General features: G+C 39.9%; 2 protein-coding genes and 1 pseudogene across 2 annotated transcripts; 1 reads left to right on the plus strand and 2 right to left on the minus strand.

Annotated features, from left to right (window-relative positions):
- Nucleotides 1-20572: 20572 nt before the first annotated feature.
- LOC121599707 (glutamate receptor ionotropic, kainate 2-like) lies at nucleotides 20573-25727 on the plus strand. The gene is made up of 7 exons (XM_041927733.1): nucleotides 20573-21115; nucleotides 21279-22264; nucleotides 22337-22581; nucleotides 22664-22853; nucleotides 22926-23010; nucleotides 23080-23787; nucleotides 23877-25727. The coding sequence occupies exons 1-7, from the start codon at nucleotides 21010-21012 to the stop codon at nucleotides 24374-24376; spliced, it is 2820 nt and encodes a 939-aa protein (XP_041783667.1). The 5' UTR covers nucleotides 20573-21009; the 3' UTR covers nucleotides 24377-25727.
- Nucleotides 25728-40046: 14319 nt separating this feature from the next.
- Nucleotides 40047-42552, minus strand: LOC121600365. The gene is made up of 2 exons (XM_041928881.1): nucleotides 42471-42552; nucleotides 40047-42397 (listed from the first exon to the last, which is right to left on the minus strand). Exon 2 carries the CDS (start codon nucleotides 42389-42391, stop codon nucleotides 41126-41128), a length of 1266 nt encoding a protein of 421 aa, XP_041784815.1. The 5' UTR covers nucleotides 42392-42397; nucleotides 42471-42552; the 3' UTR covers nucleotides 40047-41125.
- Nucleotides 42553-45631: 3079 nt separating this feature from the next.
- Nucleotides 45632-45687, minus strand: LOC121600701 (annotated as a pseudogene).
- Nucleotides 45688-72089: the final 26402 nt, after the last annotated feature.

Raw genomic sequence — 72089 nt, forward strand, 5'->3', positions numbered from 1 at the left:
CCCTTGTCAGTATCATCAGTCAAAAAACTAGATTTCCGCCCATCCGAAATCGGCGAGGTGGGCGGATTAAGAATTAGTCGCCGTCTGCAAATCTTCGACAAATCTTCTAGTATTCGGTTCTTAATCGACACGGGATCGGATGTATCGATAATACCTGCATCCAAGATAGAGAAGACTCGAGAACCATCGCCGTTTTTACTCCATGCAGCAAACGGAACGAAAATACGAACGTATGGGAGCAAGTTTGTTTCAGTGGATCTCGGACTACGCCGAAAGTTTTCGTGGAATTTTTTGCAAGCCGACGTTACTTCTGCAATTATTGGTGCCGATTTCCTCGCGCATTTTGGTCTTCTTGTAGATCTTGGAAACAGAAGACTTATTGATGGTGGTACGAAATTACACACTGTTTGTGGATTATCGAAATCTTCGGTTTACGGTGTAACAACTATAGCAAAAGATCATCCTTTTCGAGACTTGCTGGTTGAATTTCGAGAAATCACCGCCCCGCCGACAATGCGCACTGAGGTAAGACATAATGTAACCCATCATATTCAAACCACTGGACCTCCAGTTGCTTCCAAACCTCGTAGAATGCCGCCAGACAAACTCCAAGCCGCTAAAAAAGAATTTGAGACCATGATGGAGCTCGGGATTTGTCGCCCTTCCAAAAGCAGTTGGGCAAGTCCACTTCATTGCGTACCGAAAAAGAATGGTCAATGGCGCTTTGTCGGAGATTACAGGAGTTTAAACCGGATGACTGTGCCAGATCGTTATCCTGTGCCACATATTCACGATTTGCTAAACAATTTCTTAGGTAAGAATTGTTTTACCACTCTAGATTTGGTACGAGCATATCATTTTGTTCCGGTCGAGGAAAGCGACGTTCCAAAGACTGCTGTAATCACTCCGTTCGGGCTCTTTGAATTTACCAAGATGCAATTTGGATTATGCAACGCGAGCCAGACATTTCAGCGCTTTATGCATCATATCTTCGGTGATTTGGATTTTGTGGTGGTGTTTGTCGATGATATATGCATTGCATCGTCTAATGAGGAGGAACACCTATCGCACGTGCGAACTGTCTTTGAGCGTCTCAAATCAAACGGCTTGGTACTGAACTTGGACAAATGCAAGTTTGTCCAAACAGAAGTTAACTTTTTGGGGTATCACATCAATGCATCTGGTATCAAACCTCAAGCTAATCGCGTTCAAGCCGTTGTTGATTACAGTCGTCCGATTACGGTGAAGGATCTTCGACGATTTTTGGCATTGCTGAATGATTACAAACGCTTCATCCGGAATGTTGTCTCATTGCAACAACCATTGCAAGCACTCATTATTGGGAATCGAAAAAACGATACAAGAAAACTTCAGTGGACGATCGAAGCAGACGAAGCTTTCGTGAAATGCAAGGAAAGTTTAGCAAACGCAGCTTTATTGTCCTATCCTGACTCGTCAAAACGAATGGGACTGATGATTGATGCTTCGGATACAGCGGCAGGAGCTACTCTACAACAAAATGTCGCTGGCGCATGGCAACCGCTGGGGTTCTTCTCGCAGAAATTTTCCCCTTCACAGAAAAAGTATTCTGTCTTCGGTCGCGAGTTAACAGCCATGAAATTAGCGGTGCAGTATTTTCGACATCTAGTGGAAGGGAGAGAATTCACTAATTATACTGATCATCGTCCGCTCACGTATGCTCTGAATTCTAATTCAAATCATCTTCCTCATGAAGAACGATATTTGCAGTACATTTCGAGTTTCACAAAAGATATTCGGCACATTAGTGGCAAAGACAATTCTGCTGCAGACGCATTATCCAGAGTCAACACCATCTCAGCTCCTTCAACAGTGGATTTTGAATTATTATCGAAAGCGCAGCATGACGATCCAGAACTACAGAAGCTACTTGCTGATCGAACTACATCAATGAACTTGCAGTTAAGATCATCTGTTTCAACTAATCAATTGCTGTATTGTGATGTGTCGGATAATGTACATGTCAGACCGTATGTACCAGAGAAGTTACGGTTAGAAGTTCTTCGCAACATCCATTGCCTTTCTCATCCCGGTGTTCGAGCAACGAGAAAAATGGTTGCGCGAAGGTTTGTTTGGCCCTCAATGAATCGAGACGTCGCCCGCTTCGTCAGATCTTGTATTGATTGTCAACGATCGAAAATCCATCGGCATACATCTGCGGCGCTCAACGAATTCGAGCTTCCAAAAAGTCGTTTCCGCCATGTTCATATCGATTTGGTTGGACCACTTCCGACGTCGAACGGAAAGCGGTATTTATTAACGATGATCGACCGGTTTAGTCGTTGGCCGGAAGCAGTTCCTTTGCCAGATATACTAGCAGAAACAGTCGCTAAAGCATTTTGCGAATGTTGGATTTCTCGGTTTGGTGTTCCAGAAACAATCACGACCGATCAAGGACGACAATTTGAATCCGAATTGTTCACGGAATTGACGCGGCTTCTTGGGGCTCTCCGTATTCGTAATACAGCGTATCATCCCGAAGCTAACGGTCTTATCGAGCGTTTTCATCGAACGTTAAAAACTTCGCTCACTTGTGTCGATTCGAAACGTTGGTGCGATAAACTGCCGTTGGTCCTGCTCGGTTTGCGAACTGTTATCAGGGAAGATATCGATTGTTCTGTTGCCGAGATGACATACGGACAGCCACTACGAATTCCTGGCGATTTTTTGGAACCCTCGAAGACGGAAATATGTCGCTCAGAGTTTGCCAAACTGCTTTGCCGGACCATGCAACAAATTGGGCCAATCAGAAACTCGCATCATGACAAACGATCGGTATTTGTTCCGAAGGATTTGCAAAGTTGCAAAAGCGTTTTTGTTCGAATCGATTCAGTCAAGCGGCCTCTTACACACCCATACGAGGGACCTTTTCAAATAATCGAAAGGCATGAAAAGTATATGGACTTAAATATGAACGGTGAGAAACGAAGGATTTCGATTGATCGTATTAAACCAGCATATATTTGCGAAAAGGATTCGAATGAAGATAACGAAAGAACAAAAGTTACGCCATCCGGTCACCGTGTTCGGTTCTTGGCGTAACTGAGGGGGACTCTGTGGTGGATTGCTTATAGCAATGTCTTAGTTGTAATCAAGTAGCCATTGGTTACAGCGACCGTGGTTACACTGAATATCGAATAAATGTAGTTAGTCTAAGTTCACTCTTAGAACGGTTTACATCGTCTTCAATCGCTCCTACAAGGGTGTATCGTTCCGCTCACGCTATAAAGCGCATCGCTAGGATAAGGTAAAGGCGTAAGCGATCGCGCGGAGGACAACGCTAGGATCGACGAAAGCTTGTCAAAATAGAACAATTGGGAAGGAGAGCAAAGCAGAAGGAGGGGGGGGGGGTCGTCCGGTCATTCCTCCTCGGGAGAGAGGTCAAGTGGTGGAAATTTTGGAAAACTGAAGGAGATTAACTCTTTAGAAGGTGTTAGAAAACGAAGCGGAAAATAATTTAGTACCGAACACGTTAAAGGTTTTTTGTGATATTTTAGCTGTTGCCAAAAAATTAATCTCTTTATTCCACCGGAATATTTTTGATTGACTTGTATCTCCAACATTTTTGGGTTTATTTTGAATGAATTAATCGGCAATGAATTTACAGGGTTTCCCACGCCAGCTCAACATCGTAACACTATTTTTCGAGCACGTTAAACGATCGTCAACATCGTACATACAATTTGAATCCGTAAACTCTTTTCGATTTGGTAACACTAGGTTTTGAATGCGTAAAATCCCAACTCGAATCTGGAAAATGTATAATAGGTGACAAGACAACTAACATGCAATTTATACCAATATGCAATCATAAAGCTTACAAGTTTAATCGGCTTCTTAAATTTCGTTTGGATTAAACTACACTGATTCAGTTAATATTTCTTAATAGAAGCAGATAGCATCAAATAACATTCTTCTTCTTCTTCTTAGGCACAACAACTGCTGTCGGCCAAGGCCTGCCTGTACCCACTAGCGAAGTGAGCTTGGCTTTCAGTGACTTATTGTTACCATAGCAGGATAGTCAGTCCTACGTATGGCGGCGCGGTCTATTTGGGGATTGAACCCATGACGGGCATGTTGTTAAGTTGTACGAGTTGACGACTGTACTACGAGACCGGCTCCAACATTGGTTTATTTAAAATACATAGACTGTTAAGTTGTTTCTGTTTCTGTTTCACGGGGCGATAAACGGCGTTAAATAAATTATTGCGGAAGGATAAACATGTCATGCACCCTCAATATTTAGTTGCACAAAGAAAATCTCAGGTAAAAATTCAAACGAGTTCATTGGAGATGCATGCGCAACGAAGCAGCTTAGCACCCAACACATAGCAATTCATTGACTACCACAATCCAGTCAAAATAACGCACCTATACTGATAACATCCATATGGCAGAAGAGAAACATTTAATTCATTGCGCTTACCGCAAGTGCAGGATTGTCTCTTTAAATTTTGGCGATTAGCTTCCCACCAATCACAAATCTCTATCCTGGCTTCACGGCTCAGGTGTTGTACCGTTATCTCTTTGACTGAGAGAGTATGGCTTGCGCTGTTATCACTCACATAGACAGAATGTGTGTGTGTGTGTGTGTCCATACTAGAAAGAAGCAAAAGAGAAGGCCGTTCTTTACCGGAACGAAAAGAACGCTGAGAGAAACAGGTTCAGATTTTACCTGCTTCCTTTGTACGTACCACATCGGCCCATCGTACGAAAGAGAGCAGATGATCGTGCGTTCCAGACTGGATCGAAAAGAACGCTGAGAGAAACAGGTTTAAATTGAACCGGCAAACCGGCTCATCAATACAAAGAGAGTAGAATGTCGTGCGTTCTAGGCCGGATCGCAATAAGCACTGAGAGCAACCGGCCCAGCACAGATCGCCGAGAACGCTGAGAGCAGCCGGTTCAGATCGGATCGATAAGATCGTTGATAACAGTCGGTTCAGGTCGGATCGCAAAGAACGGTAGGAGCAACAGGTTCAGTTTGAACCTGCTTGGGTAAAAAATAAGGATCGCGGTCCGGATGCTCGCATGCTGGAACGGATCGCACCTGGCAGGTTCGGAACGCAACGCGCATCACTAATAGCCAGCCCACCGGAGCCTGGCGAGCTTGATACACTGTACGACAGTGAGGTCGCCGTACATCTCGCATAGCTCGTCATTATAGCGGCTCCTCCATTGTCCTTCCACACATACGGGGCCAAGTATCCTTCTGAGCATCTGAGTATCCCTTGGTAGGCTTCTGCTACATAGGAGAGCCGCAGACCAATGATGTCTATATCATTAGCGTATGTCAGGATCTGGGTTGACTTATAGAAGATGGTTCCCGTAGTCTCCACCCTCGAGTCGCAGATGGCTTGCTCTAGCGCCAGGTTGAAAAGGAGACAGGCAAGCCCGTCCCCCTGGCGCAGACCTTTGGTGGTAGCAACAGGTCCTGAGAGTTTTCCATCCACCCTCACCTGGCATGTGACGTTGGTCATAGTCATTCTAACTAGCCTTATCAGTTTGGCCGGGATTCCAAATGAGCTCATGGAGTCGTACAGTTTTACCCTGGCTATGCTATCGTATGCGGCTTTGGAGTCTATGAAGAGATGGTATGTGTCGTTTCTGTATTCAGCCATCTTCTCCAAGATCTGTCGCATGGTGAAGATCTGATCAGTGGTTGATTTTCCGTTTCGGAATCCTCTTTGATAGTTTCCGACTATCTCTTCGACGTGCGGGACAAGGCGATCTTGAAGGATAAGAGAGAATATTTTATAGGCGGTATTCAATCCCGTAATACCCCTGTAGTTGTTGCAGTCCAACCTGTCTCCCGTCTTGTATATGGGGTTGTTGACGCTTCGCTTGGATGTCAAATGATAACTTGACGAAAATAATTTCCGTCAAGTGATAATGAGCACGGTAGGAAATGATGAGTAGCGGGTGAGTTGCCACTCGCGTGAGTGGCAATCATAGAAAAAATATAAAAAGGGCAACATAATGAATACACTTTCTCTTGCACTTTGGAAATTCAAACTCATCGGTAAATATTCAGCCCACGCAAAAATATATCCAAAACGTTCGCGATTGTTCAGGGGTAGATGATGCCGAGGATCCAATCACAAGGCATCGATTCGCTAACCCACACCTCCGTAACAATTTGATGAATCTCGTTTTCGAATCGTGCACCTCCATTCTTGACCAGTTCAGCTGCAATTCCGTCGGTTCCAGCTGTCTTGTTATTTTTCAGCCGACGGATAGCCTTTTGTGTTTCCTCTATGCTAGGTGGCAGTAGTATGACACTATCTGCTAGTGGCGCTCCAAGCTGTTCATTAACCTGGTCGTCGAGTAATTCATCAAAGTACTGAGTCCACCGCGAGAGGATCGCCGGCTGTTTATTGACCAGATCTCCATCCTTGTTGCGACAGCAGGTTACTTTAGGTGTAACATTGTTTCGGTGACCTGCTATCGCTTGGTAAAATTTTCGCGTGTCGGAGTGGATAATATATTCCTAAAAGGTGATGATTGCCGAAGCAAATGAAACGTGGAAAAAGGGCAGAATAAAAAAAAACAATACAAAAAAAGTGATTGCTATACTCAAACCAGGAAAAGACACCAAAGATCCAAAAAACTACACACCCACATCACTTCTACCAACTAGAACAAAAATGATTAATATGCTGAAAAAACTATTGCATGAATGTGCTATAAACAATGTTTCTGGATTTCAGCAGATAAACAGCAGGGTTCCTATGTAACCGCACAATTCAAATATCCTCAGATATAAAACAATAACAAAATCTGACGTCAGATGGCCTTCCATATGAGGATGTCCTATCAACGATTTTATTTAATGTTATTACAAAAAAGATACATAAACAGACCGGGTAATTTGCCAATTGTTGCACACTTAAGGCAAGAGTCAACGTATTTCGCATACATCATTATTGTTTCGAAACATACTATTTTCTTACAGTATTTTATACAGTAAATGTACCAATAGTATTGCAATTTGTAGAGATACAAATGTGTTTTAATGGATTTAAAGTGTCAGGAAGGTAAATTCATGAATATTTAACACATAAAAATTGGAATATGTTTTCCCTGCCCGCAAATTTCCGTAAAATGCCTTCCAATCGTTTTGTAATCGCCGGTGGATTAAAGGCGATCAGCAGTGCATTTAGCAGTAATAAAATGCTTTTGAAATATGTCAATGAAAATTTTCGCTTTGAATTTGAAATTGCAACTGTCAAAAGAAAACCTTACAAGCGTCTTCAGCACTGCACTGTTGTAGTGTTCCCAGATATGAGCGTGAGATTCGATAGCACCATTTACGTATGTGACGAAAGAGTCCATAAGGACCAAAATCACTATACAGGCGTCCCCCGAGTTACAACCCCTTCGAGTTACGACGATTCGCAGATACGACGATTTTGATTTTGACAGTTAAAAGTTGTCATTGACAAGAAATTGATGTATTTTTTTGAATATCTGGGCTGATAACCGTTGTACACACATTTCCAAAGATTTCACAACTACCCTATCTTGAATATCTATATTGTGTACGGTTTTTAACATATAATTATTACATTATCGAACATTATTTTAAATAAAATACACGATATCACAATTTCAAACTCTTCAACTTCGGTTATAAACTTTATATTCATAGATATTCGACATACGACTTTTTCGACTTACGCCTTACTTTGGGACATTTTTTCGGTCCCAAATACAGTCGTATCTCGGGGGACACCTGTAATTTCTTTGACAGACAGACCATTTACGTATCATGTTCTCTTGCGTTAAGCTCTGAGCTATTTCATTTTATTAAAGATGGTCTGCATTATTCGGTTCTTAAAGAAAACTTCGGTTCTCATTTTGAAAACTCTATAAAAGGAGAAATTAGGAGCATATTTCTCCCATCCTGATAATGAAGGGTGAACATAGTTTAATTATTAGGTTTTTTTAAAGATATTATTTTAATTTTGCTTCACATCAACTTTGTTTATATTAATTATAGCAAGAAAATATTTATTTAAAAAGAAATAAACACAGAAAAAAGATCATAAAAATCAGGATACAGGGTTTTTCAAGCCAGCTCAACATCGTGACACTATTTTTCAAACACGTAAAACGATTGTCAACATCGTACATACAATTCGAATCTGTAAACTCTTTTCGATTTGGTAACACTAGATTTTGAACGCGTAAAATCCCATCTCGAATCTGGAAAATGTATGTTGGCTGTCTTGTCACCCATTATACATTTTCCAGATTCGAGTTGGGACTTTACGCATTCAAAACCTAGTGTTACCAAATCGAAAAGAGTTTACGGATTCGAATTGTATGTACGATGTTGACAATCGTTTAACGTGTTCGAAAAATAGTGTTACGATGTTGAGTTGGCTTGAGAAACCCTGTAAGAACACACGCTTTCTCGGTTCAAAACCTAAATTGTTGTCACTGCTCTGCTTGACAGTTACATTAGTAAGGATGCAAAACCAGTAAATAAACTAGCTAAGATGGCGGCAAGCTATTTGTTCGCGTTGAATAAAAAAGTTGAAAAATGTCGAAGAGAACCCGTTACAGCGGTGAAAGTTTCGATTGAAATCTTTATTCGCCTTCTAAGGCGACTAAGGCCTTAAATGCCTTCTGAATGCCTTCAAAGCCGTTTAAAATCCCAACTCGAATCTGGAAAATGTATAATGGGTATTAAGACAGCCAACATAAATTTTCCAGATTAGAGTTAGGATTTTACGCGTTCAAAACCTAGTGTTACCAAATCGAAAAGAGTTTACGGATTCGAATTGTATGTACGATGTTGACAATCGTTTAACGTGTTCGAAAAATAATGTTACGATGTTGAGCTAGCTTGAGAAACCCTGTGTGATGTAAATTAGAAGACGTGAGTTTTAAATTTGACATTGTTTCTAGAAAATGGCTTTACCAAACCGAAAGCGTAAAATTGCCGGTGAAGGTCGTAAATTCCGTAAAGATAGGGAGATAAAATACTTCTGCAGTGAGTTGAATGGCAAAATAACTTGTCTAATTTGCAAAACGATGATTAGTGCTGCAAAAGAACATAATGTCAAACGACACTTTACTTCGAATTATGGGAAACAATATGATTCTCATACAGACAAAATTAGAGAGGAAAAGCTCAACTTATTGAATGCAACGTCATATAGCCGACAAGAAAATATAAGAAAGTTTGTTGAAAGCAATCAGTCACTGACCAAAGCAAGCTACGAAGTTTGTTATTTATTGGCAAAACATTCCAAACCATTCAGTGATGGATCCATCATTAAAGAGTATATAAGAGTATGTCTGATACCAGAGAAAACTCAAGTATTTCGCGAAATTTCGCTGTCTAGGAACACTGTGGTAGACAGAGTCAGTGAAATTGCAGATAACATAAACCACCAGCAGAGATCAATTGTCCAAAGATACTGTTCAAGTAGCAGTATTTTTTAGAGCCTGCAGCAAGAACATAGAGATAACCGAAGAGCTTCTGGAACTTATACCTCTTCATGATACTACAGTAGGTGACGTTATTTATCGTTCTGTTTAGGATAAATTGATTAAATATGATCTTCCCTTCGAAAAACTTGCGTCGATTACTACGGATGGAGCAAAAGCAATGACAGGAAATACATAAGGATTTGTGGCTCGAATTTCACAAAAACTCCAAGAACTTCATCCAAATCAGATTATTAAACTTTTCATTTCCTGATACACCAAAAAGTATTGTGTGTAAAATTTTCAAAATTAAAACCAGTTTTGAAAACGTTGTGAATTTTATACGATCACGCGCTTTGAATTATCGACCATTTGAGACATTTTTAAATGAATCTGATGCTGAATTCCAAACCATTTCGTACTGCACGGAGGGTCGATGGTTGTCGTGTCATAAGGTTCATAATATGTTTTGTTCAATTTTACCAGATATAATCTCGTTTTTGAAACTTAAGAATGAAAACAATAAGCACATCACGGCACTTATAGATATAACATGACATTTAAACGATCTAAATTTGAAAATGCAAGGCAAAAAGCAAATGATGACCAATATGTACGACCCACTAAAAGCATTTGTAGTGAAGCTCAAATTATTTGAGTCTCACATCCTGAAAGACGAACTGTTGCAGTTTCCAACCTGCGCTGAAATTAAGAACAAAGCAATATTTTGAAAAGTATGCATCAAAAATAGTTTAACTCAGAAAAGCATTCGAAAGCAGATTTGTTGGTATAAAAGATTTGGAACATATATTTTCTTTTATTCTTGGGCCATTCTCGGTAAAGGTCGAGAAGCTTCCACATGATATGCAATTAGAAGTAATTGACTTTCAGAATGATTCTGAATTAAAAGAGAAACATAGAGAGGTCGGAAGCCCAGCAATATACCGTCATCTAAATGAAAAATTCTCTATTATAAAAAAGAGGACAGCAGAAAGTTTGAGCTACTTTGGAAGCACATACCTTTGTGAAACATATGAAAGCAAACAAAACAGCTCACAGAACTAGATTGACCGATCAAAACTTGAGCAATGTTTTGAAAATTGTTTGTTCACAAACAATACAACCAAATATCGAATAAATCGCAAAAAAAACAACAAATGGTGCTAAGTTTCAAGTTAAAAAAAATACAAAAACTAAAGACTCTTTTTGAATTTTGTTTTTTAATAAATGAGCTCAATGAATTATATAAATTAATCGAACAAAATTATTGCCTTTTTTATGGATCATAATTTCAATTTTCAACTTAGCAGCCCGCAGTTCATTGAAAATTTTGTAATTGCGGCCCTCTATCAGAATGAGTTTGACACAGCTGATATAAATAAACCCCAACAGCAGATGAGATTAAGACTGAAAAACTGAAAAAATCCTAGCAGGACACGACACTTCCAAAAACTGGCTGTCGGTAATGAAAATCGAAGAAGATGACAATGGCCAGACGTGCCAAACCCCTGAGACCGACCGCAAAAAATATTAGACTACCGCAAATACAACAATGACAGAACAGCAAATCCCTACGTATCATGGGACAAATTAAAAACAAACTAGAAAGACAAAAATGGGAAAACGCTAAATAAATAATACAATTCATGAAAATACAAAACTAACCATTTGAAACAACCAACGACAGAACTGCTAAAATATAGAATCCAACACTACACCATGAACTGAAACATATAGAGGAGAATAAGAGTATCGTCAAAAACGAAAAAAAACTCAACTAAAATGAAACAAAATAAGAAACCAAAAGCAAATGACTCCGATTAGTCAAAGCTAAAATATAGAGAAAGTAAGCCTCTGAATGTGCGTAATCGGACGCATGTTTGAGATAATGCATAGCAGATGATTTATTAATATATGGAACCGGAGAAACATTAGAGGAAGCTCTTGCCAACCATAATTCATGTCTCAAAATGCTATTCCACCGTTTAGAGCAGCGCAACGTAAAACTATATACACCGATCATCATCCAAGCCGCCGGAGACTGAACGAGCTTGTGACGACATCGGGTATTCGCTTCGAGACAGCTAATTGAGGAACTAGATCGTTTATTGAGCTAAATAAATAAAAGGAATTATTTGTGAACAAGAAATAAAACATGGTATAATAATAATAAACTTGATTCTCTAACTGCTTTCACTCCTGTTGAGATTTGTGAACTCTTCTCTGCTCAGTTTTCCCAAATGTTTGAGGCACCGGTTAGTGACCCTAACCTTATCGAGGGTGGGCTACTCTACACGCCAGAGAACTTAATTAACCTCTCTGATAGTTCGGTTAGTTCTGAAACAGTTGTACAGGTATTATTTGGGTTGAAACGTTCTTTTACTCCTGGTCCAGATGGCATTCCTGCTTCAGTTTTAATAAACTGCAAGGACGTGCTTGCTCCACACCTTGCTAAAATTTTCAACCTTTCACATTCTCTCGGGGTCTTTCCTGCTCTTTGGAAATCCTGTTGCCTTTATTCGGCACACAAAAAGGGATGCCGTAGCATTGTCTCTAATTATCGTGGAATAACCCAAACATGTGCCACAGCCAAAACTTTTGAGCTATGTATCTTTCCAACCATATTTCATAGTTTTAGTTCAGCTATTAGCCCTAAACAGCATGGGTAGCCTGGTAGGTTTACCTCAACTAATCTCATGTCTTTTGTGTCCAATATTTTTAGATCTTTTGAGGTCGGTACCCAACTTGATGCAATATACACTGACTTTCATGCTGCATTTGATAGCTTACCTCACTCTTTATTATTAGCTAAATTATCTAAACTTGGTTTTGGTGATGGCATTATTAGCTGGCTGTCCTCATACTTAAGTAATCGATCTTGCAGGGTTAAAACCGGGTCGTACTTATCTGAGGAGTTTTTTTGTACGTCAGGTGTCCCTCAGGGTTGTGTGCTAAGTCCACTTCTGTTTTCTTTGTTCATCAATGATGTTTGTAATGTTTTACCTCCTGATGGTCATCTCCTTTATGCGGATGATATCAAAATCTTTTAACCTGTGTCTTCTTCTTCTGATTGTCTGAGACTTCAGCATTACCTCAATGCATTTGTTCATTGGTGTTCATCCAATTTACTTCGCCTGTGTCCCGAAAAATGTTCTGTTATTTCTTTCTCTCACTCTCTTTCTCCTATTTTATTTAACTATACTCTCTCTAGCGCTTCCCTCTCTCGTGTTATGTCCATCCGTGACCTTGGTATTATACTTGACTGTCGTCTTAACTTTAAACTGCAGCTTGATGAGGTGCTACTAAAAGCAAATCGAACCCTTGGGTTTATTTTACGTTTTACCTCTATTTTTAGAGATCAAAGCTTCCTAAGAAACCTTTATTGTGCTCTGGTAAGGCCTCTTCTTGAATATGCTAGTATCATCAGGAATCCTCCTACTATTGATGGCTGTTCGAGAATTGAAAGCATTCAGCGCCTCTTTACCAGGATTGCTTTTCGTCGTTTGTTCGGTGCTGCCTCACTTCCTTCCTATGAAACGAGATTGCAGTTATTCAATCTGCACTCTTCAAGCTTCCGCCGCGAAGTGTCTCAGGCATGTTTTATTTGTGGCTTATTACTTTCTGCTACTGATGCTCCTGATTTACTCTCGTCCATCTCGCTGTATGTTCCCTCTCGTTCTCTTCGTCCTCATGATCCTCTGTCAATTGAAACACGTCATACTCTTTATACTTTCGATGATCCTATTCTATCCTGTTTCAGGTTGTTTAACCACTTTTACCATCTCTTTGATTTCGACTCCTCTCTCAACTCTTTCGGTAACCGTATTTTCTTCTAATTCTCTTCAATTATTCTTCTAAGTTTTCATTAAGTTTATGATAGTCTCTACGCTCTACCTATGTTTTTTTCTTCTTTAATTGTTTTTGCTAGGTCAAGACTAGTTTAGGTAGGCTTAGTTTTTCATGAATTATGTTGTTTATTTGTTAGGGTTTATTTAGTTTTAAGTCTGCTTTATTTAGCCTTGATGGCGGATATTGAATTAATAAATGAAATGAAATAAAATGAAATAAACATAGGAGGATAAAATAAATTTTGTTTAGTTAAAATTTTTATTTAGTTAAGTTCATTTAGGTATGCAGCATGCACATGCTATACTCAGTTCACATAATTCTCATTACACTCAAATAACAGAAATTGTAGCAGATAGTGTGTTCCTTCAATAATAACCTTCAGTCACAAAATGTAATTAAGCAGAAAATCTCTTATATCAAAACACTTAAGAAACATGCAAGCCACACATTAACTTTCATATGCGTGAAAAATATTATTAAGCACAAAATCCGTTAGAACGCAGTTGAAGCGTAAAACCAGAACATTGCATAATAGCGACCATCAGGGCCAACGAAATAGGAGACACCTTCGTGTGTACAAATAGAACCGTTACCCGCAAGCATAGAAACAAAACACCCCATAAGCACAAAAACCCAGAACTGACCTTACGGAATAATTGCAACCATATGTAAACCCAAAAACTGATCTTCAGCATAATTGACAGAAAACAGAAAGTGAAAGTAAAACCCAAAATCTAACTGAAGAGAAATGCACCGTTTAAATAAATAAGCAAGATAAGACCAAGATGCCCAGTTAAGACACAGTTACGCACAGTACGCACAGTGACACCGTTCAGTGGAGCCGTTTCGGTCTAATCTTAATTCGCACAAACAAAACAAATATGTTAAGTTAATTCATTGTGTCCACTCTTTACCTGGAGCCCCGATGGCTCCCAGTGATCATCCAAAACTCTGCTTTGTTCTGACAAATTGACCCGCGAGTGATGTTTAATCCTCCTACACCGCTGCTCCATCACAACCCGATCCGAACTTTACAGGTAATTTTTTACTTATTAAATGCAATTCGCGAAGAAGATCGAAGAAGATCGGTTATTTGTGTCTTTTAAGTAATTTCAAACTTTTGGAAAAACTGCATTTTATTTTGAATTTGGCAATTGTTGGAAGAAACTGTACTAATATGACGTATGAAGTGTCAAAACTAAAAATTCGTTTAACTTGAATGCCACTCCAAGTCAAACCGTCAAGCAGCGCATAAGACTTAAAGCTTATACACATTTCTAAACCGTTTTTTTTTTCAATCGAAGCAATAAAATAAAAATTACTAAAAATAATACAAAGTGTTAACTTTTTTTGCTTAGTACGAGAAAAAAAAGAATAAGTGGTTAAGTGCAAAGAAGAAGATGGGGGTCGTGGACCCGGGAGGAAGCAGGACTTTCGGGTCCTACTTCAGTATATTGGGAGAACCGCCAGGAACTCGAGGAAAAAAAGGAAAATAAGAGGGGAGCGAATCAACCTCAACTTGGACGAATCGTCCAGGAATGTGAAGAGGTATTTATGGTGATTGAAAGTGATACTAAGGGTAAAAGCCTGGCAAAATACAATCCTTTTCTGATTGCGCAAGCAACCGAGATGGTGTTGGGAGGGAATCCATTGCAAACAACAATGCTACGGGATGGTAAAATCCTTATGCGCCTAAAAAACCAAACCGAAGCAAATAAATTTAAAAAGATCACTCTTAACCACGGTACTGATAATATCAAAGTGAACATATATGAACATAAAACTCTAAACAGCACTAAAGGCATCATCAGATGTGACGCCAGCAAGTTTTTATCGGAAGAAGAACTTTTAGAAGGTCTTCGACCCCAAAAAGTCACCGATGTTTACATCATGAAGCGAAATGGACAAAATGGGGAAACATTTAACACACGTACCGGCATCATCACTTTCAAAACTATAGTGCTGCCCATAAATATAGAGATAAGATATTTCACGGAATGGGTAGAACTTTTTATACCCAATCCGATGAGATGCATGACATGTATGTGTTTTGGCCACACAAAAAATAATTGCTCTAGGGAGAAAATATGCGCAAAATGTGGAGAAAATTATCACGCAATTTGCAATAACCCACTTAAATGTAATGAATGCGGAGAAAACCATTCGGCCTTAGACAAAGAATGTCCTATATGGAAGGATGAAGTGGAAATTAAAAAAATACAGACAGAGAAACGTATCATCATATAGCGAAACAGTCTCATTAGTACCACGCAAATACACAAACGAAAAATATTCAACAATAGTAACAGGAAACACAAACGTAACACAAAAATATATTTAGAAATGACAAGCGACGTAGATGAAAATAATAAAAACTCCAACTGAGATACTCAGGAAACAAATATTAATAACGAAATTGAACAAAAAGAAACAGAACAACTACAAACAATCGAAAATCAGAACAACAATAAAAACTTAAGTGAAACTGAAATTTATTTCAGTGACACAGAAGTACAAAATCTATAAATTAGTGAGCATGATATATCCCCACAAAAACAATACACTGAACACATATAATTACTCATATGGATAATTTAAAAATAATCCAAACTAACATACAAAGCCTGAGAAGAAACAGAGAAGAACTAAATCATATACTACATGAGGAAAAGTTTCACGTAGCATGTCTACAAGAAACTTGGCTTAAAAAAGATAAAAAAAACTACCATAACAGGATACAATATAATAAGATCAGACAGGGATGACGGATATGGTGGGAGTTGCATCCTGGTCAAAAAAACAAATTAAATTCAGACAAATAAGCCTAACAGACGAAACAGACGGAATTCAAACAACAGCCATACTACTACATGAAGGAAACTTAGTTATAGTCTCAATTTACATAGCACCTCAGACCACTAAACCAATAATTCAACATACAATATCAAAAATAATACCTAACACTAGAAACTGTAAAAAAAAATCATAATCACTGGAGTCTTTAATGCACACCACACTTTTTGGGGAGATGATAAAATCTACCAAAAAGGACAAACTATTTTAGACGAAATAGATAATTCAAATCTTATAATTCTAAAAATTAATACTTACACTTGCACTCCCACTGACCACAAAAAACGACAAACAGCAATAGACTTGACCTTCATTTCAAAAGACATCTACCCAACCACAAAAAATGAAATATTGGAAAAACATATCGGAGCCAGCAACCATAAAATAATAACAATAGAAATACAAAAACAAAAAACTGGACCTATCAATAATACTATAATCAATATTAACAAAGTAATAGAAAACATTAAAACTTTGAGAGGAAAAGATGTTAAAAACATAAAACAACTCACAAAAAATATCAACAAAATAATATCAAACAGCAAACAAAAAAAAATCGTTTAAAATCATGGTGGAACAATACACTAAGACAGGCACTACAGCATGGAAATAAAGCCAGACACATTTTCAATACCACTAGAAATATTACACACGCAATCGATTTAAGAAAAAAAAAGCAATACTAAAAGTAAAAATCAAACGATCCAAAATAAAACTACTAAACTAACACTCAAACACTAAATAATTATGGGATTTACTGGGAACAACATCCAAAATAAGGAATCAAACTTGATACACAATGAAGAAAAACAAACAAAAATATTTATGAACCTTAATTTTATTAAAAACAAAAAATCTAAATTTAGACTACATATAGACACAACTTTTCCCATGGATAATGAACTAATCAATAAAGATTTTTGGGAAAAATTCTTAAACAGAAAAAAACGGCACATGGAAACGACAATATTACATACCAAATGCTGAAACACATAAATGAAGAAACATTATAGAAAATAATACAAGATGGAAATAGCATTTGGGAGAAAGGAAAAATAAGCAAAGATTTAAAATCAATTAGAATAATAGCAATACCTAAACCGAATAAAGACGTGAACAACCCTAATAACTACAGACCAATAGCATTATTACCAACCCTTATAAAAACTTTAAATTCTGCAGTATTAATAAAACTAAAAAAATTCATAGAAACTAAAAATATATTACCTGAAAACTCCCTGGGCTTCAGAAATAAAAAAAAACGATAAAACAATGTATAATCCTTTTTAACAACCATATCAAACACAACCAAAGACAGGACAGAATTTGCGGTGCAATATTTATAGACTTAGAAAAAGCATACAACAAAGTAACTAAAATTCTTATTGAAAAAATGATAGCAGTAAACATACCACTACAAATCACCATATGGGTATACTCATTTCTCAGAAATAGAAATCTACAAATTGAAAGTAACAAAAAAATACAAAACATGTTAGTGACAAACGGATTACTTCAAGGAGACGTCATGTCCCCATCACTTTTTACATCTACACCAAAGACATACACAAAATCATAAACGACACCTAAGAAGATATCGTAATTCAATATGCAGATGATTTTGTAGTCCTTAGCAGTGGAAAAAATGAAAACGAACTCAAAATATCTTACAAAAAAGCCAAGCCTTCACTCAGGAAATTTAAAAATTAAATCAATCCATAAACATAATAAAACAAAATTCATGATTTTTGGAAATAACACTCACAATATCCAACTGAACATAAACAACATACACATAGAAAACACAAATTCGTACAAATACCTGGGCACAATAATAGACAAAAAACTAAACTTTGACAAACACATAGAACACTTAAGCCACAACAAGATTAAATTTCTTAAAAATAATAAGCGCTACACAAAACAACTTAGGTCCAGAAAGCAGCCTAAAAATATACCGGGCAACAATTAGAAATATATTAGAAACAGGAGCTTCATACATATCAAACAGTAGGAAAAACAGCATAAAAACCAATAACACCCTAATAAATCAAGCAATAAGGAAGGCGACAGGATGCACAAAAACTACCCCACAAATTCCGTTCCATATCAGAAGCCATTTTATCGTAAGGAAAGAACTAGCCAAAGATATAGCATTCTCCAGATTTCTGCACATTTAAGGAACAAACATACGATAAAGACATACATATACTATAAAATATGTATACAGCCCAAGAATAATGATTTAACTACACAAATAAAAATAAACACAAGTCTCACACTAGATATAGGATCTAAAACAACAAAAACGCCCAAACCATCAAACAAATCACTTTAGAAAACACTAACAAAAACGACAAAAACAGACCACAAATTTTCACAGATGGAAGTATCGCAGGAGAAAAAGCGGGTATAGGTATCTACATTAAAAGCAAACAAGACCAACACTACTACAGCTACAACTGAAAACATACTACATCCATAACTACAACTGAACCAATCGGTATAGAGAAAGCGTACAAATAGCAGAAGAAAATGAAATAGAAAACCCCAATATATATATACCGACAGTCTAACATCCTGTAACATCCTTCAGAACGCATTAAAAGAAAACAAAATAGAACAAATCATGTACAACATACTAAAAATAGCAGCTTAAATACAAGCAACCATTTTTTGGATCTCATCACATGTGGGAATTGATGGAAATGACAAAGCCGACGACTTAGAGAAAAAGGGAACTCTCTCAACAAGCACAATACAGAATAAAATAAGATATACAGACGCTATCCAAACATTTCGAAACGAGATGAAAAAAAACACACAAAAATGGTTCATAAACACATCAAGAGAAAAGGGCGAAAAATTCTTAGAATTTCAAAACGAATTTAGACTAGAGTTGTGGCACAAAGGAATTTATTTAAAAGGAAATGCAATAAAAATAATAAACATGCAGGACATGACCTATCTGAATTTTGGCTACACAAAATGAAAATAACAGATGACGGTACGTGTGATAAAGGCCAGACCCCTGAAACCGGAAGACATACAATTTTCGAATGTCAAAAATACAAACGTGAAAGATATATAACCATACAAAATCTGAAAGACAATTGGTTAGAAAAAAGTGGGAACACATGTATACAAATATTACTATTCATAGCAAAAAACCACATAACATTATAGTCACAACAACAAAAAATACACTACAACATCAAACTTATACATACATATATATATATATATATATATATATATATATATATATATATATATATATATATATATATATATATATATATATATATATATATATATATATATATATATATATCCCAAAAATAAATTATAAAACAAAGAATTCCCCCATGTTTTTTTATTTTTTGGCATCGCATATGTACACTACTTAGTTGCTTAAGTCATATATTATATTTTTCTATCTTTTTGAATTCATACCGCCGTAAATATATTTTAAATATATTTATCCATATACGTACCTATACAATTACTGTTAATTATCATTCAAAGAAAAAACATAGTAAAAGGAGAAAGATCACTCCCAAAGCAAAAATAAAATAAAATCCTTCCATTAACTAGTTTATTAGCTTCCATTATCTAGTACATCATTAACTAGGACATGAAATTAAAAAGCAAAACTATTTTTTTTTTGCGTGTTTTACAAGTCTCGACTTTGAAAGTTACATTCTAGGTAATCAGAAGAAATAAATACCACATATTTGGGATTTTTCTTAGTTCAACCCTAAAAATTGATACCTATCATTTGGAACTACTTTATTACAAAGTTGTTTTTTTTTTATTTCATCCCGAAAAATGCCCATTGTGCAGTGGTGATTCAATCGAAAAACCGGAAAACCCTCTTTAAGTTAAAAACATTATTGTACGGTTTTCCGATTTATGCACCTCCATTCCAGATGACAACAACAATTTGCATTTTGATTATGCACTGTGTAAAGACAAACACCGTCCGTCAAACGTTAAATGATATTCTCTTCAATTTTCCATCCACCGTGTTTTTTTTTTGCTTTTTTCTCAACGTTTATTTTCTTTTTCGGTTCGGTTAAAAATAGAGACCACATACACAGATACAAATGGAAACAGTCCTGTGCTGCCGCGCATCTGTTTGGCTTTGAATTTTTGTTTGCATTTGAAACAAGCCGTGCGCTTGCTCTCCTATTTCAGCTGCTGGTCAGCTGCTGCCAGCTCTCAGTCGAAAACGATTCCGTTAACGTGACGCGGCGTAGCATAAAAGGTGCGCGAGAGTTGCGTGAAACGTGCGCGCTATTTTTGTTGTCGCGCTATTTTTGTTGTCGCGCTATTTTTGTTGTCGCGCTGCTATATCTTTTCCATTCCTGTCCGTGCGTGAGGAATAGTTTTTTCACTATTGAGGCAGATGGCAAACGGCATGGGCAATCTTGGCATGCGGCCACTTCAGTTGCACGACAAACACCCGTCCCTAATGCAGGTGATCTTGCACATGACGGCCGCGCGTGTTGCGTAGCATTCCGTACCTGCCCGTGTGCTCGTAACCGCTTGCCAGACCGGTGCGACCGTATGTGCGTTTGTATGTGTTTCTTGGGACCTTGTTTTGATCATACAGTGCGTGCGTTTGTTCATGCGTGCTAGTGCTATTTCGTGACAACTGACAGTGCGACCACTACCTGATTGTAGCACAGTCCGAAACAGAGAAAGATCGATCCCAGAATCAGTTTTGTGAAGAAAAAACTCATCTATTTTTTGTTGTAAATTATTGTGTTTGTATGTTCGTGTGTGTGTGAGGGTATTACCGTTGCGTACCGTTGCATCAAGATGCAGTGTTTCGGTCGTGTAATGGGATTCAACTTTCTATCCGTGATTCTCCTGCTCGTACACGTCCTGTGTGGTTATGTTGACGGCAAACGTGAAATTCCCGTCGGTGAGTTTGCATGAATTTACTTTTGTGAAATGTATCTCTACGTGGTTTTTAAAGGGGCTGTAATCATTTTTCTATAAAGATTAAAAATCAATGACTCCTAATATTTCGAAGTGCGCTGGATACTGACAACTTTCCTTTGTTTTTATTTCGCCCTATCTGACAGGTGCTATATTTCATCAGGTCCCAGATCATAGCTACGAGTCCGAAATAGCGTTCCGGTATGCGATCGAGCGGGTCAATATGCACGAGAAGCACTTCGAGCTCGTGCCGATCGTGCGTTACGTTTCTCCCGACGACAGCTACAAGACGGAGCGCAAGATGTGCGAATTGGCGGCGGAAGGTGTGACAGCCGTCTTTGGTCCTTCCTCCATATTGACGTCCGGCATCGTCGGATCCATCTGCAAAACGCTTGAGATCCCTCACATTATTACGCATTGGGATCCAGAACCGTTTGGCGGTCTCGATCCGGATCTGCAGGCCATGACGATCAACCTGTACCCAGAGGCAGACGTGCTGTCGCGAGCCCTTGCTGACCTGATCGTCGACTACAGCTGGAAGAGCTTTACCATCATATATGACTCGGATGAGGGGCTGATGCGACTGAAGGACATACTGCAGATACATGGGCCGTCCGATTCACCGATCACGGTCCGACAGATTGACGACAATCCTGACTATAGGCCACTGCTCAAGGACATCCAGACGTCGGGTGAGTCGCACATCATACTGGAAATACGCCCGGATCGGATACTGGAACTATTACGCCAAGCAAAGGAGGTGAAGATGCTCGAAGAGTATCAGAGCTATATCATCACCTCCCTCGATGCGCACACGATCGATTTCGAGGAGCTGCGGTACTCACGCTCCAACATCACCGCACTCCGACTGATGGACACCAAGAGCTTCGACATCAAGAATGCTGTGCACGATTGGGAGCAGGGTGAGGCGCGTATGAAGCGCCAGTTTCGTGTTTCACCCGAGCACGTGCACACCGAGTCGGCCCTTTATAACGATGCGGTAAAGATTTACGCGACCGCAATTCGGGAGCTGGACGCTACGGAGGAGATCACACCATCGAGATTGTCGTGTGGTAGCAAGAACTTGCGTCAGTGGCCGTTCGGACTGCGCATCATCAACTACATGAAGGTGGTAGGTATACACACAAGCCCACATAGTTGAATAAATTGATGCGCAGCGCATAATATTTACTTCTTTTTCCAGAAAACCGAGCACGGAATTACCGGACCAATCATCTTTGATGATTATGGGCGGCGGGCTCACTTCCATCTGGACATAATTGAACTAAGCAAGGATGAGGGTTTCAAGAAGATTGCGACCTGGGATCCCACGCACGGCGTCAACTATACGCGTAGCCAGGGCGAGGTCTACTCGCAGATCGTGGAATCACTGCAAAACAAAACGTTCATCGTCGCGTCTCGTATAGGTGCGCCATTTCTAATGTTCAAGTGAGTGGGATATTGTTATACGTTATACTACTGAAACTTTCGATCCAAATTCTGACGTCCATCCTGATTTCCCGTCGGACAGAGAGAAAAAGGATGGCGAATTTCTCGAGGGCAACAATCGGTTTGAGGGATACTCGCTAGAATTGATTGATGGAATTTCGAAAATTCTTGGGTTCCAGTACCGGATGGAGCTGGTACCGGACGGGAAGTACGGGTCGTACAACAAGGTTACGAAAAAGTGGGACGGCCTCGTGAAGCATCTGCTGGATCGTGTAAGTGCGCGACATTGGAGCCCTCAAATCAAGTTTATTTTTATTCGGAACTTTCCATTGAACTCTTTCTAGAAAGCGGATCTGGCCGTTTGCGACCTCACAATAACGTACGAGCGAAGGACAGCTGTAGACTTTACTATGCCTTTCATGACACTAGGTTTGATGTTTTATTCCTGCTTTATGTGCTGAATAAGCATACTAATCATTTATTGCTCCTTTCTTTTAGGCATCAGCATTCTTTACGCTAAACCGGTGCAACAGCCGAAAGATCTGTTCTCATTTCTCTCACCCCTTTCGCTGGACGTTTGGATTTACACGGCGACTGCGTACCTCGGCGTTTCGGTGCTGCTCTTTGTGCTGTCGCGCATGGCACCAGCCGATTGGGAGAATCCGCACCCCTGTAAGCAGGACAACGACGAGGTGGAAAACATCTGGGACATGTTAAACGCGCTCTGGCTGACGATGGGCTCGATTATGGGACAGGGATGTGACATACTTCCAAAAGCAATCTCCACACGCCTGGTAGCCGGTATGTGGTGGTTTTTCGCCCTGATCATGCTGTCGTCGTATACGGCAAATCTGGCTGCTTTCCTCACAATGGAGCGTATGGATGCAACGATCGAGTCGGCCGAGGATTTGGCCAAGCAAAGCAAAATTAAGTACGGCGTGCTTATGGGCGGCAGCACTATGGCATTCTTCCAGACGTCGAACTTCTCCACCTACCAGCGAATGTGGGCTTCGATGGAATCGGTGCGACCATCCGTTTTTACCAAAAGCAACGACGAAGGCCGGGACCGTGTCATCAAGGGCAAGCGGATGTACGCGTTTCTGATGGAGTCGACCTCGCTCGAGTACATTACCGAGCGGTACTGTGATCTGACGCAGATCGGCGGCTTGCTAGACTCGAAGGGGTATGGTATCGCGATGCCAGTCAGTAAGTAGAGCCACCTCTGTCGCTCGTTTTATAGCGGCCACCATTTCGATTCGCTAGGGGCTTTCTCTGTTTCTTTCTGTGATTTCCAGACTCGCCTTACCGTACCGCGATAAGTGGAGCGGTACTAAAAATGCAGGAGGAAGGCAAGTTGCACCAGCTAAAAACGCGTTGGTGGAAGGAAATGCGTGGTGGCGGCCAGTGTACCGAGGCGCCCAACTCGGCCGGGGAAAACGAGCTCGGCATAGGCAACGTAGGTGGTGTTTTCGTTGTCCTCGCCCTCGGATGTTTCTGTGCCTTCATCATCGGCATTCTTGAGTTCTTGTGGAACGTGCGAAAGGTCGCGGTCGAGGAAAAGATTACGCCCTGGGATGCGCTCAAGGCCGAAATGAAGTTTGCTCTCAACATATCCGTCACGTCGAAGCCAGTGCACAACACGCTGAGCGAATCAACGGCTAGCGACAAAAGTTCGCTACGCTCTAAGTCAGAATCACGTCGCGGCTCTGAACTGACCGGACGGGGTAACAATGTGCGGACTGCCACTAGCCTCAACAACCTAAACAAAATTGGGTTCGTGTTCGACAAGCATTGATTGCAATCAATCAGGTTAAAAACGAATGGTGTTTTTGTGCTGCTGTACCAAGAAAACTGTCACTTTCTTGTAAAATCTATCTTAAATTTCACCCGAAAAGACAACACTATCTCAACCCTCATTCTCTCAAAACACTTATTTAACCCATTATTATTGATAGCGTTAGCGAATGCATGGAACTTTTGTTCAGGAACGCACATGAAGTAATAGTTTTCAATCAATTGATGTGCATGACGTAGATAGTGTTTGATGACGGTGGAAGGAGGGGGGTTTTAATTTTATTTACTAGTCAAAGAGATATTGTTTATTTTTATTTTATTATTAAACAAACAAACAAAAAACAACGAAATCCATTAACCATATTTCGTGAATAATTCGTCCCTTGCATCCCATTCGTCAAGTACGACTTAAAACTTTCAGATAAATTGAGCGATAGTAAGTATCACATTATTAAAACATTTCGTAACAGTTACCAATGTGATTTTCGGCTTGCGACACGTTCCGGCTATCATAGAGTTCCATTATTTTTCTTCTTTTGGCTCGACAACCGTTCTCGGTCAAGGCCTGCCTGTAGCGATTCTGGGGTTGGCTATCAATGACATTAGGATTACCCACGATAGCAGGACAGTCTGTCCTACGTATAGCGGCTTGTGCGAGTAGACGATTTTACCACGAGACCGGCTAATTTTGTATACAATGATCTACTAAAGGATATTTTGAAAGTACGAGTCATTCTCAGAATCTGAAACCTTCACAATCCGTGACAAATGTCGTAATAAACATGCCTAGTTTCAATCAGAACGATTATCCAAACGATTTGGGACTGGAGATCGTTGAATAACAGCCAATGACCTTCCAGTACAAATGGTGTCAAATATTAAAATAAATATTAACGGTCAATTCGATGGCTTAGTTCACAGCTTTTTGATAAATAATATGTTTAAATCTTTTGTACGTCTGATGCCTGTTGAAAATTGTGTCTTTATTGTCTTCAAATATTGCACGATATGTATTATAACGAGCTTTTCTTAAAAAAACAAATCTATATTTTCGCGGACCACTTCTGCTAACGCCACGGACTATAGACTGCGATAGAGGACACTATTTTTTTTTTTATAAATGTCAGGAGATTTATTTCTTATTATTTTATACAAACAAAGTAGAATAGCCCTCCCTCGCCTTTCGCAACATACAATTCCCGCAAAGGTTAGTAAGTGCGATTTTGTAATGCCGTCATGGCAGTTCTCTTGAGTGTGTATTACATTAATAATAACTCTTTGATAGTTCGAAACAAGATAAAGCAAAATGATTTTTAAGACAAAAATAAAGAAAAATACAAATCTATCCAACCCAATTCCAACAGGACACTGACGAGTCTGAAGGAGCTTCCGATTTTTGTTGAGTCACCGATTAGCGAGAGGATATTTCGGCTTCTGTAGCCGCTGCTGACTCTGCCGCCGTAAGTCCTCCCTGAATGGGGTTGGAGGAGTAGACACTCTCACTGATAGCTGTTGCATATTGGGTGACGTCTGAAAGCTCGACTACCTCTTGTTGTTGCGGCATATGTTGCCTGTTCCTGCGCTGTGGTCTTACCTGCCCGCTGCGCAAAGCGATCGAAAAATTCTCAACCTCTCGCTCAATGTAGCTAGAGAGCAAGAACCAATATTGATAAAGCAAGGTGAAAAGATGGAGAAGAGGGGAAGAAGGGGAGAAAGAGAACGTGGGTGTGAACTATTTTTCGGCCACTATCATTTTTGCGCCATCACGGTCATGTACCGGAGCTTTTTTGTCAGAAAGAGATAAACACATACTGCGCGTTCTCTCGAACGACCGTAAACGCTTCGATAGATCAAGAGCTTCGATCGGTCCCGCTGCGCAAATTCGAGCAGTTTCCAGCGCAGGAAATGTACCAAAATCTGCGCTGGCCAGCGCAGATTTTGGCTGGTCTCCCGCGCTGGACTTCAGCGATTCCTGCGCAGGCCTGCGCAGGGTTAGCGCCATCTGTTGGCGAAATGGATGAACTATTTATGGCGGCGGAGCAAAAAAAACGGTCAAAAAATTTAAAATTATTGTCGCCCATTTTTCGTCCGCTTCTTCATCTCCTTCACCCTGCCTTGCCTTACTTGCGCTTCAGCCCGTGCCTTCCGCCGCCCGCTGATTGGCTGTTGCGGTGTATTGCGTTGATACTCATATGTGCATTGCGGTTGTGTATTGTAATTGGTGGATGTTAGCATTTATTAATTTGTGTGTGACCTTGAGACGCTGTGGGAGAAGCTGGATTGGGATTCAAAGTGTTATCGGTGTATTGATGGTTTATTTTATTTCGTGCTGCTGCTGATGAGACCATTCGATGCCCGTGCCGGTCGAGGGTGACGAAGCCTATTTAAAACAAGCGTAGGAGAACGTCTAACACTGAACTAATATTTTTTTATTTGAACATGTTTGATGCTTCAACGACCTTCTAAGCATCATGTAGCACAATGTATAGTGGCTATATTTTTTTTTTTTTTAATGTGCCGAAATCTGTCTCGAGTTTTTGGGTCTCGTTACACACACACACACAGCGCGGGGAAAGTGACCGTTCACTCTATCATGTCGCGATCCCCCACCCCGCGCGGCGCTATGGATGAGGATGCGCTACAAGAAACCTGAACCAGCCGTTCTACCGAGAAGGTAGCCGTAATCGATCATGCGTGGAGGGGGGGGAGGGGGGGTGGTCTAGTGGGGGGGGGGGGGAGTGCGTGCTTGCGCGACTTCGGGGGTGCGTGCTCGCGAGCGCGCTTTCGTGGGTGCGTGCTGGCGTGCGCGCTTTCATGCTCGCGGGCGCGCGTACGTGCGTGTGTGTGTGCGTGCGTGCGTGCTGGCGTGCGCGCGTTCATGCATGTGTGCGCGTGTGTGTGTGTGTGTGTGTGTGTGTGTGCGAGTTTGCGCGCGCGTATTTGTGTGTGAGTTTGCGCGCGCGTGTTTGTGTGTTTGTGTGAGTGCGTGCGTTTGGAAACCTCAAAACTATTTGATTCTGATGCGTACATTTTCATCCGCTGCGGCTACAAAGTCCATGCATTTTCGATCTCGCTACCTGAGAGACAACACAACCATTGGCATTGGCATCTTTGCGATCGGCTCTGCTGTTGGGGTTATTAAAAAGACACACGATCTAAGCAAACGTGCGTGTGATATATTGCACATTTATTTCTAATTCAGCTAGCGGACCCAAGTGGAAAGAACATTTTGAATTGAATTCATACAAAAGAGGATTCTGGATTTGTTTATTATGGTGCGCGTATGGTGCTGCACATGTCCGTCCAGAATCTGGTGGCTTGTTGGCTTAGAGTCGGTATCATGACGCCGATTGACCGGCATTGCCTTGGAATGGGTTCGGATCGGTAGGTTCATGTTTTGGTCAAGTGCATTCCGTGCATTTGTCGCGCCACAGCGGTAGACGCTCATACCCTTGCGCAGACGGCTCAGCATATCTGTGTAATCTACAACATACGAAAGCAAAAGCTTAGTGTAACAAAGTTATGCTTAATGCTTAACACGTTCAGATCGATGACAGGCCCCACTGCCTGCCAGTGAACTTTCCAGCCTGCGTTCTAGGTGCTGGTGGAAAGGAAAGTTGATGAAAATCAGCGCCGGGATGAACGTGTTAATGCGAATTAGGATTCAGCGCGTTTCACAGCAAACCCTCCAGCGTTAGCTAGCGATTCCTTAGTCATTTTTACATTGCAGCAATTGAACTTATTGCACTTTTTTTGTTTGATTTGTGAAAATTCAATTGCATCGCAGCAATGTGTGTAAACGGTTTTTTAAGCGCCACAGCAACTCATGAGCATTGTCCACACGCGAGAAAGAGATAGCGCTATGGAGGGAAAAAGCACGGACGACGGCTGACAGCGATTGGCCGTCTGACGCACCAACACATTCAAACCTTCGACAGCGCGCTCAGGCGAGGGGTACGAGGCGGAGCCAGGGACGGGTAGCTCGACGAGCTGCTTGACAAATTTGCCGTTAGAGGGACAAAGATGGCATTATAAAATTCTCCGAACGGCATGATTTCTTCCGTCCCGCTGCGCAAAGCGACGGAAGAAATCATGCCGTTCGGAGAATTTTATAATGCCATCTTTGTCCCTCTAACGGCAAATTTGTCAAGCAGCTCGTCGAGCTACCCGTCCCTGGCTCCGCCTCGTACCCCTCGCCTGAGCGCGCTGTCGAAGGTTTGAATGTGTTGGTGCGTCAGACGGCCAATCGCTGTCAGCCGTCGTCCGTGCTTTTTCCCTCCATAGCGCTATCTCTTTCTCGCGTGTGGACAATGCTCATGAGTTGCTGTGGCGCTTAAAAAACCGTTTACACACATTGCTGCGATGCAATTGAATTTTCACAAATCAAACAAAAAAAGTGCAATAAGTTCAATTGCTGCAATGTAAAAATGACTAAGGAATCGCTAGCTAACGCTGGAGGGTTTGCTGTGAAACGCGCTGAATCCTAATTCGCATTAACACGTTCATCCCGGCGCTGATTTTCATCAACTTTCCTTTCCACCAGCACCTAGAACGCAGGCTGGAAAGTTCACTGGCAGGCAGTGGGGCCTGTCATCGATCTGAACGTGTTAAGCATTAAGCATAACTTTGTTACACTAAGCTTTTGCTTTCGTATGTTGTAGATTACACAGATATGCTGAGCCGTCTGCGCAAGGGTATGAGCGTCTACCGCTGTGGCGCGACAAATGCACGGAATGCACTTGACCAAAACATGAACCTACCGATCCGAACCCATTCCAAGGCAATGCCGGTCAATCGGCGTCATGATACCGACTCTAAGCCAACAAGCCACCAGATTCTGGACGGACATGTGCAGCACCATACGCGCACCATAATAAACAAATCCAGAATCCTCTTTTGTATGAATTCAATTCAAAATGTTCTTTCCACTTGGGTCCGCTAGCTGAATTAGAAATAAATGTGCAATATATCACACGCACGTTTGCTTAGATCGTGTGTCTTTTTAATAACCCCAACAGCAGAGCCGATCGCAAAGATGCCAATGCCAATGGTTGTGTTGTCTCTCAGGTAGCGAGATCGAAAATGCATGGACTTTGTAGCCGCAGCGGATGAAAATGTACGCATCAGAATCAAATAGTTTTGAGGTTTCCAAACGCACGCACTCACACAAACACACAAACACGCGCGCGCAAACTCACACACAAATACGCGCGCGCAAACTCGCACACACACACACACACACACACACACACGCGCGCACACATGCATGAACGCGCGCACGCCAGCACGCACGCACGCACACACACACGCACGTACGCGCGCCCGCGAGCATGAAAGCGCGCACGCCAGCACGCACCCACGAAAGCGCGCTCGCGAGCACGCACCCCCGAAGTCGCGCAAGCACGCACTCCCCCCCCCCCCACTAGACCACCCCCCCTCCCCCCCCTCCACGCATGATCGATTACGGCTACCTTCTCGGTAGAACGGCTGGTTCAGGTTTCTTGTAGCGCATCCTCATCCATAGCGCCGCGCGGGGTGGGGGATCGCGACATGATAGAGTGAACGGTCACTTTCCCCGCGCTGTGTGTGTGTGTGTAACGAGACCCAAAAACTCGAGACAGATTTCGGCACATTAAAAAAAAAAAAAATATAGCCACTATACATTGTGCTACATGATGCTTAGAAGGTCGTTGAAGCATCAAACATGTTCAAATAAAAAAATATTAGTTCAGTGTTAGACGTTCTCCTACGCTTGTTTTAAATAGGCTTCGTCACCCTCGACCGGCACGGGCATCGAATGGTCTCATCAGCAGCAGCACGAAATAAAATAAACCATCAATACACCGATAACACTTTGAATCCCAATCCAGCTTCTCCCACAGCGTCTCAAGGTCACACACAAATTAATAAATGCTAACATCCACCAATTACAATACACAACCGCAATGCACATATGAGTATCAACGCAATACACCGCAACAGCCAATCAGCGGGCGGCGGAAGGCACGGGCTGAAGCGCAAGTAAGGCAAGGCAGGGTGAAGGAGATGAAGAAGCGGACGAAAAATGGGCGACAATAATTTTAAATTTTTTGACCGTTTTTTTTGCTCCGCCGCCATAAATAGTTCATCCATTTCGCCAACAGATGGCGCTAACCCTGCGCAGGCCTGCGCAGGAATCGCTGAAGTCCAGCGCGGGAGACCAGCCAAAATCTGCGCTGGCCAGCGCAGATTTTGGTACATTTCCTGCGCTGGAAACTGCTCGAATTTGCGCAGCGGGGTCGCTTTGCGCAGCGGGGTTCTTCGGACATTTCTGCTCGTTTTCTCGATCGGTTTCGGCGGAAAGCGAGCTAGAAAGCGAGCTCAAAAACTGCTCGATTTTGTTGTGCGGGTGCTCTCTGCGTTCCGGCTGGGCTGGTTCGCGCCCTTCTGTTGCTTCTGAAGACGCTGAAAAGACAAGAGATGGGTTTTGTTGCTGTGCCTCCCTCTCACGGGCCCTTCGTTCACGGCGTCTGGCATTGCGGCGTTCACGTCTTGCAGCAATGATCTGGTTTCTATCGCTTGGTCCAACAGGGTGCGAGGGTGATAATGTGCTGGAAACTGCCAGACGCGCTCGTTCTTCGTTCCAGTCCCGCTGCAATGCAGAGGTGATCTGCTTCGCAGCTTCAGCGATCCTGCTCCATTTTTCTTGACTTTGTAGGAGATGGAACTGCAGAGTTTCGGGCGTAATCGCGTCAGTGTTGGCTTCACCAAGCAGCTGTTGTCTGATTTCCGCAAATCTGGGGCACTCAAACATTGCGTGCTCGGCAGTCTCCGGAACACCCGGACACCTGATGCAATCTGGCGACGGTGTGAACCCCATCCGACACAAGTCGTCACGGAAAAAGCCATGACCGGACAAAACCTGAGACAAATGGAAGTTAACTTCTCCGTGTCTTCGGGAATGCCATGCCGCGATGTCAGGGATGACACGATGTGTCCATCGCACGAATCTGCTGGCATCAGCTTGACTTGCGTCCGCGTCCCATTCTTCCTGCCAGCTTTGCATGGTGTTGATGCGCTCCTCTGCTCAAAGTGTCGAAAGGGCTCCTCCCGCCTCTTGTTGTCGTTGGTAACATCGAGCGTCTTCTTGTACCAACAGACAGATAGGATAGGCTAGCACAACAGCTGTTTGATAACGTACCGTCCGAAATGCGCTTGACACTTTTATTGCACAATGTTTTTGCACCCTTTGCAGCATCCTCCGGCATTCCTGATTCTTGGTAGCTTCATGCCAAACGGGCGCGGCATAACGAAGGATGGAGTCTACAACGGATGCCAGAAGACGTCGTTTTGCACACTTGGGGCCACTGTGGTTGCGCATAAGACACCCAAGCGCCTTTGCTGTTCGAAGCGCGGCTTCCAAGACAATTGGTTGTCGATCACGACCCCAAGGTAGCGAATACTTCGGGTCATTCTCCGCTCCACTCCATTGATGACAACCGGAACGTTTATATTGCCCTGCCTTTTGCTCGAGATTGTAACCAATTCGGTCTTGGACGGCGCTAGCTCCAGGCAATGATTTTCCATCCAATGATTAACCGCGGATACCGCTTCTTCTGCACGCTGCGAAGCCGCTTCAGGAGTAATTCCTGGAACTAATAACAACAGATCATCGGCAAAGTCTATGATTTCCGCTCCTTCAGGCAACTCTACGTCCAGCACACTATCATACATAACATTCCACAATGTGGGGCCCAATATGGACCCCTGTGGAACGCCTGCAGACAAATTTCGCGTTACGGGGCCATCATCGGTGTCAAAAACAAGTTGCCGATCAGTCATCCAATGCTGCAGTAACTTTTGTAGAGAAGCAGGGACTTCTTTGGATCTCAACGCCATTGCAATCGATTTCCAGCTCGCCGTATTAAATGCATTCCGCACATCCAAGGAAACCACCATCAAACAGCGCATGTCACGTCCGTTTGTTCTATTAAAAGATTTCGCGGTTCTTCCAGCTTGAACTACTCTCAGGATCGCTTGCACCGTCGATTTCCCCCGACGGAAGCCGTACTGGTTTGGGGAAAGATGGGAAGTCTCACCGTTCTCAAGAAACTCATTGAGACGGTTCAGAATAAGGCGCTCTAGCACCTTTCCAAGCCCATTCAACATTCCAAGAGGCCTGAAGGATGAAGATTCTCCCGGTGGCTTCCCGGGTTTCTGCAGTAGCACCAAACGCTGAATTTCCCAATGAGCCGGGAATTCGCCGCGATCGAAACAGCCTTGATAGATAAAACGAAACACTGCTGTATGTTTCTTGATGGCAGTCTTGAGAGCGATATTAGGAATGCCGTCCAGCCCAGGTGCCTTTCTCGAGCACATATCGTCAGCTATACGTTCCAGCTCTAAATCCGTCACAGGTCGGATGCGATAAGGTTCGGATGAGGTTTCTGTAGGCATGGGCCAATCGAATGAATCGTGGTCAGGAAACAGGTCGGTGACTATGCGCTCCAACACTTCGCGATCCAATTCGGGAGGAGTGCGGCTACCGCGCAAGTGGGAGGTGACAACATGATAACCCGAACCATACACGTTCGCATTAACCTCGTCTATTAGCTGTTGAAATAGCTGCGCCTTGGTGGTAGTTATGGCACGTTTCAGCTCACTGCGCCTCTCTTGATGAATTTCCAACGCCGTTGCTCTCTCATCAGGGTCCACACGTGAATGAGCATTGTCGCTAGCCTCTTTGCAGAGCTCACGTAATTGTGCTATCTCTGGCGTCCACCGATATACCTGAGGTTTTGTTTGATAGTAGGGTGTCGATGAACTGACACGTTCCATTGCTACATCACACGCCCTAGAGAGAGCCACCTGAAGTGTCTCGGGAGTCCTTGCAATCTCCGCGAAGTGGACTGCTTCGAGAGCGAAACAAAAAGATTCCGGTAGAAACGACGCTGCTGTGGTTGAAGTTGGTGTTGATGACGATGAAGTTGTATACCATTACCTAAAACAGATGAACTGTCAACAGAAAATCGGACATAACGATGATCGCTATACGAATAACTTTTAAGCACTTCCCATGTATTGTAGCGCACAATCGATGGGCTTGCAAAAGTCACGTCTATCACGCCTATTCCTGCGATTCCTCGTCCGGTGAAAGTTGAGGTATTACCACGGTTTAGCAATATTAGCCCGAGCTGTTCGACGGTATTGAGCAGCTCCTCGCCTTTTCGCTTCGTCCTAGCGCTTCCCCATAGAGGACACTATCGAAATGGAGTCGTGTGGCTATCTGCTGATAACGATCGGGCCGCCGCAGTCACCTAAATATCTATATATGTGTTGAATAAGAAAAAAATGTAAACAATTTTGAACAAATGAAAAGTAATTAACTGCTTAATTTCAGTTTTCGGCTGCAAAATTCCCAACTAAATTTAGCGAATGGTTTGCACAAGGTATAAAAATAGCACTAGGATTTAAGCTTTTGGTTCGTGCTTGTAATTTTTTATATTTGCCAGCCTTTTGGCTGCATTGTCATACGTTTGCCCGCAACAGTTTTTAATATTTAAATCTAGTGTTTATAAGATTTGCAAAACTTTTACTTCTAAATACGATGCAACATGTTTATCTATAGGAATAAATGCTATAAATCTTTCTACAATTTTACCAGAATCCATGACACATCTTAAAATAAATGTTAATTGATCCGTGTGTGCTATATCTGGTGAAGAATCTAATACTAGGCTAAAATATTTTGCTGCTTTGATTTTGTTCACTATTCCCGTTTCTATTCGTTTTCCTATTACTTCTATAAATTCGTCGCAAATGTGGTGTGATAGGTAGTTTGCTTTTCCTTGGCCACTGTTTCCATTTTTTGTAAATGCAACTTCAAAAATTCGTCATATTCGCTCAAGTAGTCTAAGCAAGTCAAAAAATTGCCCTTTCTTTCTGAATTGTGCTGCTAATTATGCCCTCTTAATCCTAAACCTAGACGACCTAGTAATTTTGTCGTAGAAACTACCCTCTTTAATACCTCTCTCCAATATGCTTAATGATTTTCTTGTTCTTTTAACAAACTAGAATCTATTCTATTGGATTTAGAAGTCCTTTTGTACAATGTACACATAGCAAACATATGATCTTTAGATGGTTCATGATCAGGTAATGGAACTGACCGATTTTGAACGATAAAATATATCAGCGTAGCTTCGTGGGTAGTGTGCAAGTCTGCAAGAATGAAAGAGAACAATAAAAGATAGCTGCACGTGCGGGTGTGATAATTGTCTGATCACTCTCACTCGATTCTGATAATTGTCTGATCAGCTCTGGAGTGACGCGGTTCTCGACTGAAGCGGATTCGGAGATAAACGGTTTTCTAAATTTGACAAATCAAATATCAAATCAGTACAATTTTCTTGAACAATCGTCTAATGCAGTATAAATTGCATTTTTTATAATAAATTTAATACACTTAAAAGCCAAAATATACGAGTGTTCTGCAGGAAACGTACCAAATAATTGATTAAATGTATGAAAAACTAAAATGAATCAAAAATACCGAATAGTCAGTTGTATTTTGTCCGGAAACCACGAAATTCGACTTACGCTGATATTCAAGTTACGCGGATTCCTCGGGAACGCATACACCGCGTAACTCGGGAACAGAATGTACAAGCGAATTCGCTTTTGTAGTTGTGTTCAAGGTCAGAGCTCCCCCGAGTGGTGATAATATACGGTTAGAGAACAATAAACAACTGTCCTTATAACGATAGCCTGTTTGTGTAGCCATCACGACCTACCACGCACACTATATGTCAATATGAGCGTCTGCTTCCAGTGAATGCAATTACATTATCATTAAGAGATGACTTTTCGGTTAGAAAATCCCAGTTAATATTGTTCCCAGTACGTTCTATGGTTGATTTATTAGTATCAATATTAATACTGGGTGCCGATGGACAGTCAAGGGTTAAAATAAGGCTGTATGATAACAATCTTCCGCTGTCAATATTCATCCATTCAGCCAAATCAGTTGAGAAATTGTTTTGTTGATCGAACAAGGAGGTATCCACAAACACCAAGTCTAATGTATAGCCGAATGAGTTTGTCTTAGTGTTTTCCTGCGTAAGGCATGAAAAGGTAATATCGTCTAGTAGAGGTTCGAACGTGGGAGAAATACGTGATCGTTGAACATCCAGCACGGGGGCAGTGTTTTCTAGTATGGACCAGCTCAAGGTTGACTGATTAAAATCCCCCATTAGTATGATGCTATCGTCTTTTAATTTATCTCTGATGAAGCTCAAGGATGCACAACATGCATTAATTATGTCCGCGTCCGCGCAGCGAATATATTTTAGTTTAGATGGCTTATAATGTCGTTACGTGCAGCTTGAAAGGATCTACATCCAACCTAAAGCGTCATATGAAAGCAAAACATCCATCAATATCACTTCAAAGGGAATAACTCGCATTAACTACATCGTCATCAACCCAAAATAGCGAACTAGGTCCATCGTGAAGTTCGCGCCCTCCTAATTTAATTTCAATTTTTTTCAAACAACCCATGAATAGTGAAACGAAACATAAATTAGATCTGATGCTTTTAAAATTGATTTGCAAAGATTGTCTCCCATTGTCAATTGTAGAGTGCGAAGCATTCAAAACATTTGTTGGATGTTTGAATCAAAATTAGGATTTACCTACTCGGAAGAATCTATCAAATGCTCTATTACCCAGTATTTACATCGACATATAGGTTAAAATGCAAGGAGAAGTGAGAAATGCAACCTCTATAGCATTGTCTACTGACCGTTGGACAAACGTAAATAATACAAGTTTTTTAGGATTAACAGCGCATTTTATAGATAACGATTACAAACTACGTTCGTACCTTTTAGGATGTTCCGAGATATCACTATCACATAGTGGCCAAAATATAGCGGCTTGGATCAAGAAAGTGATAATAAACTATGAAATTCAGGACAAAATAGTTGGTATTGTTACCGATAATCCGGCCAACATGAAAAGCGCGGCTAGAGAATTAGAATTTAATCACGTTGCATGTTTTGCTCATAGTTTACACTTAATTGTTGAAGATGCCATTAAAAAATCGATCATATCTACCATTTATGAAGTTAAAACGATAGTTATGTATTTTAAAAAGAGTTTAAAAGCCATCAATGAATTAGTTGATACCCAGTCAAAATTTAATTTGCCAAATTTAAAATTAAAGCAGGATGTTCCAACGTGATTGAATTCAACGTATGATTTAAACAGTTTCTAAAAGAAGAAAACAGCTATTGTTGCTTGTACAGACAAATTAAACACCTTCGATCCTATTAAATAGACTGGTAAATTTTAGAACATTTATTAAACGCTTTAAAAACATTCGATGAAACTAGTAACATGGTTTCAGCAGAATAAAATATTACTGTTTCTTACGTAGGCCTTCTCAGTAAGATGATACAGGGGTTTCCATTCCAATTAACAACTGTCCACAGTCAACTCGCAATCCTCGATTTGAAAAACACGATTGTCTACCACTTACAAACAAGTCAAGCCGTTTTTGGTACACTGTCCATTTCAATTTCACAATTGTCGTCTTCGAAAACACACGTCAGATGCGGCACGGGTTGTTTTGGTTTTGGCTGGAACGTGTAGCAGTATAGTGCTATGGGGGTAAATCAATTAGTCACTGAAAGCCAAAGCCCACAAGTGGTACAGGCAGGCCTTGACCGGCAACGGTTGTTGAGCCAAAGAAGAAGAAGTTAGGTTGATCACGACACATCTACTTAGACAAAGAACAAAAAGTTTATTATTAGCTTCGACAGAATCTACATACATGAATCTTTTCATATCATGAGATTTTTTAAGTGCGGCCAATTTGATCATAAAAATACAACGTGTGATAATGAAGAAACATGTTACCAATATAGCGGTTATCACAAAACATACTCATCTGTCCTCATTGTAAGTCCTCAGCTGAAAGCTGCATTAACTACTTATTAACTAACTTAGGCCCGTGTCTGTGCTCCATCGCATGCGATTTTATCGCACGTGCTGTCAAACGCTTTTTCGTATAATATTGCGATTATTTGGATGATTTTAATAATATAACGATTATGAAAAATTAAGTTGAGATTGTTCCTACAAAACACCACACATTTAGTTTGACAGATAAAATCGGATGCGGCGTCCGACGAAATCAAAATTTTTTGATTCCGTCGTACGACGAAATCGCACGTCCGACGTTATCTGTCAAATCCCATATGAAATTTTGACAGGCCTTCCGATAAAATCGCATCCGATGGAACACAGACACGGGCCTTATCTACTTAACACTATTAGATAAGGAGCAGGAAAAAGAAAAGGAGAAATTCAGAAATAATAAAGAAAGGAGGAGAAAAAATATAAAAAAGTGAAAAATAATAAAAAAAAATACCCTTAAAAGGGAGGAGTCTGATGTTGCGTATATTTCTTTAAGGCGTTCTGTTATAACATGTCCAATTTCATCTATTGGATGTGTACTGGTTTTTTCATATAACTTGTCTAACCTGGTCCAGTAGAGGGTATTCGCAATTAGTCGCAAAAATCTGGTTCAACCCTATTTGAACCCTGCGGATGTTAGTTGGGGCGCTACTTTTTACCAAGATACTGTAAGTTGACATGGGAAGAACTATTTGTTTATAGATCACGATCTTGTTCTTGTAGCAAAGGCGAGAGCCCCGATTCACTAGGGGATACAATTTTTTAAGCAGGACATTGATCCTAGTTGCCAGCTCTCGAGTATGGTGATGATAAAGCAGCTTGTTATCCATGATTAGACCCAGATACAAAATATATTTATTTCCTGCGGCAGCAGAGCCTACTAGGGGTCAGACACATTTGTTATTATTTCTAGTACATCATGGCAATTATTAAAAAATAAAAAGCGGTATGACCAGGAACTGGATATGAAGATATTTAATAAAAAAACATGCCACATTTCCGGAATTTGAAGCTGTCTGTAATTTGAAGCACAATGGTACATACGATGCAGCTGTTCCACCGGAAAGGGAGCTCCAATGCAAATTGATAATAATAGTAGCAATAATAATAATAATAAATACCGACTAAATGTTACAGTCTTTCCCCGGGTTACGCGACACTCGAGTTACGCGAATTTTTATGTTTGACAGTTCATACCTAATCAGTACAATTTTGTCCAACTATTGTCAAATGAAAAATAACTTGACATTTTTTCAAAAGTTTTAAGTCCCAAAAAATACATAATCAACTGAATTTTCTTCACGAGCTTCATTAAATAAGTAAAACATTACATAAATTAACTAAATTCAATCAAAAATCGTTATTAATCAAGTATATTTTGGCTGTAAAACGTGATATTCGACATACGCGAATGTATCCGGAACGCATTATTCGCGTAACTGTGGGAAAGACGTATAAAAAAAGTATAAAAATCTTATTCGCTCCCCAAATTGTCATTACCGTAATGTGTTCATTAGATCGGTATTGCGTATTTCTGAAATTAGTTCTTAATAATAATCGATTTCTAATGGTTGGCATGTTTACATTTAGATTTAGATTAATTTTTCCAATATTTCCGGACAGTCTATATTTCCACAAAGTAGGTCAGCAATTACATCATTCGTTTGTCTATCTTTTGGATTTTTTGTGCTACTCCTCCTGACATGTTTTGTGACTTTTTTGGTTTTCCGATGCTTTTTTTTGGTATTATAGTTTTTAGTCTTTCTGTGCAATCTGAGTATTGTGTGGTATAATTTTCATTCAGCCGCTTGATTTTCTGATCGAATAACTGAAATAATATTACTACAGGTGAGATTGAGCTCAATTATGTTTTCTAAGCATTAGAAAGAAATCCCAAATTCATTTTTGAGGTTCCAAAAGAAGCTTAAATGAAGACAAAGGGACAAGTGGCTACATTACTGCGTTAGCTGGGTCGGGGGATCGATGCAACCCACCAAACAGTAAAATAATACCTGAGAAACATGAATAAAAAGATTAGATTAGAGATTAGAACAGACAGAATTAGAAATCGCATCCACTGGCTTCGCAGTGGCAAACAATTACGCGAAAACTCAATGCAATCATTCCAGGTGAATTTAGACAGAATTTCGATATGACACCCTAGTCTGCGAACTGGTCCAACATCCGTCACCTAAGTCCCATCGAATTTTTTTACGCCAACGTGATTCAAAAACTCTGCTCTAACAATTTTGTAACGAAAACTTAGGAGGAATTGATAAAAATCGAAGGTAAAACTTGTGTCATGCATGTCTTTGTCCACCATGGTGAAAATTTCTGATAATTGACGAAAGGCAATTCGCAAAGTCTTGAATTTATTTGTGGAAGTAAGCTTAAATAATTACCTTTCAACTACTTTTTTTCTGCAGCCAGCCAAAAATGGCATATTTTTTCATGCAAAAGTTACGGGGATATTGACCTCGAGTTCGAACATACTGAACGGTCCGTCATTCCATAGTACTTCAATTAAAGTTGAAAATGTACGATGGTATAATATGGTGTACTAAAAGATCTTCAGTAATTTGTGTACGAATCGTTTCATCCCATCTTTCAAAATCAGTCAAATACTTTGGCGGGCCGGATTGAATGTTGCGGCGGGCCGCATATGGCCCGCGGGCCGGACTTTGCCGGCCGCTGCTCTAAGGTCTCTTTTAATCATAGGTGTACCATCAATAATTGGACTTCAAATTATGATTTTAAAACAATTAGGCCAAAATATGAAGTATTGATACTTTCTCTTTAAAAACGAAATCGATGCTCAGCAATATTATCGATCTAATAGCATCAAAATTTTAGCATCAAAAGATCTCTACATATTGGCAACGGGCTGAGACAAATTCGAGTGTAACATCAATTTACAGGGCTTCGAATTATATAAGGAAATAGTTCAATCACTTAGGGTAGCGATAGGCAAAGTACGACTTGCGAGCCGCATGCGGCTCTTTGATATCAAAATGGCGGTTCTTACCCGTTCAAATATTTCATAGAACTTTCACACAATTTTGCTCTGGGTTTAACAATTTGGCTTTTCATGTGAAACTCTACGAACATTTTTAAATAATTTGGCTCTTTCGTACGCAAAGTTTGCGGACCGCTGACTGAGGAAAATGTTGCAAATCGGTAGGAGAATATTGTCCACTGACAACCACCAGGAAGGAAAAAATTAACAGTACACACACATGGCCATTCAGTTTGAGTTTAAAATCGCAAGTTTTTATTACAAATTAATATTATTTGCCGTGGATGGGTGCCTGGATTGCTTTTGTTCCTCGCTCGTTGTTTTATTGCACCGAGTTGTGCGTATGCAGATCGTGTTATGGTCACTCCGTATGCCGATGCGTTAAAAGAATTTTCTTTATTTAGCATAGCAAAACTGATCCCTGAATATGGTTATTCTGTAGCATCCCATTACAAAGTTTGTTCAGCTGAAGTTTTTATAGACATCTGAACTTCATTATGGAGCACATGTTCGCACAGCAAAAAACGGCATGCCATGGTATGTTTGTTTTGCGAATTTATGATTTATTATTTCTTAATGTGTTTTTACCATAAATTCGTAACTGACCGTTAAGTTTGAAATTATGATCGTTGAAGCAATCGCTCGTAAAGAGAAGCATAATTAATAGAAAATTTATAAAATTAAGGTGTCGCATATGCAACAAACTATCTATAGTCTTTTTAACTTACTTAACTAACACATCTATACTAAATAAACTAAATAAAGCTCACCGGATTACTTTACATAACGCAATACACGTGTAAAAAAATCACTTACGTCTGATGCTGTAACGGAGGATTTTGATGTGGATGCAGCTCTCCGGAACAGCTCACACACGTTAGGAAAAGTGGACAACGCAATTTTATTATTCCGTGCAGACCACCGGCAACTCTTAGCAAAAGTCGCATCGAACACCAGGTCCTTTACTTTCTTGAGCCGTTTGTTCATGAACGGACTCACCAGATGGTTGTGTAGCCAACCCACGCAGTCTTCCATGTACCGCTTGTCGTCCAACTTCTGCTCCATGGCGTTGAGCTCCTCCTCCGACTGTATGGGCTGCACCATGAAGCCCTCCGGGATGGGAGGAACACTTCCGTCCAAATTAGGACATGCCGCTTTCTGAACCCGATTTAGCTCAGCCTCCGTAATCAACGCTGTCCTCCGGACGACGGAAACTCCTTTATGTAGGGACTCTATTTGCACGGCTAGCTCGTCGAAGCGACGATTCATAGTGGCTGATAGCTCGGCTATCAGCTGCAGCACATCGGTAGGAGCTGGAACGACATTGGGATCTACGACCCCTGCGGTGACGAGACGTGCCGGGTCGGTGGTAGGAACGGGGGCAGGAAGAATCAGATCGGCAGTAGGGATGGCAGTGACGACGGTACCTACAGCAAGAGGTCGTTCCAACGGCTGAATCGACGATTGTGTTAGTGATTCAAAATGCGGTGATGGCGGTGGGGATGGTGACTGCACCCAGATGGGACGGAGGCTGGTTGGCTCGACGGGGGTGGAGCGGTCAGAAGCAATCGAAGCGGGGACGGGGCAAGGATTGGTGATGGGGTCCGCGTTGGTGTCTTCTGTGCGAGCTCCCATAACTTTTTGGACAATGTCTTCTAGCGGCGAGTACAACGCGCTATCCAAATCGGCTAGAAAATCGCGTGAGGAAGTGTCAATAGGCAAGCCGGTAGAACTGTTTGACTGGTGTGCTGCTCGGTTCTGGGACTGTTGTACTGGTCTCTCCACTTCTACCTTTAGTTTTTTGGTGGGCCCCGGTTGCTCGTTGGCCACCGATCGCTTTTGAATTGCCGCTTTAATAGTGACGCATTCGGCCTTAGGTAAAAGCAACACTTTTGCCCCCTTGCCATTATTCCCACACTGGACCGTTCGTACGGTGGTAGCGGTTGGTACAGTACGGTTAGCGATGCTGGTGCTCCGTCTTGCGGTGATGATGGTAGAGGCAGCGGTGTTGGTCTCACTGATGTGCATTTCTGAATTCATTGTTAGCTAAAAGAAGCAAAAAATATGTAACATTAATTAATGGAATTATAAAAAAGAAATGTATATATATAGGCCTAACAATATATTCGCAGCAAACCCGCGACTATACATAAACAAGATTTGATTGTAAGTGTGAAGGTAATACAACCCGCGGTGCAAATACGAACAGTTTCCTCTGCATGAATCTACGCAGATACTGCGCAGAATCTGCGCAGTTTAATGCGCAGAACTTCATCAAGGGAAAACGAGACAAAATGGACGTGTTTAACAGTTTAATGAAAATTCATTTGAATTTTTCACTAAATACAATTATGTGTACATTATCTTATGCCTGTGCTATTTATAACTTAAAACGCGTCATTATCAAAAATCTGTAAAAAAAAACAATGTTTGGCACGATGGTATTAAGGGAAAAAATGGTATAGATTTTCGACCCAAGGAGCATATATAAACAAAATGTGATTCGTCAAAACAATAGGGTAATATGAGTCACAACAAAAGTGTCTGGGTAATAGTCTAAACCAGACATGTCAAATATACGGCCCGCGGGCCACTTGCGGCCTACGAAGGTTTTCAATTAGGCTCGCCATATGTTTGGCAGTTATAAATTAAAAAGAATTAGATAGTAGAATATCAGACGATTTTTTTTATATTTTGAAAACTGATTACTGGAATACTAGCTGCCCATTTTGCCCAACGCAAGTCATTTTTTTTACTTTTTATATTATTTAAAAAATGCATCAAATTTTTCTGCTTTCATCAGATACATCATAAATAAAAATCATTTATTTTAAGAATATAAGTTCGCACATTCCTGTAACAATACTTAAGGTCCATGGCAGTACTTTAAACGATTTTATCGAAAGGATTGTCAACATTTTGTATGGGATTTAAAAGATAGCGTAGGATGTGCGGTTTCGTCGTTCGACGGATTTTTTTTTGTGATTCCGTCGTCGCATCCAATTTTATCTGTCAATGTAATTATTTAGGTTTTGTTGAAACAATTTGAAAAATACCTTGTAATACTCATGGTAATACCATGGAATTCCCATGGTAATACCATGGAGTAGAAATAATGAAATAAATAAATAATTAAGTAACCGAAATGTCAATCGAAATAACACGTTCAATAAAATCTCATCGAATGACGGTTGACTGCCATAGGCCTAAGGTTTCTTTTCGAAATGGTTTAGAAAATTTAAAAAAAAATCATTTTGTTAACTATGTATTTCCTAAATCTAAATACGTATTTTCTTGATTGTTTTAAATAATGGGTTGTGAAACTTACATGATGTTGACCAAAATAATCTCTGATTAATACGATTTTGAGTGTTGGAATCTATCCATCCTATTAAAAAATCATAAATAAAGGTTGCCCATTTTGCCCCGTTTTCACTACTTTCTACGGTGTTCGAGCACTTTCACGATTTTATCGAACTCTGACTGCCGTTTTTTTCTGGACGGGTTTGTAATTAAAGTATGTATATCACACGAGGTGTAAACTTCAGCAAAAACTGGATTTCAGCCATACAACTCCTTAATCTTTTGAGGGAAAGTTTACGCTCTCACAAACAAATCAAACGTAAACTTCTTGAGTTTACGCTTCGTGTGACGTTGGTTGGTGGTTGGGTCGGCGGAATTTGTTTTCAAAATAATTTGAGCTCAATGGTTGAACATAGAGTGTGTGTCAACTATTGATTGCGTTTTTGCATAGGGAAAGGTACGCAGAAAACTTTTTAGTTAAGTTTATTTAGCTGAAGATTCAGTAATCCTTTCAGTGAAGAGAATGTTTACTGAATCATTCAATAATGTTCGGTGCTAACTAAGATCACAACTCGTTTACTGAAATCACAGTAAAGCCTTTTATAATATAAGTGATTTTTCAGTAGTTGGTAGCGATTAAACAGTGACGAAATATTTCTTTTAAAATTTATTTATTTATTTATTTATTTATTATAGAGTATCGAGCCTCCATGGCCTACATACACAATTAAAACTAATGTCTTATAAACTATGTGTTCCTAAAATTAGACGTAATGCAATCTCGAATGACGCTAGTACATTTCGGTACACTAAAGGACAGGTCTACAAAATTTGAAAATAAATTAAAATTCTTGGACATTAATAACAACGGATCCCTAGCACAGAAAAGACGATAACGAAAGTCAGTTATTAAAAATTGTCGAGTTCTTAAAGGTCTAGTAGGGACATACAAATTTACATGACTTAGCAATAGAGGTGCATCGATTCTTCCAGTTAATAGTTTGAACATAAAAATTCCTTGGGCAACCATTCTTCTCTTTTCCAAAGTTTCAAGCCCTAACAACTGACACCTCGTATGATAAAATGAGTTTTTTTTATTGATGTGCATAGATTTCCAGTCCCTCAGATCATATTCATCCATTTATTTATTTAGGTCTAGGTTATCTGGCAAGTTACTGCCTACATAACAGATACAATTGTCCAATTATACATCTAAATCGAAATCGAACATAACATTGACACAATAAAGCTCGGAACAATCCAACAATTTAGCGTACAAATGGAAAAAATAATAAAAAAATTAATTTTTACGAAAAATAAGTGCTTTCCTAACGAAGATTGTATCTTAAAAAAATCCTGACCTGGTTTATTGTTATATTCAATTTTATTTGGTTACTAAGTGATTTATAAGCATTGATCATTTGTATAACTAGTTAAAATGGCCCGGTTACAGGGCTACGCAACGTTTATTGGAGGGCATATAAGAATTGCACTTCAATTAACCATTTTGTTTTTTGATTCTTTGTAAAAGATTTGTTTTGTATGCTTATAGTATTTTCAACATAATTTGCAGTATATACAACTATGATTTCTTAATTTTCTATTATTTAAAGTTTTATAATTTAAATCGTGGATGGTGTACCTCTTGGAATGAATAATTTATTCATCGAAATTCACATTGTTGCAGTAAGTCGTATAACTCTAATCGATGAGGAGCAGAAATTCTGCGAACTCTTTCCGCCGTTCAGCATCTTGAACAGTCTGAGCTGTCTGCACACGCATTTTTTGCTCTGCCGGATGCACTGCGGCAGAACCTAGACACTGTCGGAAGTTGCCACATAGTAGCACCACCTTATTTATCACCGAACGTTTTGCGATTTCCCATAAGGGCTGCAAGGCGTGATCGAGGACGCGAGCTTCAAGAGCATGGATGTCTCGTTCCATACGATTCGTGGTGCTGCCCACTGATCTCAGGGTATGTATTCCATCCTTGTCAAGGGGGAGTGATAACCTGCTCTACTTTCAAATGACACAACCAAACTATCAGTGAAGCATGTGGCATAAATTCAGACTGTACTGACTGTACACGGATGTTACAGGAACTGTTAGCGTCCAGGTTGAGCGATAGCTTGAATTTAGACTGTAGCGTACGTCCTCCGGTCAGCAGCAGAGCAGTAATTCTACTCGGAGCCCCTGCGATTGCAATTTTTGATTGGCGTCGCGTGTACGCAAGAATAGCTTTGAGCAAAATCGCACATCGATAGCATAAGGCAGATAGTAGCAGATCTGCTCCTATCTGCACAAAGTCGGATAACTGCGGCATACTCGGAAAAATCGAGGTGCTTGACAGCTCGCAGCAGCCGTTTCTGCTCGGAGTCTTCAACGGAGAGGATTCTGGGACATTTCCTCAGGCAATATAAGGGCAAATAGGTGACGCAGATAATTGAGCATTTTAAATCAGACTGCTTCCTGTAGGATCCTGGATATTTTGGTGTCGTCATGCAGCAATCCCAACATCAACAGTACACCATGCAGCCAATAACGATATTAGTCTGGTGGTGGCGCACGATCCACTGGTTACCCGTACCAATATACCAGGGAAGCTGCTGCAATTAATTTTAAACTTACCTGTACTTATTTCATCTTTGTGCTATTTACATCACTTCATACATATTACACAACTTTACATACATATGGACGATATTCGTGTGTTTGTTTGAGGTAAACATGGTTGTCGTTTTTTGTCCCACGCCTACATCGATGAATCGCTATGTCGGTGCAAAGTGCGCAAGAAAACCAACACGGTGCAAAATCATCCAAGCTATCCGCACCTTACATCAACTCACTAACCAACATCGTCTCACTATAGAGTGAAAAAGTAACGCTCTATAGTGAGAGATTGAAAATGAGAACATTTTTGTAAAATTTGTTATAGGATTGGGTCATTGGTGCAGAAGACTTTGGAACGAAATTCGGCAGTTTATCCTAGCAAGGAGAGACGAGGCGTCAACTAGTCCAGTAATTCTTCTTCTTCTTTGGCGCAACAACCGCTGTCGGTCAAGGCCTGCCAGTACCCACTAGTAAAGTGAGCTTGGCTTTCAGTGACTTATTGTTACCATAGCAGGATAGTCAGTTCTGCGTATGGGAGCACGGTCTATTCCAGTCCAGTAATTACCTTTAGAAAAAATAAGCGCTGAGCCGTCCTCCTTCTTTACTGCAGTGTTTCCAGTCTAAACAAAAAACATGTTTTATCCATGCTTCATGTTTTTTTGATACAGTTTTTATACTGTAATTTGCAACAACAAGTTATGATGGTTCAGTAAGTCCTCACGAAATCAGTTCAGTAAGGCACTACGAAATTTCAGCAAGCACAGTGAATTGTAGCTAAGATTTTACAGAGTAAAACTGCTGGCAATTGCTTCAAATTAATCCTGTAAGCCGAAATCTCACCTGAAATTCAACCGGGGTGTCTGTAAGCCCTACCAGATTAACTTTTTGTGCATCACAAGCAAGAGGACACCGCAAGTTTGGTTTTGATGTTCTGACTGACAGGTCAATTTGACGTATGAATAGAAAGCATTGCTGCATTTTCAGTCAATTATTATACTGATATCCAGTCAAACAACTAATTTGACACTGATTATGACGATTTTCAGTAAAATGTGTTTAATTGAAATACACTCAGTAATTTTTTTTACCGAAAATCAATGAACACATAACATTTATGCTGAAAATCGGTTAAATATTATTTTAATGAACTGTTTCAGTAAAAAAAAATACTGTAGCAGAATGAGAAAATGTGCTGTGTAGTTACGAGGAGGGTCTGTTATGGTACACCAACGAAGTAAATTTTCCGGACATCTACCGACTAGTGTGCCAAAAAATCAGCTAAAGAAGAACGCCGAATTGCAGGCTTGGGTGCGGAAACCTTCATGGAGTATGAGAGAAGTCAAGCTTATCTAGTTTCGTTTGATGCTTCGTCAATTTGATTTATCGTACTGTGCGTATCACCAGATATTGTACCCGGATGAAAAATGTATGGTTTTCTAAACATAGTTACTTGGATCATTTCAAATACATTAAACATAAACAGCAATCGACGACAAAAATCCTAGCAACGAAAAGAAAAAGAGGAGAGCGCAATCTATTGCGTGCATTTGAGAAAGATGGTGAGAATAATTTTGGCAAAACACGGCGATGTGACGAGCTTTGCTTTTCCATAGCCAAAAGAAAGCAATTTCAATCAAAAACGTGTATTAATAAAAATCGTCAGAAGTATCTGCTGAGTGTTGCGTAACTGACATCGAAAATGCAATTATACTTAGATCATCCGCAACTCGTGTCATGTAGGAATAAATGAGAACGAAACAGCCGACAAGCTAGCCTAGGGGTACCCAAAACAACAATCTGTGATAGAAAATAAAATTAGAGTAAGTGATGCCACATCGCTATTCCAACAAAACGCCCAAACTGAAGCAAATCGTTGGTACTCATAAATGAGCATAACAAAAAGAAAGAAAATTCTATAGATTCAAAACTACACTCGGCAAAAAAATGTGACACTACAAACTAAAACTCCCACCAAAAAGTATAAAAATATTAATTCGTCTTATCGCCGGGCACGATTAAAGTAATTTCTGGCTACATAAAATGAAGATAATGGACAATGGCACATGCAACACATGCAATGAACGTGACACTGGAACACACAGAGTATTTAGCTGCCAGAAATACTCCTCAGAAAGAAGTAACTATAAAGAAATAAACGAACCAAATTTCATCTCATGATGGAAAAGAAAGGAGAAATAATCTCTAACGATGGTTAACAAATTTGTAAAGAAAAATATAATATTAAAATTTTAATATAATATAAAAAAACGATCAATTAAAACAAAACCAGCCTAACAACGAAGAACCCAACTCCAAACATAAAACAGAAGAAAATCAACATAAAAAAGTAAAAATAAAAATTAATAAAAAAGCGATCACAAACAGGTTCACAACTACAAAGAGACAAAGCAGGAAAAACCAAAAATAAGGATATATGGCCTATGTTGCAGGTCCTAAATTAATTGAGGTTGGAAGATCACATTCCATACGCGGAGTAGTATGGTGAAGACCCAGAATGCTGGATTCCCGTACCGAATCGTGTAACAACCTCCAACAAAATAGAAGAAAAAGAAGAAGCATCTGCAACTTCATTATTTTTACCGGGCCTATAAATTAATTCATACTCGTGCTTTTACAAATAATTTTTCCATCGTTTTTGCTTTGCATTAGAATTTTTCGATGACAGTGCAAAAGTTGAAGGTAGGTAATCGATAATGATTTTAAATGTGACTCCATACAAATAATTTCTAAAAGTTTTAAGTGCCCAGAAAATCGCAACATTTCTTTTTCTGGTACAGAGTATTTTTCTACTGCCTTTGATAAGGTTCGTGAAAATGAATTGGTAAATCTTTTCCCTGTTCATACTGTGATAACACAGCGCCAATTGCAAATTCTGATGCGTCTGTTGTCAAAACAAATGTTTTTTTTTTTTTTATAATCAGGTTAAATAAGTATATCCTCTGATGAAAGTTTTTTTTTCATCTGTTGGAAAGATTCTAGGTCATTTTGCAAAATCTCTTACGAATCGCCTGTAATAATCCATCATCCCCAAAAAGCTTCTCAGTTCTTTAAAGGTTTTTGGAATAGAGCATTTGCTTATTACTTTTATTGTTTATGTTTGGTTTTATACCACCACATCCATTTACGTAACCTAAACATCAAATTTCAGAGAGCAAAAATTCTGATTTGTTGAGTTGAATTTTTAAGCTAGCTTTATTTGATTATTTCAAAATTTTATCCAAATGTGAAATATCCAAATGAAATATTAAAAAAAAATCCAATTGTTAAATGATCAGTTAAGGTCTTTTATTTCCAAAAATAATAACATCATTCATATAAACGTAATAAGTTTTACCATTTTCTTCTCGAAGGACGTCATCAATTACTCTTTGAAATGTGGAAGAACCGTTTTTAACCCCAAATGGCATTCTAACAAATTCATATTCGCCATTGTTGATAGCAAATTCCGTTTTTTCAATGTTACTTGGTCTCATTTTTATTTGATAAAAGCCAGAGGCTAAATCTAGCGTTGTAAAAAGAGTGTGTCCTTTCAGTTGATGAATTACATAAATGATTGCAGGCATGGGATATCGATCAGCTATTGTTTTCTGATTTAGCTTGCGACAGTCGATCACCATACCAAATTTTTTTGTCTCCAGAAGCGTCTGTTTTTTATTTTCTATTTTTTTATCGACCAATACGGATGCCGTCCAAGCAGAGTGCGATGGTCTAATAATACCATTATCCAGCAATTATTTTATCTGTTCATTGACCTTTTCGGTATACGCTGCTGGATAAGGATATACCATTTAGTTTATTGGTATATCATCAGTGGGTTTGTATACCCTGGTAGTGCATGTAAGTTTAAAACTTTAAAATTAGGGCTCATAGAAAACAGATATATTTGAATCTTACACTTTTTGAAGGTTTTGTTCAAAATTATTAAAGTGATTTGATATGAATGAAGAATTGGATGACTGTGATGAAAAGGTATAAAAAATTAAGTGTATTTGTATTGTTAAGAATTATAAGGATTATGTTATCCTAAATTATTCATTTTTCTAAATCTAAACTTCAATTTAAGTTGTATAAAATATCGGTCCCAATTATCTCTACAAAAAAAAATGATAAAAAGAATGTAACATGAATCTACAAATGCAATTACTTTTAGGATAGAAAAAAATCAAATCAATAGCTGATTTCAATTGAAATTTAGCACTGGCCATATTTTTAAAGGCATTTTAAATTGTTTAGTTGTTTCACAAGATTCTGCGATTTTAGGATTGATAAAACTAACGTTTGCACTGCACCTGTATCGATAATGAAAGGAAATTCTCCTTTTCTGTTTTTAATAACAATGTATGGGACAACAGGTTCTACCGTTGTTCAATCATAAAAATGGTTATCTTGCTCTTATGAAATAATCTCTTCACCAGGTGCTTGGTTATTAGGCAAATATGTCATCTCATTGGTATGAGATATGAGAGTATCTCTTCCTAATGGATGAATTTTGTTATTACTTATTATTATTTATTGTTTAATCTTCAACGGCCCGTATGGAGCATTATAATGAGTTATAATGGGCATTAATGTGCTGTGGAGGGTTAGCACAGTGGTCTAAAGGTGGACTTTAGAGAAAAATATTTTTCCTGTTTATTTCTAACCCTTATAATTCTAACTTAAATAAAGATAGTTTTTTTAGTATAATAGAAGAAATGATAGGAATTTCAAAGGATTTCATTGATGTGTTAAAAAGTTATGATGCTTTCCCGCTGCGCAAAGCGATCGAAAACTTGTCAGCCTCTTGCTCAATGCAGGTTGAGAGCAAGAACCAATAATGATGAAGCGAGGCGAAGGGATGGAGAAAAGGGGAAGGAGGGGAGAAAGAAAACGTGGGTGTGAACTATTTTTCGGTCATTATCATTTTTGCCCCAACACGGTTGCGTACCGAAGCTTTTTTGTCAGAACCCGCTGCGCAAAGCGATCGAAAACTTCTCAGCCACTCGCTCAATGTAGCTAGAGAGCAAAAACCAATAACGATAAAGCGAGGTGAAAGGGAAAAGAGGGGAGAAAGAGATCGTGGGTGTGAACTATTTTTCGGCCATTATCATTTTTGCGCCAACACGGTTGCGTACCGAAGCTTTTTTGTCAGAAAGAGACAAACACATCCCGCTGTGCAAAGCGACGGAAGGCGTTATGGCGTTCTGAGAATTTTATCATGCCTTCCTTTTCTCTCCAACGGCAAATTTGTCAAGCAACTCATCGAGCTGCCCGTCCCTGGCTCCGCCTCATACCCCTCGCCTGAGCGCGCTGCCGAAAGTTTGGATGTGTTGGTGCGTCAGACGGCCAATCGCTGTCAGCCGTCGTCCGTGCTTTTTCCCTCCATAGCGCTATCTCTTTCTCGCGTGTGGTCAATGCTCGCGAGCTGTTGTGGCGCCTAAAATGCCGTTAACAAACATTGCGGCGATGAAGTTACATTTTTACAAATCAAACCAAAAAATCGCAATGAGTTCAAACACTGCAATATAAAAATGACTAAGGAATCGCTGGTTTACGCAGGAGGGTTTGCTGTGCAACGCGCAGAATCCTAATCCGCATTAACACGTTCAGTCCGGCGCTGATTTTCATGAGCTTACCGTTCCGCCGGCATCTAGAACGTAAGCTGATTGTGAAATCGGCATACTGGAAAGTCCACTGGCAGTCCCTGGGGCCTGCCATCGAACTGAACGTGCTAAGCATTAAGCATTTGCTTTCGTCTGTTGTGGATTACATAGATATGCTAAGCATCCTGCGCATGGTTGTGAGTGTGCGTGTGTATGCAAAACTGTCGTCAAATGTAATTTCTTTCGGAATGTTATGATCCATCGGTCAAAGAAAGGAAGGTGTTCATGAAAGGCGGAAAGACGAATTGAGGCCCCTGAGGAGGGGGTACTGACACACAGCTGTTGGAAGATTGAACAGTATACTTAAATTGCCAGCGGATGGGGGGGGGGGGGGTGGCCATGGGACCCCTACGATCATCGGTCACAGGCCCTAAAATTGTTGTCACCATGGAGGGAGGGGAGGTTCAAATGGTTCTCCAGCCACGGAGCCCTAACGACCATCTTTCCGGGGGCCCTTGTCGCTAATAATCTGTTCACTTGTAGACATACGGCATACTACAGACTAGAAATCTTCGGCGACCGCCTAGTCCGCCTACCGTTAGGTCCACCGCTGATTCATGACGGTGTTTTTTTCTATCGTGGAGGTGCATCCTTCCTCCTGCCTGCAGCGTATGCATCGGGAAGCAGACAATGTGGCAGTATGCAAGTTACCCGCTGGATAGGAGCGGGCCCGCGGCACCGCCATCATTCCGCACATCTTAACAGCATGCCCGTCATGGGGTCTAACCGCGTATGAACCGTCCGCAAAATAGCAAGGGCTGACTATCCGGCTACGTGGTACTCAAGTCCTGAAAAGGCCGGCATGGTCGCGTAGACTATTACGCCAATAATAATAATAATAAGAAGAAGAAGAACTTAGCATAGCAGTCCATACTCGGGAAAGGTTTTTGGTTTGACTTTAGTGCTGCCGGGTCTACCGCTGTGGCGCGACAAATGCACGGAATTCACTCGACTAAAACATGAACCTACCGATCCGAACCCATTCCAAGGCAATGCCGGTCAATCGGCGTCATGATAACTTCTCCAAACCAACAAGCCGCCAGATTCTGGACGGACAGGTGCAGCACCATACGCGCACCGTAATAAACAAATCCAAAATCCTCTTTTGTATGGATTCAATTCAAAATGTTGTTTCCACTTGCGTCCGCTAGCAGATTTAGAAATAAATGTGCAACATATCGCACGCACGTTTGCTTAGATGCTACAGTGTGTCTTTTTAATACCCCTAACAGCAGAGCCGATCGCAAAGATGCCAATGCCAATGGTTGTGTTGTCTCTCAGGTAGCGAGATTGAGAATGCGTGGTATTTTGTAGACGCAGCGGATGAAAATGTACGCATCAGAATCAAATAGTTTTGGGGTTTCCAAACGCACGCACACACCCAAACACACAAACACGCGCGCTCAAACTCTCACACACACACACACACACACACACACGCACGTACGCGCGCCCGCGAGCATGAAAGCGCGCACGCCAGCAGGCACCCACGAAAGCGCGCTCGCGAGCACGCACCCCCGAAGTCGCGCAAGCACGCACTCCCCCCCCCCCCCACTAGACCACCCCCCACCCGCATGATCGATTACGGCTACCTTATCGGTAGAACGGTTGGTTCAGCTTTCTTGTAGCATCCTCAGCCCTAGCGCCGGGCGGGGTGGGGGATCGCGGCATGATAGAGTGAACGGTCGCTTTCCCCGCGCTGTGTGCGTGTGTGTGTGTCGAGACCCAAAAACTGGAGACAGATTTCGGCAAATTAAAAAAAAATTATAACCACTATACACTGTGCTACATGATGCATAGAAGGTCGTTGAAGCATGAAACATGTTCAAATTAAAAAATATTAGATTAGTGTTAGACGTTCTCCTACGCTTGTTTTAAATAGGCTTCTTCACCCTCAATTGGCAGGGGCATCGAATGGTCTCATCAGCAGCAGCACGAAATAAAATAAACCATCAATACACCGATAACACTTTGAATCCCAATCCAGCTTCTCCCACAGCGCCTCAAGGTCACACACAAATTAATAAATGCTAACACCCACCAATAACAATACATAACCGCAATGCACATATAAGTATCAACGCATACACCACAACACCCAATCAGCTGGCGGCGGAAGGCACGGGCTGAAGCTCAAGTAAAGCAAGCCAGGGTGAAGGAGGGAGAGGAGAGGAAGAAGCGGACGAAAAAATGGGCGCCATTATTTTTTTTAAATTTTTTGACCGTTTTTTTTTTTTTTGCTCCGCCGCCGCCCGAACTGCCCGAACTGCCCGAACTGCGCGACCCAGCGCAGGAATCGCTGAAGTCCAGCGCGTGAGACCTGCCAAAATCTGCGCTGGCCAGCGCAGATTTCGGTACATTTTCTGCGCTGGAAACTGCTCGAATTTGCGCAGCGGGCGACTATCATGTCAATCCTACAGGGGTCGCCTGCCGTAATAATCAAGGACGAACAATGACGAATAATGACCTTAGCATTTATTACCAAAACGTTCATGGATTACGCACTAAACTTGAGGATGTGTACATTGCTTCTAGTGAGCTTGATCATGATATTATTGTTCTCACAGAAACATGGCTTGATGATACCATACTTTCGCAGCAGGTAATCTGTGACAAATACGCTATCTATAGAAGCTATAGAAATGCTAATAACAGTGCCAGACAGATTGGTGGTGGTGTCCTGATTGCTGTTTCTAAACGTCTCAAATGCCTTCCTGTGCACACCAATATAACGAGTATCGAACACTGCTGGGTTAAAATCCTGTTGCCTTCAAGTAAAATATTTGTCGGTGTAAGTTACATCCCTCCTGACCTTAGTACAAATACTGCAATTATGACTGCTCTCGACGAGGCTCTTGATAGTGTGAGTGTTTCTATGAACGACAACGATACGATGTGTCTGTTGAGTGACTTCAACCAACCAATGATCTCCTGGCGTGCTATCGATACGCCGTGTCCAGATATCCATTCGGGCTTGTCCAAAATCATTTTGGAACTTTATGGACCGTAAGATGAAACGTACTCCCTCCCATCATGCATGACACTTGATGGTCGATGGTTTACTGACACGCGAGAAATATGTAATGGTTTTGCTGAGCTGTTTGCACGTAGCTGCACGAGCTTTCCCGAACAAAACCAGAAGGTAGAGGAAGCGTTACGTTTCGTGGCACAAGACTCCGTAGACATTTCATTGCCTTCTTTTACTATCGATGATGTTCGTTCAATGGCTTCAAAGCTGAAACCCTCTTTAGCCTCTGGACCCGATAATATTCCGGGAATAGTGATCGTATCATGCATAGATGAATTGGCTTTACCACTAGCATCCATTTTTAATAATTCACTTCGCACTGGTTTCTTCCCTGACCTATGGAAAAAGTCATGGATATTTCCCGTTTACAAAAAAGGCGACAGAACTTCCATCTCAAATTATCGAGCTATTTCGATGCTATGTGCTCCCAGTAAGCTGTTCGAATTATTAGTCCATAAACATATAATGCATGGCGCTATTAACATATTTACACCTTTGCAACATGGCTTCCTACCTGGACGCTCCACCGTCACAAACTTAGTGCAGTTCTTGCATTTTACTTACAAGCAGCTAGACAAAGGGTTCCAAGTAGATACTGTTTATACTGATTTTCACTCTGCTTTCGATAGCGTCAATATCCATAATTTGACTAGCAAACTTTTAAAACTTGGTTTTCATATCAGCATAGTTAGGTGGCTGAATTCGTACCTGTCGCGTCGTTCAGTACGTATTAAGATTGTAGATTGCATCTCTAGTGAATTTAGCAGGGTCTCTGGTGTTCCTCAAGGCAGCATTTTAGGGCCTCTATTATTTAATCTCTTTATTAATGACATTGTTTACGCTATACCTGACTGCCCGGTTCTACTATACGCAGATGACCTTAAAATGTACTTTCCTGTGCGTAGTACTAATGACTGTCTTCGATTACAAGGCTTTCTTTCTGTTTTTAATCTTTGGTGTTCCTTAAACTGTTTGTCACTCAATGTCAGTAAGTGCTCGGTTATTTCGTTTACTCGTGCGAGAACTCCATTATGTTTTAATTATGTTCTTTCTGACACTTTGTTGCCTCGATCTGAAACTGTTAGGGACTTAGAAGAAGCAAAATGTTTCATGACCCTCTCTGTTTAAAATCACTTTACTGTTGCCTTGTTCGTCGTTTGATTGATTACGCTTCAGTTGCTTGGTTTCCGGAGCAAGTTACTAGAATTGAGAGGCTTGAGAGGATCCAGCGAAAATTTACCCGGGTAGCTATTAAGCTACTTCCGTGGAGACATAACGACGTGCTACTAGCTTTTCATACGAGGTGTCAGTTGTTAGGGCTTGAAACTTTGGAAAAGAGAAGAATGGTTGCCCAAGGATTTTTTATGTTTAAACTATTAACTGGAAGAATCGATGCACCTCTATTGCTAAGTCATGTAAATTTGTATGTCCCTACTAAACCTTTAAGAGCTCGACAATTTTTAATAACTGACTTTCGTTATCGTCTTTTCTGTGCTAGGGATCCGTTGTTATTAATGTCCAAGAACTTTAATATATTTTCAAATTTTTTAAACCTGTCCTTTAGTGTACCGAAATGTACTAGCATCATTCGAGATTGCATTGCATCTAATTTTAGGAACACATAGTTTATAAGACATTAGTTTTAATTGTTTATGTAGGCCATGGAGGCTCGATACTCTATAATAAATAATAATAATAATAACATTTCAAACTCGGTACCGTCCGGAGCCGTTTTGAGCCGTTTGGAGCCGCTAGTTGGCAGCCAGAGTCGTTGGGAGCCGCTAGTCGGCAGCCGGAGCCGGTCGGAGTCGTCGGAGCAGTGCGGAGCCGTCTGGAGTTGTCGGCGCCGGTCGGAACCGTTGTAACAGTTGGAAGTATTTTCAAGCGCTTCTCGCCATTATAAGCGATAAAATCTTATACAAAATTATGAAAAAAAAAGTCTTCTTCATTAGCTGCACTGAAGATCTGGGTGGATACTCTGTTTTAAAACTGTAGGGCTTGCGCGATACAATTTATTTTATTTAACGTGACAATTGCGATGAGTGAACTGTATTGGTTGGCGGTCGAAAGATGAGAGAGCGACGATCGGCGCATCCGATCGCTCGCAAGCTCGAGGACCACGATCGGCGCATCCGATCGCTCCTATTCGTGTCCTATCCTTCGTGTCCTATCCTTCGTGTCCTAACCTTCGTATCCTATACTTCGTATTACATCGCTACCTACCTACACTAACTTAATCTTACCACAGTGTGACGCTCGAAAGTGGTGAATTCGGAAACGCAGCCAGGAGCGCAACACCACCAGTGGTGCCGAACACCACAAGACCTTGGGACAGTTTTTAAATTTAATGTTTAAAAATATGCATTCACTCTTTGTTTAAACTGTTGTATTGGATAAACATGTGTTGTGTTCGGATGGTGTTATGATGTAGCGAAAACAATTATCATAATTAAAACTTATTTATCAACAAATAAAATAATGTATCACGACACACGTCTGCTCGTAACCAAGTCCTGATCAAGAGAGACAGATCTATCTATCTCCCAAGACCTGCATCTATCTCCCTGCCCAGGCTTGCCGAATTCCAATCCAAATCACATCGCTGTCATTACAACAATTACACCTGCTATCAGCCTTTCTAGCATCATGGTCCAACATCGGTAATGAACCAGGGGAGTACAACTCGCAGTCACAACAAAATGAGAGATAAAAGAGAGCCTCAGATTGAAGATAAACGGCAGGGTGGCCACTCGAATCAGGATTTGAAATTTTTCCCGGTTTTTCCCGGATTTTTTAGGGATTTTCCCGGTTGATCACACTTCATTTGCCCGTAGTTGATAGCCTTGTGCGATACTCAAATTTCAAAACATTTTCTTAAACAATTTTATAGGTAACTCTAATAGTATTTATAACTTCGTCTGCAATTAGTAAGAAAGTGCAAAGCTACATGTTATCGATATATTTCATAATACAGACTGACTTCACTAGTTGAACTTTGATTCACTGTTAACGATTGAATGAATGCTTTTTATTTGGCAAGTTTTTCCATACAAAAAGTTCTGAATTTATTCTGAACAAGCCATGAGATTTGTTTGTATTTTTTCGTAAATCGGCGAATGAGTTTTAGTTTCGCATTTGAACAGTGAGAGAAAAATAAACAAGAATTAAATACAATAACCTTAATCTATTATTTAAAAATAAAACTATTAAGCAATATAAACGTTTTTATAAGATTGCTGAAACAGCTTATTTGTTCAAATTATTCATTTTCTCTTCAATCAATGCTACTTCTTTTTGAGCATCTGCGAGAATTTTGGCTTTTACTGATTCCAACTCCTTGAGTGCTTGATGCATTGTCTTTTTTCTAGCACTGGCATCGTCCTTTTGTGCCCTTTCCTTCTTCTTATGCTCTAGGTTCTCGACGTATCGTCCATGCGCGTTTCGAGCGTACTGGATGAGTGATTTATTTATGTCAACCCCTAAAACCCCACCAGCGTTCAAAATAGCGTCGTAAACTATTCGCTGTGCCACTAAGCTTTCGTCAATTAAATTAACAATCAGACATTCTTTGTTTATAGAAAATCCTCGCTCCAGTGTTGCATTGCCATGTGATAGGATTAAAAAATATAAAAAAAAAATTCTCAAGTTTGAGAATTCTTTTCCCGAATCCGCAAGAACTTTAAACCAAAAAATATCTAGTCGACATTCATGTCGCTTGTAGGCAGCTAGAGATGACTTTATGCTATAAATTTCCACCGCATTTGTGAATTCTTGACGAACTTTGTCAGCTACATTATCCGTTAAATGTTTTCTTTGGACCATGTAATCCAGGCAGTACTCCAACCGTTTCAAGGCAATATCAAGCGATTTTGTTAAGGTCTCTGGATTTATACATGAGATATATCGTATAAAACGGTATGATAGTGGAGAACGGTCACCAATTTCTGTCAAAAAGGCAATATAATAAGCTTCACAATCGTTCTTAAACTGTAGGATGATCTTTTCATATATTTTTCCACGAGCCATTATTGTTTTAATTGCCGCTTTGACTCCAAAATCGATATCAACTTGCGATGTCGGTAGAATGTTGTTATCTTTGAGATCGATATCGGTGATCGCTTTAACTTTTACATTTAAGCATTCCAATTTTAAAACCTTACTCATTATAGAATGGGTAAGTGAAGTTAACTCATCAAACAAAAATGGCTCCATAGGAGCATCACATTGAAATTCTCGCAAAAAGGGTTCTACACATCCAGCTGATGAAATAAAAAAGGCAAGTTTTGGGCTCAACATTTCATCAGAAATGGCCTTTTCTATTACAGCGAATGACCTAGACTGAGCAACTGCTGCAAAACTCCTTTTGAAAGAATGGTGACCTCCCTTGAGTTTTTGTCACGTTGGTTTTCGACTGCAGCCACATAGACTTTCAAATGAGGAATCATTTTAGAAGCGCGCTCAGCCACATTTAAATTTTCAATCCATCGAACAGGACAAAACTTCAGCGGGAATAAATTGGATCCGGTAGTTTCTTTATAATCTGCACGGCGCAACGGAAAGTCTTTGAACAAATAATAGAGGGATGTCATCAAAAGCTCATCAATGTTCCATTCAATGTGCTTCATGCCATTTTTAAAAGCATTATGAATAGCATGTAAACCGCAACTACCTATGTTTAACAAATCAAAAGATGGTACCCCTCGCAGATTTCGAAGTTCTTCGCATAAGTCCTTCATTAAACGCCAATTTACATTCGGCTCGTCCATGCTTAGCTGAATCACATTATTTAGTAGAGCAGGCTTTTTTTCTGTGCACTGTTTCAATCCGTTAAGGAGATCGACTGCACGAGAAGAATCTAAAAACGCAGATCCAATGTATCGACAATCTACCTGTTCCTTATTTTCATTCCAAAATCTCACACTAACATCCATCTGTTGGCGCTGTGAAACTTTGTTCAATGTTTCATCGAAACCAATTACTATTTCGGAACATACATCAAGTTGCTTAAATATTTCGTTTGTGAAATAAGGTGCCAAACCAAATGTTGGGGCCCTTTCCGTTGTAAGTTCGTAGGCTGAAATTTCAGCCTGTCAGCTCCCGCTGCGCAAATTCGAGCAGTTTCCAGCGCAGGAAATGTACCAAAATCTGCGCTGGCCAGCGCAGATTTTGGCTGGTCTCCCGCGCTGGACTTCAGCGATTCCTGCGCAGGCCTGCGCAGGGTTAGCGCCATCTGTTGGCGAAATGGATGAACTATTTATGGCGGCGGAGCAAAAAAAACGGTCAAAAAATTTAAAATTATTGTCGCCCATTTTTCGTCCGCTTCTTCATCTCCTTCACCCTGCCTTGCCTTACTTGCGCTTCAGCCCGTGCCTTCCGCCGCCCGCTGATTGGCTGTTGCGGTGTATTGCGTTGATACTCATATGTGCATTGCGGTTGTGTATTGTAATTGGTGGATGTTAGCATTTATTAATTTGTGTGTGACCTTGAGACGCTGTGGGAGAAGCTGGATTGGGATTCAAAGTGTTATCGGTGTATTGATGGTTTATTTTATTTCGTGCTGCTGCTGATGAGACCATTCGATGCCCGTGCCGGTCGAGGGTGACGAAGCCTATTTAAAACAAGCGTAGGAGAACGTCTAACACTGAACTAATATTTTTTTATTTGAACATGTTTGATGCTTCAACGACCTTCTAAGCATCATGTAGCACAATGTATAGTGGCTATATTTTTTTTTTTTTAATGTGCCGAAATCTGTCTCGAGTTTTTGGGTCTCGTTACACACACACACACAGCGCGGGGAAAGTGACCGTTCACTCTATCATGTCGCGATCCCCCACCCCGCGCGGCGCTATGGATGAGGATGCGCTACAAGAAACCTGAACCAGCCGTTCTACCGAGAAGGTAGCCGTAATCGATCATGCGTGGAGGGGGGGGGAGGGGGGGGGGTCTAGTGGGGGGGGGGGGGAGTGCGTGCTTGCGCGACTTCGGGGGTGCGTGCTCGCGAGCGCGCTTTCGTGGGTGCGTGCTGGCGTGCGCGCTTTCATGCTCGCGGGCGCGCGTACGTGCGTGTGTGTGTGCGTGCGTGCGTGCTGGCGTGCGCGCGTTCATGCATGTGTGCGCGCGTGTGTGTGTGTGTGTGTGTGTGTGTGTGCGAGTTTGCGCGCGCGTATTTGTGTGTGAGTTTGCGCGCGCGTGTTTGTGTGTTTGTGTGAGTGCGTGCGTTTGGAAACCTCAAAACTATTTGATTCTGATGCGTACATTTTCATCCGCTGCGGCTACAAAGTCCATGCATTTTCGATCTCGCTACCTGAGAGACAACACAACCATTGGCATTGGCATCTTTGCGATCGGCTCTGCTGTTGGGGTTATTAAAAAGACACACGATCTAAGCAAACGTGCGTGTGATATATTGCACATTTATTTCTAATTCAGCTAGCGGACCCAAGTGGAAAGAACATTTTGAATTGAATTCATACAAAAGAGGATTCTGGATTTGTTTATTATGGTGCGCGTATGGTGCTGCACATGTCCGTCCAGAATCTGGTGGCTTGTTGGCTTAGAGTCGGTATCATGACGCCGATTGACCGGCATTGCCTTGGAATGGGTTCGGATCGGTAGGTTCATGTTTTGGTCAAGTGCATTCCGTGCATTTGTCGCGCCACAGCGGTAGACGCTCATACCCTTGCGCAGACGGCTCAGCATATCTGTGTAATCTACAACATACGAAAGCAAAAGCTTAGTGTAACAAAGTTATGCTTAATGCTTAACACGTTCAGATCGATGACAGGCCCCACTGCCTGCCAGTGAACTTTCCAGCCTGCGTTCTAGGTGCTGGTGGAAAGGAAAGTTGATGAAAATCAGCGCCGGGATGAACGTGTTAATGCGAATTAGGATTCAGCGCGTTTCACAGCAAACCCTCCAGCGTTAGCTAGCGATTCCTTAGTCATTTTTACATTGCAGCAATTGAACTTATTGCACTTTTTTTGTTTGATTTGTGAAAATTCAATTGCATCGCAGCAATGTGTGTAAACGGTTTTTTAAGCGCCACAGCAACTCATGAGCATTGTCCACACGCGAGAAAGAGATAGCGCTATGGAGGGAAAAAGCACGGACGACGGCTGACAGCGATTGGCCGTCTGACGCACCAACACATTCAAACCTTCGACAGCGCGCTCAGGCGAGGGGTACGAGGCGGAGCCAGGGACGGGTAGCTCGACGAGCTGCTTGACAAATTTGCCGTTAGAGGGACAAAGATGGCATTATAAAATTCTCCGAACGGCATGATTTCTTCCGTCGCTTTGCGCAGCGGGGGCATTATAAAATTCTCCGAACGGCATGATTTCTTCCGTCGCTTTGCGCAGCGGGAAGTTTTGTGCGTCCCACTTCGAGCTTAGCAGCAATTTGGCTGTCCGGAAACATTGTCTTGAACAAATTAGTGTTAGCTCCAGCACGGCGATAGGAGTTATGAGTGGCAATAGTTTCCAGAGCCCACACAATTTCAGCACTTGTAACTTGCTCATTTATCATGAATCTGTTCAAAATGTTGGAAGCCTTAGAGTGTTGATTATCAGCATTCGTGGAAGAATCTGAAGCTGTGATATGGGTAGCCATTCCAGTGGAAATTGAAGGAAGTGACGGAGATGACGACAACAGGTTCTTCTTCTTCTTCTTCTTCTTAAAGTTCATTTTATTTTCATGTTTACATTACTGATATTGGGGGGTCCGCGAGTTACAGCAGTTTTGCTTTTCAACGCCTAATCTATTACAATTAGTCCTGAGACCGTTCAGTTTTTGCAAGTGGGAATGCTACATCTCCACGGCTGTTGGTAATGTTTGCTGTAGTTGACTAATACTGCTGCCTACTTCCGATTCCACTGATTCCACGATACACTGTCGCACACACTAAGCGCGCAAGGCTTAGTGTGTGCCGAGCGCCATACAGGCAGAGTGTGTTTGCAAGCCGATCGAGCAGGAGCTCTCGGCAGGGGCGTGGCCACCGTACTTTTATATTTTAAAGTGTATTGTGTTTTGTCTTTTATTATTTATTTTGTATGTTGTATAAGTGTGAAATCCCCAGCCCGTAAAGTCTTTTTAGGCCGTCCACAAGGACAGAGGTGGCGTGGTAGGCCCAAATTGAGGTGGCAAGATGGCGTGGAGGCGTCCGCCATTAAGGCCGGGATAACGGACTGGCAGACGAAGGCGCGAGACCGTGAGCGGTTTCGGACACTCCTGAGGCAGGCCAAGACCGCAAAGCGGTTTAGTGCCGGATAAGTAAGTATAAGTGTGAAATAAAACAGTAAAAGTTGAAACTTAACACCCAGGATTCAAACGTTGTTTACATTTTTTTAAATGGTTCATTTAATTTATGTACCACATTTTTTATTAAATATTCTTCAAAAATATATTTTAAGCTTTGCAAGTTCGTATTTAACATTAAAACATAGATTTCATTGTGTTCTTTCGTGTTATTCCATAATTTTTTTTCTATAATTCATTATGTTTTCGACATTATTGAGGATAAAAACTAAGAAATCCATAATTTTTGCTATTTTCACATTTATTCCTCACTATCTACGAGCCGCATGGCCAATTTACGTGAGATTTGAACTGTTACTCACATGATTTTACTTTTCGTGCATAAACAAATCATCAAATCTTTTGTTAATATATCTCATTTTTTCGAAAAAATCAATAGAAACACAAAATCCTACGTAAAAACAAAGATTTTTTTTTCTATTTGCTGTGCTTTGTGTGCGGAAACTATTGGTTGACGGTTTTAAAATGACGAAAAGTCCCTCAACTATGGCGACCCCCCAAAGGCCCTTATCCACCACCTTATAATTTTAATCCACCTTGCGCTAGCCAGAATGCTCACCATATAAACTTCTGCAGCTCACCATGGCGATGAGGAAAACAATGCTCGCTCAGTATGGAGGAGGCAGCTGAAGGCAGCGTCTCTTCTTCTTCTTCTTCTTCTTTGGGTGATGGGGTTTGTCCTCCTATGATGTTGTGGGACACCATAATCAGGGGTTGACCATCTTGGTTGTTAGAGAGACCTTGCAGTCTATTTCTATTTAATTTTCTTTTTTTTTATTCTCTTCTTTCAGTCTTTGGTTGTCACATCGTTTGTATCACAAGGTTTAATACTCAGATTGTTTTGTGTGTTTTGTGTTGTCTGTTGTCTGTTGTTTTTATGTCCGTTTTTTGAATTTGGTGTGTATGTGTGTGTGGGTGTGTATACTGGGTTTTGAAAACAAAATTCAGTTAGTTTCCATCTGTTTGTGTTGTTCCATTTATTCCCCTAGTTAATTATGGTTATCTATGCTATTGTTTTTTTCTCCTTTTTTGAGGTTTTAGGGAGTTTTTTTTTTCTTTAAATGATCTTCCGTTGCAGGAAGAGATAAAAGACCTTTTTCCTTTTCCTCTCTTTTTTCATATTTCTATGTGGTTTTGTTTTATGAAATTTATAATTTGTCTAATTGTTTTTTCCAGAGGGTTCTCTCCATGTTTTTCGGAAGTCTTCAAATTTGGTTCAATTGTTATTGTTATTATTATTATATTTGGGACAAAAATCATGTGTCATCCTGTATTTGGTATTCTGCAGGTTTCACATTCGCCTTTTCGAGTTATTTTCCTTTTAGCTAGCCAATAATCAGAATAATCATGCCCAGATAAAATTCTGTTCATTATATTTATTTGTTTCCCGCTAACTTTTATATTTTTGTGCCATATTTCAGTTTTGAATTCAATTTGGAAATTTAGGAATTTCTTCCCTTTAGTAACGGACTTATTTGTATACCATTCTGTAGCATGTTTTTCCATTTCCTTACGGAAAAAATGTTTGGCATCAGTAAATCTTATTTTATTGTTTAATTCTACACTTGTTAGGCATCCTTTATTCGCTAATTCGTCTGCGACTTCGTTTCCGTTTATTCCTACGTGCGACGGTATCCAAACAATTTGTGTGTTAGTGCTGGTGCATTTTTGTAAGATGTTGTATATTATTCCTTCTATTTGTGGTTCTTTTTGTGCTTTTTTTAGGATGTAACATGAGGTTAGGCTATCAGTGTATATGGTTATGTTTTTCATCTATATGTTATGTTTTCTATCTTTTATGTAAATTCCTATTCCCGCCTGATTATCTTTTAAACTACCGTCCGTAAAAAATTGTTGGTCCATCATTGTTGCAGTTTTTCATCTTTTCCAAGGTTATTGTTTTAATCGTCTCTTTATTTTTGTTTGCTTTGGTTCCAATTTCTTTATTAAGTGTTGTGTCTATGTTTATTTTTGATGTAATGTTGTTCATTTGGCTTATGGATAGATGTTTTAGTATGTTATAGTCTTCTTCATATATTTTCTCTTGGTATGATTTTGAGTTGTTATTGTATATTGTAGTTGTTGCTTTAGAATTCACTAAACAATTAATTTTACTCCGGGTTTTTGTAACGGCGATTTCACAAGCGAACAATGGTTTTCGGGTGTAGGCGCGGTTTAAAAATAGTCCCATCTCTCAGCTGATCGTTTGCGTACTGCTCTTTGAATGCGTACCGAGATAGCATGACCCTTGGTGACCCCTGTTCTCGACCGTGACCTAGTTTCTAATTTCTCGTATTCTCTCTCTCTTTCTCTCTCTCTCTCTCTCTCTATCGGACGTAGCTTCATTTCCCTCTCGCCCCCTGTTTATCTTCTGTTGTCGGTGTTATCCTCCTGTCTAACGCCACCTGGTGCTCGATCCTCGAACCAGCCCGGATTATCGCGAATGGTCAAGTGACAACCGATCTTTATAAACAAACATTTTATGTGCTGTCAAACCGCATGGCTAACGTGCCAACAGTAGTTATTATCTTTTACCTTATTTATTTGTTTTCTTCATATGTGTAATATACTATTATTTTTGCCAGCTCTTTACGTGCTATGAATTAAGATCTGATTTAGAATGGGATTTCGGCTGCAATAGCATGCAAGGTGTTAATGGGTGTTGTTTCAGTGTATCCTGTATTTTTACGTATAGCTTGGTTAATTGTTGTATTCATTTTTTCCTATTGCTTTTGTTGCTATTGTTTAAATATGATGAGCCCGTTTCAAATATGCTTCGAATAGTTGACCTGTATACTATTAGTGCTTTTTGTGGGTCTAGATTGTTATTTTTTGCGCATAGAATTTTTAAAATGTTTAGTCTATCTATGGCTTTATTCCTCAGGTATTCTATGTGTTTATTAAATTTAAGCTTATTGTCTATTATGGTGCCGAGGTATTTGCATATGTTCGTTATTTCTATTTGTGTGTTTCGTATGTTGAGGTTGAAGTTTTGGTTTTTATTGTTAAATATCATATATTTAGTTTTATCCGTGTTTATGGGGAGGTTTGGTTCTTCTATTTCGTTTATGAATGAATTTAAAGCTGTTTGAAGATTGGTCTTTAGTTCATTTTGGTCCTTTCCTCTGGCAATTATCACAAAATCATCTGCATATTGTATTAATTTTGTGTTTTCATTTGTTATTTTATTGTGTATATCTGTGGTATATAGATTGAATAGAGTAGAGGCCATTACATCTCCCTGGAGTAATCCGTTTGTGACTATCATTTTGATCTTTGTGTTACTTTCTATCTCTACTGTTCTATTTTTAAGGAAATTAGTAACCCATAGAGTTATTTGGTTTGGTGTGTTAGCGTCTATTAAGTTTTAAATCAGTGTTTTGGTTTTGACTTTGTTATATGCCTTTTCTAAGTCTATAAATATTGCCCCGGACATGTTATTTTTTCTTTTGTTTTGGTATACTTGATTTGTTAGGTAATTTATGCATTGATTTATTGTTTTGTGTTTTCTAAATCCAAAAGAGGTTTCTGGTAGAATCTTTCTTCATTCTATGTGCCTATTTAGTTTGAGGAGTACTACAGAGTTTAGAATTTTTGTAGGAGTCGGAATGAGCGCGATTGGTCTGTAATTGTTTATATTGTTTGGATCTTTTTCTGGTTTTGGTATGGCTATAATTTTAATTTGTTTTAGATTTGTGTGTGTTTTTCCTTTCATCCACATATTGTTTGCATCTTTTATGATGATCTTGAGTGTTTCTCCATTTATGCTACGAAGCACTTCGTAAGTTATTTTGTCTATTCCTGGTGCTGTATTTTTCTTGGTTTTTAGTAATTCCGTCCATATTTCCTTATTAATTAATCACATGTCTATTTGAGTTGCATTGTTTGTATCTGTTCTAAATTTGGATAATTTATTTTTTTCGAAGTTTAAATCTAAAAAGTCTTTGGCTATTTTATTATCGTTGTGTATAATGTTCGATTCTTTGGTATGATTTTTGTTATTGTTAATATTGTATACTAAGTCCCATAGTTCTTTGGTATTAGTTTGGGAGTTTATACTATCTAGAGTGTGGTAAAATAGTTCTCTTTTATGTTTTTTTATTTTGTAAATCAGGATTGCCGGTCTCATGGTACAGTCGTCAACTCGTACGACTTATGTAATAACATGCCCGTCATGGGTTCAAGCCCCAAATAGACCGTGCCGCCATACGTAGGACTGACTATCCTGCTATGGGGGGAAATCAATAAGTCACTGAAAGCCAACCCCACAAGTGGGTTGGCAGGCCTAGACCGGCATCGGTTGTTGAGCCAAAGAAGAAGAAGAAGAAATCAGGATGGCTGTTCTTTTCTTGCATTCCATTGAGTTTTTAATAGTACGTGAATTATTAAAGGATGTTTTGGCAATGTTTCGATTCTTAAAGGCAGTTTTTTATTCTTCATTCCACCATGCTTTAAGTTTATGTTTTGTTCGGTGAGTATTATTTTTATTGATCTGTTTAATTTTTTTGATGCATTGTTTTATTGTGTTAATTTTTGTGTGATCTAGTTCATTTATTTGTTTATATGTTTTATTTTTATTAATAACGAATGTGAGTGCGCAGTTGTTTTTAATTTTTAGAGTAATTTTTATTACTTTGTGGTTGCTGCCTCCCATATGATAGTCTGTGATTTGTTTGTTTGTTTCTAGGAATATATGTATTATTATGTATTATTATGTAAGATTATTAGTTCTGAATTTTCAAATTCTTCAAGAATGATTTCCCCTTTTTTGTCGGTTTTATCATCTCCCCAGTATCTGTGGTGCGCATTGAAGTCGCCCACTATTAAAACTTTTCTTATCTTTGGTATTGTGTATTACTTGGGCTATTGTATTTTTTATCTCTATATTGCTTGCCTGTGGTGCTATGTACATTGATATAATAGTCATTTTTGTTTTGAGTGTTACTATTGCTATGGTTTGAATTGTTTCTACTTGATTTGTGATGTTGTTTTCTTTGTATTTTATTCCTTTTTTTATAAGGATACAACTTCCTCCATAGCCATCTGACCTATCTGTTTTAATGGTGTTGTACCCTGGTATTTTAATATTCTTTTTTTTATCCATGTCTTTTGTAGGCATATTCCATGGATGTCTTGTGTTTGCGTAAGATGTTTAAGTTCTTCTTTGTTTTTTCTCAGTGATTGTATGTTTGCTTGGATAATATTGAAAAGATTTATTTTTCCTGCCCAAATTTTGTCTATTAAAATTATTCAATATTTGGCGGGGTTAACTCTTCTGCTGCATTTAAGTATCTAGAATTTTCAGTGTCACTTTGGTATACTTCTGATTCACTCAGATATACCTCTGTGTCACTGAAATTTATTGTTTCGCTTCTTGTTCTCTTTCTTATTGTTTGTTCATTTTCTTGGTAGCTGTTTATTATGTAATTTTCCTTTTTTGTATTAGTTTCTGTTCTGTTTACAATGTATTTTGTTGTTATGTGATTAGTTTCGTTTTGTTCAATCGATTGGATTGATTTTTGATTCTTTGGAGTCTATGTCACTTTATTTATAATTATTCTTTTGTAGTTTTGTTCTTCTTCGTTTTCTGGTTCTGGCTGGTTATTAGTTGTTGTGTTGATATGTTCCCTATTATTTCTAGCTATTGTGTTCGCGAAGGTTTCTTTTAGGTATGTCCTAGGAATAGCAGCCACTGCTTCTCTGCGTATTTTTCGAGCTTCTCTTAGTGTTATTCTATTTATAGTTTGTATTCTTTTTATTTCATACTCATCTTTAAATATCGGGCACTCTTTGTCTAGGGTAGAGTGGTTGCTTTCACATTCTGCACATTTTGGGGGATTGTTACTTGTCTCATGAAAATTTTTGTTGCACTTGACACATTTTTTTCCCTAAAACTTTTTGCTTTAATGTGACCGAGCCGCATGCATTTCATGCATCTCATTGGTAGAAGCATGTATAATTCCACTTTTTCCTTAAAATATCCTGTGTGTATATCCTTGGGCGGTTTAGTTTTGTCGAATGTTATGATGGCTGTTCTTGTATTAACAAGTTCTCCATTAAAGTTTTTCCCTTTAAAAATATATACCTCTGACACATGATCGTTGATTAGTCCCTCTTTCAATTCATTTTCCGTCATAAATTTGAAGGCATCACATCTCACTATGCCCTTGCAAGAATTAAGAGTTTTGTGTTCTTCTACTTTCACTTGTATTTCCATTTTTCTCCAACTAAGCTTTTATTTTTTATTTTTCTGCATCTTTTCTGTTTTTCACCTTGATGAGAATCTTCCCATCTCTAAGTAATTTAGTTTGCAATGGCGCATTTCCAATGGCGTTTTCTGTCGCCTTTGCAAAGAGAAATGGGTTGTATGTGGCTAAACTTTTGCCTTTTGTTACACTTTTCACGATTAAGAAGATTTCTTCCGGCTCATATGAATAATTTATAATAATTCGCTCACCTCTGTTATTTTTTTTTCCGTTTTTTTGTTTTACCGGAATCCTCACCAAGGATTCCATAGTAGGATCCGAAAATCCTACTCCCTCCGGGGGGGTCCCTCCCATCTTCGTCACTTAGTTGTTCTTTCTTAACACCTTATTTTCTGTATATTTTATATTTTCGAAATATTGGATCTGTGTGTAATTTGTGTAGTAATTTAAAGTTTGTGTCTATTTGTGTCACTTCGTATCAAACTCACTGTGTGAAAAAGAGATGATCCTTCAACCACTGTTACCGTAGCAATAGACGATGCGCAATCTCAGATTGCGCATATATTTATCTGTCAAACGGGTCGGTTCGATATATTTATCTGTCAAAAAAAAATTATATATCTCGGACATATAATCTTGAAAATTTATGCGCAATCTTGGCGCAATCTGAAATTGTATGGAAATGACGTTTATAGCTCAGGGTTGGCTACGGGAAATGACATATATTTTGATAAAACGAATATATGCGCAATCTGAGATTGCGCATCGTGTATTAATACGGTTAGAATGAGAATGGCAGCGTCTCAGTATGGAAACGTCAAGCTGTCATCGGGCTTGCTATAGTGAGATGCTGTCTGATTGTCATTTGGGAAGGTTTGTGAACTTTTTCCCATCGGCCCTGACAGTGTTGATTATGACAGGTGCATTGCTCCACCGGTTAAACAAAGTAATGTCAATACTACCGAATCTACCATCATGGATCCAGCATCATGTTCAGCTGAGATCCCTTCTGAACTGATTGCTTCACTCAATCCTGGTATCGTTGTTATTTAAACTGAAAAAAATCAGGCTGCAATACCATGTATCGGAAGGGAACGCATTATGAAATTCAATGAAGGTCTCGTCGATCTGGAGGAAGACGAAATCATCAAACGGCAATATGAAATCATGTTATTACCGTTCAATTCGCAAAATATGCAAGCTGCCAGCGAACTTATGGAAGAGGTATACCCAGATACTACAATTCTTAATGAAGAATCAGTATTTGTCGATGAGATACATAATGAATACTGTCTATTCGCGCGCAGAGCAAAGTAAAACATCGCAGAACATACTGCGCGAACCAAATCGTGATAATGTTTCATGTCGAAAAATGAGCATTTCTGAGTTGTTACAAACGCTACGAACCCATCACAGGAGTAACACTCACAGAAACTATAAAAGAAAATATCACCTAGTTTTGACTTCGATCTTCGAGTTTTCGAACATCTAAGAAAGGGCAGGTTAAAAAAGGTTAAATACACCGTGCACAGGACAAACGGTCTCTTCAAAAAGTTAGCGAACGATAGACCGTGTTTTTTAAAACTACTAAAATCTAAACTTGTCTTATAATCGGTCGATCCGTTTTAAATAAAGTAAAGATTTATACGTTAGTGGAAACGGTAGTTAAATCTTGTTCGCCGCCGTCGAGGAGCCAACAGAGTTGCAGTTCAACTGTACTGCACTAAGTTGGTAATACAGAATTTAGCCTTTTTTGTTATGCTCTTGGATTGAACTGTTTTTTTTTTTATGATTAATCTTCCTATGTAAAAGATAATCCTCTTTTTAATATTTTGTCTAAATTCTAAATATTGCAATGACGAATAAATATATAAGAATTAAGCCATGGCTATGTAATCAGACATTCAATATTACAGACCAGACTACAACACTTTACCAAACCTTCTTCCTCCGCCGTGTGTAATGTAATATATCATGTAATATGTAACAAAACTTTGATCGATGAATAATTTTAACATTTTGCTTGGAATAATTATCAAAACATAATGTTAATTGCATTCAACTTTTTTTTTTATACTAACACCACTATAGGAACACAATACCACAATGATAGGAACCATACCACCATTAGAGGTACATCAAAGTGGTGAAAGATAAGGGTTTTTTATCCTCAATTTGTGATGTTTTACGGTAAAAAATGATGTTTTTTAAAGATAACATGTATTTCAAGAACCTTGTAATGAAATATGCATGTATTTTTCATTTTTACTCATTTAATTAATGAAACCCCCGTTGTACCGCTACAAATTGCACCACTATTGGTACATTTACCCTAAACAATTAGAGTATTAAGATAGAATAGTTGATCGTTTATATAATAATTATTTAATTGTAATAATAAATTTAATGAGTTTAATGAATTTAAAGAATAAGTAAATAATTATTTAATTTTATGAATTTTGTTTATCTGGCATTGTAATAATGTTCAATGAATTGGGAATACTTCCGATATTCTTGTATCTTCTTCTACTCAGCGTAACGTCGACCTATACAGGCTGAACGATAGCTCATAAAATACGTGTGATATTTTTGTGATTTCCAAATAGTATGTT

This window comes from Anopheles merus, chromosome 3L, assembly GCF_017562075.2.
Source record: "Anopheles merus strain MAF chromosome 3L, AmerM5.1, whole genome shotgun sequence".
NCBI lineage: Eukaryota > Metazoa > Arthropoda > Insecta > Diptera > Culicidae > Anopheles > Anopheles merus.

Coding starts and splice junctions, on each gene's coding strand:
- LOC121599707 (XM_041927733.1), top strand. CDS start 21,010: ATGCAGTGTTTCGGTCGTGTAATGGGATTCAACTTTCTATCCGTGATT. Junction 22,265..22,336: donor TCATCAACTACATGAAGGTG/GTAGGTATACAC, acceptor TTCTTTTTCCAG/AAAACCGAGCACGGAATTAC. Junction 22,854..22,925: donor TGAAGCATCTGCTGGATCGT/GTAAGTGCGCGA, acceptor AACTCTTTCTAG/AAAGCGGATCTGGCCGTTTG.
- LOC121600365 (XM_041928881.1), bottom strand. CDS start 42,391: ATGAATTCAGAAATGCACATCAGTGAGACCAACACCGCTGCCTCTACC.